The sequence below is a fragment of the Argopecten irradians genome, chromosome 8 (genome assembly GCF_041381155.1).
Source record: "Argopecten irradians isolate NY chromosome 8, Ai_NY, whole genome shotgun sequence".
Lineage (NCBI taxonomy): Eukaryota > Metazoa > Mollusca > Bivalvia > Pectinida > Pectinidae > Argopecten > Argopecten irradians.
Window position 1 is genome coordinate 40,532,747 of NC_091141.1, and position 72,089 is coordinate 40,604,835.

General features: G+C 35.4%; 2 protein-coding genes and 1 long non-coding RNA gene across 4 annotated transcripts; all 3 read right to left on the reverse strand.

Moving 5' to 3' along the window:
* Positions 1-32,825: 32,825 nt before the first annotated feature.
* On the reverse strand, positions 32,826-47,507 carry LOC138328998 (uncharacterized). 2 transcript variants are annotated; one of them, XR_011209388.1, is made up of 4 exons: positions 47,035-47,507; positions 41,934-42,015; positions 41,586-41,667; positions 32,826-33,522 (listed from the first exon to the last, which is right to left on the reverse strand). It is a non-coding gene; the product is annotated as an uncharacterized lncRNA (long non-coding RNA). The 2 variants fall into 2 exon arrangements; XR_011209387.1 differs by lacking the exon at positions 47,035-47,507 and having other exon boundaries at positions 41,934-43,755.
* A 4,702-nt stretch (positions 47,508-52,209) lies between these two features.
* LOC138330361 (cysteine and glycine-rich protein 1-like) lies at positions 52,210-63,614 on the reverse strand. Its single transcript, XM_069277937.1, has 6 exons — positions 63,474-63,614; positions 55,621-55,761; positions 54,305-54,479; positions 53,606-53,714; positions 53,008-53,101; positions 52,210-52,494 (listed from the first exon to the last, which is right to left on the reverse strand). The coding sequence occupies exons 2-6, from the start codon at positions 55,733-55,735 to the stop codon at positions 52,439-52,441; spliced, it is 549 nt and encodes a 182-aa protein (XP_069134038.1). The 5' UTR covers positions 55,736-55,761; positions 63,474-63,614; the 3' UTR covers positions 52,210-52,438.
* A 5,074-nt stretch (positions 63,615-68,688) lies between these two features.
* LOC138328999 (uncharacterized) lies at positions 68,689-69,578 on the reverse strand. The gene has a single exon (XM_069275697.1). The coding sequence runs from the start codon at positions 69,556-69,558 to the stop codon at positions 68,779-68,781; it is 780 nt and encodes a 259-aa protein (XP_069131798.1). The 5' UTR covers positions 69,559-69,578; the 3' UTR covers positions 68,689-68,778.
* Between the last annotated feature and the right edge of the window lie 2,511 nt (positions 69,579-72,089).

Genomic DNA, 72,089 nt, shown 5'->3' on the forward strand with positions numbered 1-72,089 from the left:
GAAACGTTAACATTGTCGTCTATAGGAAATCGTTTCGTTCTGCGGTCTCTACTATAAGAGAAGGAATGCCTCAAGGTTCGATTCTGTGTCTTTTTTATTTCTTATTCATATAAGTGATATTCCTGACATTCTAAAATCAGTTTTACAACATTTTGCTGGCGATATATTTCTCTTTCTTTTTCATATTCCTGTCAATTAATGTCCAGCTTATTACAATTAAGTGACAGAAATACAAATATTTGAGCAGCATATATAAAATTAAGACATCGATGACAAAACTAAAAAACAACCTTAATGATGAGGTAAAAAAATCTCTAATTGCGAGCAATCTTATATCCAGTACTCAGAAAAAATATCATTGATGGTATTAAGATCCATGGTGGTAAGCTCAGAGTGATCTTTCAACTATAGTGTACCAGAATGTCACTCAAAATACCTAACGAATAAAAAAACTGCAATTATATATCAACATAGTAACTATTAGTCCACCTCTTTACCTGTGCTCTCACTTACTCTCAAATTATGATTTAGTAGTACGTCATGTATATTTTATCAATCTTAGTTTATTGGATTTCTGTATCTACAAAACTACACTAGAGGAAAAGAAATCAACCGACTCCCCAATAGTGATATGCCGTCGTGTTTATATTTTCGATAAGAAACCCATATGGTCCCCCAATGGATTTCACTATTTTCCACATATTTTTGATTAAATCCGTATTTGTATTATGCTTTAACTAAACTGAACGTAACCTTGTACCACATTTCATAATAGAGTGAAATCTAATATGTATCATATACAAAAGCATTTAAAAGAACATAGTATAGCGCACCTGTTACGCTCAAACTAGCCACTCTGTCTCGGCCATGCTTGTTTAACCTACAATAGCCCAGTATCGTCAACCCGTTCAATGCTATGAATTCTCTCTATGTGATTTTACGCGTAATCTATCTTCATTTTCAGTAAAACCCAAATGTCAAGGCGCACCTTTGATACGGGATTTGAAGGACCATATTTCTAGCAAAGGTTTAAACGTGAAAGCATAATGGGACTTTAATATACATTATCTATCCGGTCGACTGTTTCATGTAGTTGTAATAGGGTCTAGTTCAGGGTTCTGTGTATATAAGTGTACACATGTATATAAGACTATATGCAGAAAGGCTCCAATGAGCAGAATTTATTACTATCTAAAATACCCTCTTCATAGATGAAGAGGCTTACGAAGAGGTCTCGACTACTGGGAACATCCGTACGTCGTGTACGACTTCTGCATAAGACGATAGTAATCGAACAGATTGATCTAAGATGAGCTCTAGATCTATATATATATCTTTTGACGACATATTTTCATGTAACACACGAGCATATGAATTACTGAAATTCTTCTTTTATTCAGAAAGTCACATGGTAGAATGCATCCTCGATATTCCAGGGGTTCCGATCACTTACGATCTATCCCTGGAGTATCGAGGATGGGTAGAATGTGGTTTCATGGAAAGAGAATAACTTTCTCGTACGATATAAATTATGTGATGTGTATATTACTAAATATTTGGGCATTTCGATATAATGCATATAAAGTACATGTAGTAGTCAAACAGATACGTGAAGTATAATAAATTAATGATTTTTATTCACGGTTAAAATTGAATAATTAAACACGTATTAATTGTTTTGTTAGCTGTATTATAGATATATGTTGATTTAAAATCACTTTTGCATTTCCCGAAATAGGCGTGCGGTGAAAATGTTAATATTTTATTAATACACACGATGAATTTCATTTACAAATTATATCATCAAAATTGTGGTTCGCAGGGTAAATTAAAGACAATGCCCCCTGAAAATACTACGCGTTGCTATGCGCAGTAAACGAATCCCATTCATAAATCACTTTCCATTGACCAATATGCGTACAAATCACGTGCATGACTACAAGGGGAATAACTCGCACAGGAATTTTGTCTGTTCCATATATGGTAATTCAGTCGACCTGATTATCGTCCATGGGAAATCATTTGATTCTGCGGTCTCTACTATAGAAGCAGGAAAATGCTTCAAGGTTCGATTCTGGGGCCTTTATATTTTTTATTTATATAAGTGATATTTCAGACATTCTAGAATCAGTTTTACAATTTTTTGCTGGTGACACATTTCTCCTTTCTTCTTCATATTCCTGCCAATAAATGTCCGCTAAGCAGCATCGTGTATATATGTGTCTAATTAACACACAAACAATAAAATAAAATAAAACAATTTAGTTTGCTTTTGGAGCAATCAGTGCTTCATTCCATATAGAATAAAGTGCAACGGATTTTTTTTCGGGATGCAATTTATTATTTCCAATATTTTTATCTTGAATTAAAATTAGAAGCTCAAACTGTTCATTGGAGCTGCTTAGTTTGTTATGATGAATGATCTTGACTTTCATTCAAGAGCACAGGGGCAAAACGATTCTTTAAACGACTTTTTGTCATGAAGCGGATGCCGGTTCTAGCACCATTGGTTCAGCCAATCAAACATGTTTTACAAACCTTTGATACAGAAATTGTATAGAAAATTTCATTTTTGAGCAATTTTTATACAATAATTAATAAAAATTACCAATATGAGAGACAGAAATTGTATTCTGAAGATTTTAGAATAATAGCAAAATAAATTCAATAAATAAAAAATGAAACAACATACACTGTAGAAAAAGAACTAATGTCTACTGGTGACTGAAACCAAGGCATTCAAAATATACGAAATATTATAAGTGAGAAAATGAGAGTGAAAGAGATGTTTCTTTTGTATTTGTCCTTGTATATTGTGAAAAAAACCCTAATAAAATGTGTTAAGTGAAAAAACAACAAAACACTGTGGATCCAGAGAGTCATCTTTAAATAATTCAGTATGTAAAGTGTAAGCAAGTGTCACCGTTGTTTCGAAGATTCGAGATATGAAACTCTGACCGAAAAGCTGTAACGAACCAATTGTGCTGAAATTCCCACCGGGAATCGAACCCGGGTCGCCTGCCACATAGTGACAAGTGTGATAGCCACTTCACCATGGGAATTGCTATCAACACTAAATAATTTATCACAGTGTTTATTGTTATTTTTCTTTTTTCCCCAGTGAATACAAATATTTCCCCTCTGCTTTTTCAAGGGCTTGGGACCTTCTAGCAATGTTGCTAGGCAGCATTAAAAATATTTATATTCCCCCTCTTGTGCCTTGTTGTTTAGCACTTGGTATCATGTAAACGGAGATCAGGGATCCCTAAATCTACTCTACGTCTTGGGCTTTCTGGTGGTGTAGCCTCTAATCTTAATCGTCTCTGTCCATTCTTCAAATGATACTGTTGCAGTCCGTGCACAAAACTAGTTGCCGAAGAACTTGTCTGTGGTTCTCCCTGTCCCTCTCCTTACTACACTTTCCACACTGGATTGGCTTTTTCCTAATATATTTTTCCGCACAACCCTGCCATTCTCGTCCTCTTCGTTTTGACGTTTGTAGTACGATTTGCTGCTTCGGGATGGGCCTGGACTGGATGGTGACGGACGAAGTGGTGATAGTAGACGCGACATCATAGATTTCTGTGGTGCAATCGGGTAAAAACTGGTGTGATGGAATGGTGCCTTGCTTCGTAGAAGTAGAGATGACTAACGGTATAGGGACGAACTGTTGAATCAAGAGTGGTGCCTTCAGAAACAGCCTGGACACGGCTTTGTTGAGAAGAGGACAGGGCTTTATTGGTATCGGAACAAACTGCTGACCTGGACTAGGCATCTGTAACAAGAGGAACGGTCATCGAAGGTGCAGACCCAAAGAATATCTGGTATGGCCCTTGATGAACCGTAGTAGAGGGAGCCGGAACAGAAGTAACAAAAACAGGCGCAGAGACGACGGTCGTGGCAACCGAAGTCGATGTAACTGACGTGGCGCTGCTCGTTGGCAATACGGACTTCTGACTGACTACACTTCCGTGTTGGTGACCTTATGCGGGTTTTGGGTGACAAATCAAACTGGTGTCGCTTGCTTTGGGGTACCCTGATCGGTGAGGTTGCACTTCAAACGTGGCGGGGCAGGAGCTTGTCCGCTCTCCTCCGAAATCTCGATCTGTAATACTTGGTCAAACACATTTCGATCCTATCTCTTTGATTTTCTGTTGAACCTGTGAAATACAAAAATCAAAACTGAAATCAACTTGTTTTCATTGTATGCAACAGTTTCACAATAAGCAAATGAAATGATACGTTTCACCTTTCAATATCCATAGGAGTATTTTATATTCACTATACAATATATATTGAGGATAATCCTTGTTTCTTGAGGAATACCAGTTATATTTCATCAGGGGAAGAGAAAACATTGATATTTTCACGAGAGCGAAGCTGCAAATAATATAGTCCTTCTATATGAGGCCTATTAGCAAAGACGTTTAAAGGGAGACAATTCGAGCTACCAATCTCGACTGTATAGTTCGGAACTTCAACCAAATATACGACTTTTGCAAACACATTGATTTGGTTTTTTTTTGTATAAAGCATTCTAAAAATATGATGAATCATTTATAACATCAATTTTGTAACACTCAAAAAATTATTATGTAATTGTAAACATCGATTTTCGTTATGAAAGTTATTGTACATGATTTTTTATTATTATTTCATACCTTCTATAAGGGTGTAAAAGTAACAACACATTTATTTCTATCGCGGGTTATTACGTTTTTACTGTTTTGATGTGCTCAGGCTTGCCTTGCGTACATTTATTTCTATCGCGGGTTATTACGTTTTTATTGTTTTGATGTGCTCAGACTTGCCTTGCGTACATTTATTTCTATCGCGGGTTATTACGTTTTTACTGTTTTGATGTGCTCAGGCTTGCCTTGCGTACATGTTATTTCTATCGCGGGTTATTACGTTTTTACTGTTTTGATGTGCTCAGGCTTGCCTTGCGTACATTTATTTCTATCGCGGGTTATTACGTTTTTACTGTTTTGATGTGCTCAGGCTCGTACCTGTGATTGCTGTTTCACACTATCAAAAATAGAAAATATAGTCATACAAGTGCTTACCACATAGGTCTTTATCCACGTCACTGTCACTTTTGGCATGGAAACCATGTTGCGTCTGTGGCAAGACCCTGGGACGGGGTCTTCGAGCTGCTCGTCACAGAGAAGAAAGACGGTGTTTTTCCTCCTCTAACCCCTCATCCTCACTGGTTGTCGATATCCTGATGGTTGTCGCTATCCTATCCTAATGGTTGTCACTATCCTATCTATGGTGCCTATCGTGATGGCTGTCACTATCCTATCGTGATGGCTGTCACTATCCTATCGTGATGGTTGTCACTATCCTATCGAAATGGTTATCACTATTCTATCATGATAGTTGTCGCACTCCTGATGGTTGTCACACTCCTGATGGTTGTCACACTCCTGATGGTTAAAAAAAAATTGTCACTATCCTGATGGTCAGATATCACTATAATGATGGTGTCACTATCCTTAGATGCTAACCAATTGGGATTTTCAATAAGTAATGTCCAACTGAAACATCCTTCTTTTGGAGTTAATAGCCAATGAGACGAACCAAAAGCAAAGCAGGTCACTGAAAGAGATCCAGATGCTGGAGCTGCCATTCGGGAAGAAAGGGAAATCTTTCAGTATGGTGGAAAACACCATTGAAGTCCATTTTTTATGGTTATAATTTCTATCAAAGATTGCAGTGACAAACTTCAACTATTAATAACCCAAGATAAATCTATTTACTACCTTTTGAGAAATAGCATTAAAGGACGGATGGACGCTTGACGCAGATAAAAGGTGATTTGAATAGTCCACCATCTGATGAGGATGGTGGGTAAGAAAGGCACACGGGCAATTAAACTGCAGTTTACTTTTTAAAATTCAAACATTTTTTTATACTATAAGTAATAAATTTTCATTTGATTTGATATTAAATGTACCTGAATGGAGCTCTGGTTATCACTTATTGTCACTATCATGCCATCCGGTGTCACTATCCACATGGTGTCGCCTTCATATCCTAATGGTTGGTAATATGATGTCCTGATGTATCACTATCCTGATGGTTGTCATTCTGGGAGAAATATTGATTAGTAGTATGGTGGAAAATACATGATATGATAAATAAAAACAGCCAATCACTTGTCCTTTCTTATTAGTTAACATTGCTTAACAAAAATGTAATTTTTTTTTACTTGTACATGTACTTTACGAAACATATTCTTCCTATTTCCAACATTCCAGACCTACTTGCAAACTTTGTTTTTGTATTTATTATATTATATATTTTATTTTCATTTTTTGTTCTCAGGTAAGTAAAAGAATAACAAACAAATACAAACACTTTCATTCTAAACTCATATTATATTTTGCTTTACCTGGAAAAGTATCTCTTTTGAGTTTAGTCACTATCCAGGAACGTTTGTCATCTGAGGGTAGTCAATATCCTGATGGTCGTCTGATTGTCTATGAATGCAAACTGAAAAATATAAATTATGATTCCAACATCAAAATCACTTCTGTTCATCATCTATGACTTTCTTTTGTATTGTAACATTTCATAACTTTAGAATGTAGCTGATAATTGGACCCAAACTTTGTATCAAATAGGTTCATTTCGACAAGTTTCATTTTCCTTCCATTTTCACTTGTTCTTTATTCTCGACATTCCTTTGTTATTGTAATTTTCACATTTTCTAACCCATCCCTCCTCGTTATAGAATAACTGGCTTACCTCATTTGTGTTGGTTATTTTTTCTTCCCTCGAGTCTTCCATGTGTTCTCTATTGTAACAGGCTACAGGCTTGCCTTCTTCGCCATCCGTCTTCTTAGACCTGGAGTGTTGGTATAGGATTTGAACATCCAAGCTGATTATTCATCTTCTTGTGACGTAGATACTTATCTCATCGAGTAAATGTTGTGTTAGAATTTTTTGTATCTTGAATTTTCCGCTTCACTTGGCACTGGAAGCCAACTCATGCCGACTTACCAGTCTTGACTGGTGGACTTTGGGCACAGGTGCCCCAATGATAACTCATGCTTTCTGTGACAGCAGTTCCATGTCCTGGTTGAAGGACAACTGTTCTACAACAATCGTAAAGTCAATTCAATGCAGTTGTCCCAAATAGCGCAGTACTACCTTTAAAGTGTCCACATGAACCATAAGTCGGAAAGGTTGCCGATAATTACGGGGACAGATTACTCATGTTCTTTCTTTCCGTTAAGAAAAATAATCCCGCCCTATACCAGTACACTCTAGTTTGTGTTCACGATTTGGAGTGGTGCGCCGGTGTTAGTGACGAAAGCGATGAAATTGACTGATTATCATAGAACCGTTCTTCAATCAAATGAAACAACCATCAAAAAGTCTGACTGGATTATCGCTGTGACAATGATAATCCAGACGGGCTTTCTGTGTTGGCGGTTTAATTTTCTAATGAAGAAGGGAAGTTCTACAGCAATCTCACTGTCAATTCAATGCAGTTGTTTCCAACAGCACAGCACTACCCTTAAAGTGTCCACATGAACTATAAGTCGGAAAGGTTGCCGATAATTACGGGGACGGATTACTCATGTTCTTTCTTTCCGTCTAGAAAAGTAATCCCGCCCTAAATCGGTACACCCTAGTTCATGTGGACGCTTTTGGAGTGGTGCATCGCAGTTGATGACAAAAGCGATGAAATTGACCGTGCGATTGTTACGTAGAACGTCCATTCTTCAATCAGAAAATTGAACTGCCATCACAGAGCACGCCTAGATTATCGTTGTGGCACATGTAACCAAAGCTTTAGTCACAAGTCAAGCCTAATGGCCAATCTAAGCGGTAAATAAAGATGCAAAAATGATAACACAACATTTACTCCATGAGATAAGTACCTACGTCACAAGAAGAAGCATAATCGGGTAGAATATTCAAATCCGATACCAACAGCCCTAGTCTAAGAAGTCCCCTGTCCAACAGAAGAAGCAGCAATGTCATTTTTCCTTGAGATAATATATGTAATGTAAAGCGACATCTTAAGACACAAACATTAAGATGATGACAAACTACATGCTTTAAGACAAGTTCAAACAACAGAAGCAACAGCTATAAAACGATGATGAATTTACACGGCAACATCAGCACCACCCTTTTGTATTTAACCCTCTTAATGAAAATGTATCCGAACCTTCATCTTGTGTGAAGACCTACTTTGCAAACGTTCTCCTACAAAACTGTTTGACAGATACTGCCACATCCAAACAAAGGGTCGTAATGGTTATATATGCGTTGACCACTTTTTATACCCTGAAAGATATTAATTATGATTTCAACATCAAAATCACTTCTGTTCATCATCTATGATTCTTTTGTATTGAAAAAAATTCATAAATTTAGAATGTAACTGATAATTGGACCCAAAAATTGCATCAAATATGTTCATTTCGACAGGTTTCATTTTCTCTCCATTTTCACCTGTTCTTTATACTCAGATATTCCTTCATTATTGTAAATTTCACATTTTCTAACCCATTCCTTCTCGTTATAGAATAAATGGCTTACCTCATTATGGTATCAAAGGCTTTGTGTTTGTTATTTTCTTCCCTCGAGTCTTCCATGTGTTCTCCATTGTTACAGGCTACAGGCTTGTCTTCTTCGCCATCCGTCTTCTTAGACCAGGAGTGTTGGTATAGGATTTGAACATCCAAACTGATTATGCATCTTCTTGTGACGTAGATACTTATCTCATCGAGTGAATGTTGTGTTACAATTTTTGCATCTTGAATTTTCCGCCTCACTTAGCACTGGAAGCCAACTCATGCCGACTTACCAGTCTTGACTGGTGGACTTTGGGCACAGGTGCCCCAATGATAACCCATGCTTTCTGTGACAGCAGTTCCATGTTCTGGTTGAAGGACAACTGTTCTACAACAATCGCAAAGTCAATTCAGTGCAGTTGTCCCCAACAGCGCAGTACTACCTTTAAAGTGTCCACATAAACCATAAGTCGGAAAGGTTGCCGATAATTACGGGGACAGATTACTCATGTTCTTTCTTTCCGTTAAGAAAAATAATCCCGCCCTATACCAGTACACTCTAGTTTGTGTTCACGATTTGGAGTGGTGCGCCGGTGTTAGTGACGAAAGCGATGAAATTGACTGATTATCATAGAACCGTTCTTCAATCAAATGAAACAACCATCAAAAAGCCTGACTGGATTATCGCTGTGACAATGATAATCCAGGCGGGCTTTCTGTGATGGCAGTTTAATTTTCTAATTGAAGAAGGGACGTTCTACAGCAATCTCACTGTCAATTTAATTCAGTTGTCCCCAACAGCACAGCACTACCCTTAAAGTGTCCACATGAACTATAAGTCGGAAAGGTTGCCGATAATTACGGGGACGGATTACTCATGTTCTTTCTTTCCGTCTAGAAAAGTAATCCCGCCCTAAATCGGTACACCCTAGTTCATGTGGACGCTTTTGGAGTGGTGCATCGCAGTTGATGACAAAAGCGATGAAATTGACCGTGCGATTGTTACGTAGAACGTCCATTCTTCAATCAGAAAATTGAACTGCCATCACAGAGCACGCCTAGATTATCGTTGTGGCACATGTAACCAAAGCTTTAGTCACAAGTCAAGCCTAATGGCCAATCTAAGCGGTAAATAAAGATGCAAAAATGATAACACAACATTTACTCCATGAGATAAGTACCTACGTCACACGAAGAAGCATAATCGGGTAGAATATTCAAATCCGATACCAACAGCCCTAGTCTAAGAAGTCCCCTGTCCAACAGAAGAAGCAGCAATGTCATTTTTCCTTGAGATAATATATGTAATGTAAAGCGACATCTTAAGACACAAACATTAAGATGATGACAAACTACATGCTTTAAGACAAGTTCAAACAACAGAAGCAACAGCTATAAAACGATGATGAATTTACACGGCAACATCAGCACCACCCTTTTGTATTTAACCCTCTTAATGAAAATGTATCCGAACCTTCATCTTGTGTGAAGACCTACTTTGCAAACGTTATCCTACAAAACTGTTTGACAGATACTGCCACCTCCAAACAAAGGGTCATACTGGTTATATATGCGTTGACCACTATTTTATACCCTGTGAATAAAAATTTTAAAGATTGATCATCTTGCTTAGAACTTTTACAATACAAGCCACAATTTTGTGATGCAAATATAATTACAGAGTGTTACTATGACATCGTAATAACCATTTCAGGACAGGACCCTGAACAAGTCTTGAAGTTGACGGCAATGGTAGCCATGCATTTTCAAAATTGAGGCATAGTTTGTTTTATGAAGTAATTATCAGAACAACTCTTAAAATTGCAAATAGCAAAAACTTTACCCTTTTGGCCCAACCATTTGTACAATTTTGAATCCTCACCCAAAAAATGCTACAAAAGTAATGCAATATGAGTGTTACCAAATACTTAGTTTCAGAGAAAATTTCATTTGTATAGAAACAGTCAAATTGACATTTAATTTTTATCCTTCCCTTCAAGCATCCCAGGGGTCTGTCCCACAATTTGTACATTTTTGAATCCTCGCCTAATAAGGATGCTACCAATGCAATATACGAGTGCTAGTAGTTTTTTTAGTTTTTTCTATGGACTCAATACATGGAGGTTAAGCACGAGTCCACTTCCAAGGATGCTTACCATCTTCCCCTTCCTCCACTCGAGCCTCGGACTACTCTTGTCGTCACTCGAGTCTCGGACTTCTCCTGTCGTCACTCAGGTCTCTGACTACTCCTGTCGTCAGTGAGGTATCGGACTACTGAAACATATATTCTCCAAAAATGGCCAACTCACGTGTTTACCATTTGCGAAGGAAAAATGTATATAATTAGTGTGATAGCAGTATATATGATGTGCTTATTTCGATTATTCAACGAATACGACAATGGGTCATTCTACAGTGTGACGATATGCCATGCGACCGTGTGACAACATACCATGCGACAGTGCGACACTGCGCTATGCGACAAACACTGTCGCATGGCGCACTGTCGAGTTGTCGCATGGCGTATAGTCGCACAAATTGATACAAATTCATTATTTAGAACAGTTTCTTTACAATTAAACTTAGCATGTATACTGGATTTTCGTTTTTCACGAAAGTTAAGTATACTTCCTTTTTGCAGTAGATAGTTTTTCACGACTCCAGTTTACCATTCATGGAAGTTGTCCACGAGTCCACATCCAAGCATGCTTACCACGTAGCTCCTGCTGCCGTTACGGAGGTCAGAGAAAACTGAAACATATAGTCTGCAAAAACGGCCACCTGACGTTGTTACCATTTGCGAAGGAAAGATTATATAATTAGGGCGATAACAGTATATATGGTGTGCTTATTTCGAAATGTCAATGATTACTGCAATGGGTCATAATACAGTGCGACAATATGCCATGCGACTGTGCGATAAATTACCATCCGACAGTGCGACAATCCGCAGTGCGACAAACATATTGTCGCACGGCGCATTGACGAGTTGACGAAAGGCATATAGTCGAACCAATTGATACAAGTTCATTATTAAGACAGTTTCTTTACAATTAAACTTAGCATGTATACTGGATTTTCTTTTTTCACGAAAGTTAAGTATACTTTCTTTTTGCAGTAGATAGTTTTTCACGACTCCAGTTTACCATTCATGGAAGTTGTCCACGAGTCCACATCCAAGCATGCTTACCACGTAGCTCCTGCTGCCGTTACGGAGTTTTCAAGAAAACTGAAATGTATAGTCTCAAAAACGGCCACCTCACGTGGTTACCATTTTCGAGGAAAGATTATATAATTTGGGCCGATAACAGTATAAATGATGTGCTTATTTCGACAATTCAATGAATACTGAATGGGTCATGCTACAGTGCGACAATATGCCATGCGACTGTGCGATAAATTACCTATGCGACAATCCGCAGTGCGACAAACATATGTCGCACGGCGCATTGACGAGTTGACGAAAGGCATATAGTCGAACCAATTGATACAAGTTCATTATTAAGACAGTTTCTTTACAATTAAACTTAGCATGTATACTGGATTTTCTTTTTTCACGAAAGTTAAGTATACTTTCTTTTTGCAGTAGATAGAATTTCACGACTCCAGTTTACCCTTCATAGATGTTGTCCACGAGTCCACATCCAAGCATGCTTACCACGTAGCTCCTCCTGCCGTCACTGAGTTCTCGGAAAACTGAAACATATAGTCTCCAAAAACGGCCACCTCACGTAGTTACCATTTGCGAAGTAAAGAGGCATATAATTAGGGCGATAGCTGTATATCGGATGTGTTTATTTCGAAACGTCAATGAATAAGACAATGGGTCATGCTACAGTGCGACAATATGCCATGCGACCGTGCGACAATATACCATGCGACAGTGCGACAATGCGCTATGCGACAAACACACTGTCGCACGGCGCATTGTCGAGTTGTTGCACAAATTGATGGAAATTCAATATTTAGAACAGTTTCATTACAATTTAACTTAGAATGTATACTGGATTTTCGTTTTTTACGAAAGTTAAGTATACTTACTTTTTGCAGTAGAGTTTTTCACGACTCCAGTTTACCATTCATAGATGTTGTCCACGAGTCCACATCCAAGCATGCTTACCACGTAGCGCCTCCTGCCGTCACTGAGTTCTCAGAAAACTGAAACATAGTCTCCAAAAACGGCCATCTCACGTGGTTACCATTTGCGAAGGAAATAGGCGTATAATTAGGGCGATAACTGTATATAGGATGTGTTTATTTCGAAACGTCAATGAATACGACAATAGGTCATGCAACAGTGCGACAATATGCCATGCGACCGTGCGACAATATACCATGCGACAGTGCGACAATGCGCTATGCGACAATTACACTGTCGCACGGCGCATTGTCGAGTTGTTGCACAAATTGATACAAATTCAATATTTAGAACAGTTTCATTACAATTTAACTTAGAATGTATACTGGATTTTCGTTTTTCACGAAAGTTAAGTATACTTACTTTTTGCAGTAGAGTTTTTCACGACTCCAGTTTACCCTTCATAGATGTTGTCCACGAGTCCACATCCAAGCATGCTTACCACGTAGCGCCTCCTGCCGTCACTGAGTTCTCAGAAAACTGAAACATAGTCTCCAAAAACGGCCATCTCACGTGGTTACCATTTGCGAAGGAAATAGGCGTATAATTAGGGCGATAACTGTATATAGGATGTGTTTATTTCGAAACGTCAATGAATACGACAATAGGTCATGCAACAGTGCGACAATATGCCATGCGACCGTGCGACAATATACCATGCGACAGTGCGACAATGCGATATGCGACAATTACACTGTCGAAGGCGCATTGTCGAGTTGTCGTATGGCGCATAGTCGCAAAAATTGATACAAATTCATTATTTAGAACAATTTCATTACAATTAAACTTAGCATGTATACTGGATTTTCGTTTTTTACGAAAGTTAATTATACTTCCTTTTTGCAGTTGATAGCTTTTTACGACTCCAGTTTACCATTCATAGATGTTGTCCACGAGTCCACATCCAAGCATGCTTACCACGTAGCACCTCCTGTCGTCACTGAGGTCTCAGAAAACTGAAACATATAGTCTACAAAAACGGCCACCTCATGTGGTTACCATTAGCGAGGGAAAGAGGCGTATAATTAGGGCGATAGCAGTATATATGATATCTTTATTTCCAAACGTCAATAAATACAACAATGGGTCTTGCTACAGTACGACAAAATGCCATGCGACCGTGCGACAATATATCATGCGACAGTGCGACAATGCGCTATGCGACAAACACACTGTCGCACGTCGCATTGTCGAGTTGTCGAAAGGCATAAAGTCGCTCCAATTGATACAAGTTTATTATTTAGGATAGTTTCTTTACAATTAAACTTAGACATGTATTTTTGATTTACGTTTTTCACGCAATGTTTAAGTATATTTACTTTTTGCAGTAGATATTTTTTCACGACTCCAGTTTACCCTTCATAGATGTTGTCCACGAGTCCACATCCAAGCATGCTTACCACGTAGCTCCTCCTGCCGTCACTGAGTTCTCAGAAAACTGAAACATATAGTCTCCAAAAACGGCCACCTGACGTAGTTACCATTTGCGAAGGAAAGAGGTATATAATTAGGGCGATAGCAGTATATAGGATGTGTTTTTTTCGAAATGTCAACGAATGCTACAACGGGTCATGCTACAGTGCGACAGTATGCCATGGGACCGTGCGAAAAATTACCATCCGACAGTGCGACAATCCGCTGTGCGACAAACACATTGTCGCACAGCGCATTGTCGAGTTGTCGAAAGGCATATAGTCGAACCAATTGATACAAATTTATTATTTAGAACAATTTCTTTACAATTAAATTTAGACTGTATATTTGATTTACGTTTTAAACGCAAGTTAAGTATATTTACTTTTTACAGTTGATAGCCTTTCACGACACCAGTTTACCATACATAGATGTTGTCCACGAGTCCACATCCAAGCATGCTTACCACGTATCGCCTCCTGCCGTCACTGAGTTTCCAGAAAACTGAAAATATAGTCTCAAAAAACGGCCACCTCATGTGGTTACCATTTTGCGAGAAAAGATGCGTATATATTTGGCCGATAGCAGTATAAATGATGTGTTTATTTCGAAACATCAATGAATACGACAATGGGTCATGCTACAGTGTGACAAAATGCCATGCGACAACATACCATGCGACAGTACGACAATGCGCTATGCTACAAACACACTGTCGCACGGCGCATTGTCGAGTTGTCGAAAGGCATATAGTCGCTCCAATTGATACAAGTTTATTATTTAGATTAGTTTCTTTACAATTAAACTTAGCATGTATACTGGATTTTCGTTTTTCACGAAAGTTAAGTATACTTGCTTTTTGCAGTAGATAGTTTTTAACGACTCCAGTTTACCATTCATAGATGTTGTCCACGAGTCCACATCCAAGCATGCTTACCACGTAGCGCCTCCTGCCGTCACTGAGTTCTCAGAAAACTGAAACATATAGTCTCCAAAAACGGCCACCTCATGTGGTTACCATTTGCGAAGTAAAGAGGCATATAATTAGGGCGATAGCTGTATATCGGATGTGTTTATTTCGAAACGTCAATGAATAAGACAATGGGTCATGCTACAGTGCGACAATATGCCATGCGACCGTGCGACAATATACCATGCGACAGTGCGACAATGCGCTATGCGACAAACACACTGTCGCACGGCGCATTGTCGAGTTGTCGTATGGCTATAGTCGCAAAAAATGATACAAATTCGTTTAGAATAATTTCATTACAATTAAACTTAGCATGTATACTGGATTTTCGTTTTTCACGAAAGTTAAGTATACTTGCTTTTTGCAGTAGATAGTTTTTCACGACTCCAGTTTACCATTCATAGATGTTGTCCACGAGTCCACATCCAAGCATGCTTACCACGTAGCACCTCCTGTCGTCACTGCGGTCTCAGAAAACTGAAACATATAGTCTCCAAAAACGGCCACCTCACGTGGTTACCATTTGCGAGGGAAAGAGGCGTATAATTAGGGCGATAGCAGTATATATGATATGTTTATTTCGTAACGTCAATGAATACGACAATTGGTCTTGCTAAAGTACGACAAAATGCCATGCGACCGTGCGACAATATACCATGCGACAGTGCGACAATGCGCTATGCGACAATTACACTGTCGCAGGCGCATTGTCGAGTTGTCGTATGGCGTATAGTCCAAAAATTGATACAAATTCATTATTTAGAACAATTTCATTACAATTAAACTTAGCATGTATACTGGATTTTCGTTTTTCACGAAAGTTAAGTATACTTCCTTTTTGCAGTAGATAGATTTTTCACGACTCCAGTTTACCCTTCATAGATGTTGTCCACGAGTCCACATCCAAGCATGCTTACCACGTAGCTCCTCCTGCCGTCATCGAGTTCTCAGAAAACTGAAACATATAGTCTCCAAAAACGGCCACCTGACGTAGTAACCATTTGCGAAGGAAAGAGGTATATAATTAGGGCGATAGCAGTATATAGGATGTGTTTATTTCGAAATGTCAACGAATGCTACAATGGGTCATGCTACAGTGCGACAGTATGCCATGGGACCGTGCGAAAAATTACCATTCGACAGTGCGACAATCCGCTGTGCGACAAACACATTGTCGCACGGCGCATTGTCGAGTTGTCGAAAGGCACATAGTCGAACCAATTGATACAAATTTATAATTTAGAACAATTTCTTAACAATTAAACTTAGACTGTATATTTGATTTACGTTTTATACGCAAGTTAAGTATATTTACTTTTTACAGTTGACAGCTTTTCACGACACCAGTTTACCATACATGAGGGTTGTCCACGAGTCCACATCCAAGCATGCTTACCACGTAGCTCTGCCTGTTATCAATGAGGTTTCGGAAAACTGAAACAGTCTCCAATAACGGCCACCTTACGTGGTTACCATTTGCGAAGGAAAAATTCATATAATAAGGGCGATAACAGTATATAGGATGTGTTTATTTCAAAACGTCAATGAATACGACAAAGGGTCATGCTACAGTGCGACAATATGCCATGCGACCGTGCGACAATATACCATGCGACAGTGCGACAATGCGCTATGCGACAAACACATTGTCGCACAGCGCATTGTCGAGTTGCCGCATGGCGTTTAGTCGCACAAATTGATACAAATTCATTATTTAGAACAGTTTCTTTACAATTAAATTAAAAAATCATAGTGCGACAATACGCTATGCATCAGTTTCATTACAATTAAACTTTGCAGGTATACTGAATATCCTTTTTCCAAATGCAGTTTTGTAGATTTGTAGTTTTCCATGACTCCAGTGTACCATTCATGGGTTCATATCCGTCCGTCATCATCGAAGTATGCTTACCATGTTGCTCTTCCTGTTGTCACTCGGGTATCGGAAAACTGAAACATAGACTCATATAGACTTATGTACAAGGTTTGGAATATCTGGTTTTCTTCCAAAATCTTGACATTTTCTTTATTATAGGGATACCTGATTATGTAATGGATTATCTCCACTTGGCTTGGGACTTTTCCTATATTTTCATTACATCAAGAAAGTTTAATGATATAACCAATAATAAAACCATTAAAACTATTTCAATATCTTATACATAATTTTCAATCAATCAATACAGTGTGTAAGCTCAACATTTCATGTTTTCAGAATTACTCCGCGGTTGACTGTCCGAAGGTGAAGCCCTGTCCTGGACAAACCACGTGACCGATCAAGTTCACATATCACATGCAGCCGATTTACAATTTACATCATAGGTGAGTATTGGAATTTTAATTTCTGCTATATACCGGTATTGCTACAGTAAGAGACTAGTTACCTAAATGCAGTTGATAGTTTTTCACGACTTTAGTTGACCATTCATGGAGGTGAACCATCCGTCGTCATCCAAGGATGCTTACCATGTTGCCATTTCTGTCATCACATGGGTCTCCGGAAACTGAAACATGTAGTCTTTTGAAACGTCAATCAATATGACTGACTTTCCTTTGCTTTTATTTAATCCAAAGTTAGATATTTCGGAATTATATGGTGATTATTTAGGATGTGTCGAACTGTCAGATTAGCGACAATGTAACAATGCATCATGCGGCAAACACATTGTCGTATGGCAAATTATCGCGCTGTCGCATGGCACATTTGCGCACAAATTGATGAAAATACATTAACTTGGCAGGTAAACCGGATGTTATCACAGTTAGAGAATTCTTACCTACATGTAATGTTGTGGGTAGATTTTCATGACTCCAGTTTACCATTCATAGAGGTGAACCATTCATTGACATCCAGAGATTCTTACCATGTTGTTCTCCCGGTCGTCACATGAGTCTCGGAAAACTGAAACATATAGTCTCCAACAACGGCCACGTTTCGTGGTTATCATTTGCGAGAGAAGAAAATATATAATTATTTAATGACAATATATATGATGTGCTTATTTCCAAACCTCAATCGACATGGCCGACTTGCATTTGATTAGTGGAAAGTAAGATTTTTTTCTGACTTCTATGGTAATTGATTTGTCGCACTGTCGCAATGTCATAGTTAGAGTATACTTAACTAAATGCCGTTGGTAGTTTTTATGACTCCAGTTGACCATTCATGAAGGTACCATACGTTGTCATCCATTGCTTCTATGTATTTTGAAACGTCAATCAATATGGTCGACTTTCCCTTGCTTTTGATTATTTAGAAGTTAGATATTCGGAATTAGGTGGTGATTATTTAGGATTTGTCGCACTGTCGCATTAGCAACAATGTAACAGTGCAACAATGAGCCATGCGGCAAACACATTGTCGCATGGCACATTATCGCAATGTCGCATGGCACACTATCGCGCTGTCGCATGGCACATTTGAGCACCAATTGATAAAAATACATTATCTTGGCAGGTATACCGGATATTGTCACTGAGTATACTTAACTAAATACAGTTAGTAGTTTTTCACGACTCCATTTTACCATTCGTGGAGTTGAACCATAGGTCGTCATCCAAAGATGCTTACCATGTTGCCATTCCTGTCGTCACATGGGTCCCGGAAACCTGAAATATATAGACCCCAACAACGGCCACCTCTCCTTGTTAAGATTTGCGAGAGAAGAAAATATGTATTTATTGTAATGGCAATATATATGATTTGCTTTCATACACTTTGAAACGTCAATCAATATGGCCAACTTTTCCTTGCATTTGGTTAATAGGAAGTTAGATATTTCGGAATTATATGGCGATTATTTAGGATTTGTCGCATGGTCGCATTTGCGACAATGTACCAGTGCAACAATGCGCCATGTGGCAAACACATTGTCGCATAGCACATTATCGCAATGTCGTATGGCACATAATCGCGCTTTCGGATGGCACATCTATGCAAAAATTGATGAAAGTATATTAACTTGGCAGGTATAACGGGTATTGTCACAGAGTATACTGAACTAAAAACAGTTAGTAGTTTTTCACGACTCCATTTTTCCATTCATGGAGGTGAACCATACGTTGTCATCCAAGGATGCTTACCATGTTGCCCTTCCTGTCGTCACATGGGTCCCGGAAACCTGAAATATATAGACCCCAACCAACTGCCACCTCTCGTGGTTACCATTTGCGAGAGAGGAAAATATATATAAGTATTGTAATGGCAATATATGATTTGCTTACATATATTTTGAAACGTCAATTAATTTGGCCAACTTTTCCTTGCATTTGATTAATCGGAACTGATATATTTCGGATTTATATGGCGATTATTTAGGATTTGCCGCACTGTCGTATTAACGACAATGTAACAGTGCAATAATGCGCCATGCGGCAAACACATTGTCGCATGGCACATTATCGAAATGTCGCATGGCACATTATCGTACTGTAGCATGGCTCATTTTAGCACAAATTGGTGAAAATACATTATCTTGGCAGGTATACCGGGTATTGTCACAGTTAGGATATACTTAACTAAATACAGTTGGTAGTTTTTCACGACTCCATTTTACCATTCATGGAGGTGAACCGTACGTCGTCATCCAAGGATGCTTACCATGTTGCCCTTCCTGTCGTCACATGGGTCCCGGAATCCTGAAATATATAGACCCCAACAACGGCCACCTCTCCTGGTTTAGATTTGCGAGAGAAGAAAATATTTAATTATTGTAATGGCAATATATGATTTGCTTACATATATTTTGAAACGTCAATCATTATGGCCAACTTTTCATTGCATTTGGTTAATCAGAAGATAGATATTTAGGATTTATATGGTGATTATTGAGGATTTGTCGCACTGTCGCATTGACGACAATGTAACAGTGCGCTATGCAGCAAACACATTGCCGCATGACACATTATCGCAATGTCGTATGGCACATTATTGCACTATCGCATGGCACATTTGCGCAAAAATGCATTAACTTGCCAGGTATACCAGGTATTGTCACAGTTACAGTATACTTACCTAAATGCAGTTGGTAGTTTTTCACGACTCCAGTTGACCATTCATGGGGGCGAACAATCCGTCGTCATCCAAAGATGCTTACCATGTTGCCCTTCCTGTCGTCACATGGGTCTCGGAAAACTGAAATAGATAGACCCCAACAACTGCCATCTCTCGTGATTACCATTTGCGAGAGAAGAAAATATACACGTATTGTAATGGCAATACATATGTTTTGCTTACATACACTTTGAAACGTCAATCAATATGGCCAACTTCTCCTTGCTTTTGATTAATGGAAAGTTAGATATTTCGGATTTATACAGTGATGATTCAGAATTTGTCGCACTGACGCATTGGCGACCATGTAACAGTGTGACAATGCGCTATGCAGCAAACATGTTGTTGCATGGCACATTGTCGCAATGTCGCATGGCACATTGTCACAATGTCGCATGGCACATTATCGCGATGTCGCATGGCACATTTGCGCACAAATTGATGAAAATACATTAACTTGCCAGGTACACTGGGTATTGTCACAGAGAATACATACCTAATGCGGTTGGTAGATTTTCAAGAGTCCAGTTTACCATTCATGGAGGTGAACCATCCGTTGACATCTAGGGATTCTTACCATGTTGTTCTTCCGGTCGTCACATGGGTCTCGGAAAACTGAAATACTTAGACCCCAACAACTGCCATCTCTCGTGATTACCATTTGCGATAGAAGAAAATATACACGTATTGTAATGGCAATATATATGATTTGCTTACATACACTTTGAAACGTCAATCAATATGGCCAACTTCTCCTTGCTTTTGATTAATCGGAAGTTAGATATTTCGGATTTATACAGTGATGATTCAGGATTTGTCGCACTGTCGCATTGGCGACAATGTAACAGTGTAACAATGCGCTATGCAGCAAACACATTGTCGCATGGTACATTATAGCAATGTCGCATGGCACATTATCGCGATGTCGCATGGCATATTTGCGCGCTAATTGGCATATTTGTGCGCAAATTGATGAAAATTCATTAACTTGCCAGGTACACTGGGCATTGTCACAGTTAGAGAATACATACCTAATGCGGTTGGTAGATTTTCACGACTCCAGTTTACCATTCATGGAGGTGAACCATCCGTCGTCATCCAAGGATGCTTACTATGTTGCCCTTCCTGTCGTCACATGGGTCTCGGAAAACTGAAATATATAGACTCCAACAACTGCCATCTCTCGTGATTACCATTTGCGAGAGAAAAAAATATAGGTATTGTAATTGCAATATATATGATTTGCTTACATACACTTTGAAACGTCAATCAATATGGCCAACTTTTCCTTGCTTTTGATTAATCGGAAGTTAGATATTTCGGATTTATACAGTGATGATTCAGAATTTGTCGCACTGACGCATTGGCGACCATGTAACAGTGTAACAATGCGCTATGCAGCAAACATGTTGTTGCATGGCACATTGTCGCAATGTCGCATGGCACATTGTCACAATGTCGCATGGCACATTATCGCGATGTCGCATGACACATTTGCGCACAAATTGATGAAAATACATTAACTTGCCAAGTACACTGGGTATTGTCACACAGAATACATACCTAATGCGGTTGGTAGATTTTCACGACTCCAGTTTACCATTCATGGAGGTGAACCATCCGTTGACATCCAAGGATTCTTACCATGTTGTTCTTCCGGTCGTCACATGGGTCGCGGAAAACTGAAATATTTAGACCCCAACAACTACCATCTCTCGTGATTACCATTTGCGAGAGAAGAAAATATACACGTATTGTAATGGCAATATATATGATTTGCTTACATACACTTTGAAACGTCAATCAATATGGCCAACTTCTCCTTACTTTTGATTAATCGGAAGTTAGATATTTCGGAATTATATAGTGATGATTCAGGATTTGTCGCACTGTCGCATTGGCGACAATGTAACAGTGTAACAATGCGCTATGCAGCAAACACATTGTCGCATGGTACATTATCGCAATGTCGTATGGCATATTATCGCGCTGTCGCATGAGATATTTGCGAGCAATTGATGAAAATTCATCATTAACTTTACATGTATACCGGTATTGTCACAGTTAGGGTATACTTGACTAAATGCAGTTGGTAGTTTTTTACGACTCCATTTTACCATTCATGGAGGTGAACCATACGTCGTCATCCAAAAATGCTTCCCAGGTTGCCCTTCCTGTCGTCACATGATCTTCGGAAAACTGAAATATATAGTTAATTAATATAGAAAATGGCAACATCTGACAATATCGGCTTAGCCGAACACTCTTTCTATTACAAAAAAATACTTATCATAGCCTTAATTATCTGAAAACTGAGAAATCATAAGAAAAATTCCAAAATGAACACTTTTGCTATAAGTTTCCAAGGATACTGGGTAATCAGCAAAGCAAAATTAAGTGGATCTATTTAAATAAATTTAGAGACAATAGTTTAGCTGTTTCCGGCTTGCTGTTCAAGAGTAAAATGACCAATCAAGCATACCATATTTTACTATAGCAAATTGCAGAGAAGGCAAAATAAGCAAATTACCTCCCTTTAGTTGTAACAAATGACAAAAAATATATGCATTTGAAGTTTCAAACTGTTTCATTGTGATTTCTAAGATCAACAAATAAACAAGAATTAAGCGTAATTATAAGTATCGTCCGTATCGCATTGTTGATAACATAACATCTGAGAACATCAAGTTTCACAGCCTCTGAATCCCACACCCTGAAATGATTCCTACAAGAATAAGGTTAGGAAGGAAAGCGGTATGTTACTGGCAGGATACAGGTACCCTGTAGAACAACCATCCGGTAATGACTTAAATATTAACTAAAATCATAATATACATGTATAGGATTTTAGTATATCGTAGGGCAGTTAGATGACAGCTGAAAAGAAATAATTAGAGTGGGGAAGGGTGGGGGCATATCACCATGTCCATATTATTTTGACCCCCCTCCCTCTAAATTGATATCGTTATAATCAAGGTTTTGTAAATAACACTTATAGTAATTAAAGATGCTCCACCGCCGACAGAGCATAAATGATGTTAATCATTTGAACAATAATTGGTGTTTAATTGTGTATATATATGCCTAATTAACACAAAAAATAATATAACAAATTTATTTCGCCTTTGGTGCATGCGCAATCAGTACTTCATTTCATAAAGGATATAGTGTCACGGAATTTTTTCGGGATGCAATTAATTATTTTTCATATTTCTAACTTGAAGTAAAATTATAAGCTCAAACTTTTCTATGGTGGTAATGGTGTAAAGTAAGTAACTTTTTTAACTGGAGAAAAATACTAAATCGTCTGTTCCTGTTTTTTTTATAGTAAAAAAATACCATTTGTCAGCGGTGGAGCATCTTTAAAATCATGATAAACATGTATATGATTTTAGTGTAACTTAAGGTAGTTAGATTCAGTTGAAAAGAAACAACTAAAGTGGGGAGGAGGTCTTTTTTTAAAGTTAGGAAGTTAGAAACAGTTAGGAAAAGGAATCATAGTTACCTGAACATCAACAGGAGAATGCCAGAAAGCCCAGGCCTGCTGAGAGGAGAGGTCAGCTAGATCCCACCATTCGCCAATCAAGGGGAGACAATACATCTCCAGCAGGAACACCTGTATAGATAGCAAGACATTTGTTATAACATAATAGATTAGATGTCATCATAAAAAGACACTTAATTCTTAGCAAAACAAGAACTACGCGTAATTATAAGTATCGCCCATACCGTATTGTTGATTTATTGCATATAATGACATATCTAAAAACATTTGGAAAGTAAAACAAAATGAAGGAAAAGTGAAATGCAGCATAATTATGTCATATAGTATCTGAATCTCACTGGCTGAAATGAATCCTACAACAAATACTTATGTTGAGATGATAATGATGGCCTTTAGCTATATTCCAAGATTTAGGTTTTTTTTTTGTTTTCATAATTTTTTAAGAAAAAAACCTTAGTATAGTTAAGCATTCCCAAGTTTTACAGCCCCTGAATCCACCACCTTGAAATGAATCCTGCAGCAATTAGTTATTGATGTCCTTCAGCTATTTTTAAAGTTTGGTAAGGATTGGATTTAAAGTTTTTGAGAAACAGAGCTAAACGCAAAACTTTAAAATGAAATGTTGACGACAACGCCACCGGAAAAGTAACTCCAAATACCTTCGGTACTATATCGTTGCTAGCGATACAAAAAAGGTATTTCAAAAGGTACAGTGGCAATACAAAAGAATTATCACTTTAAACCATGAAGAAATGGTTCTTAATTTTTCCATCTTAAACATGTTGGGGACACTCCCGTATATGCAGGATAGATAGTCCTGCATTTTAGAAACAGTCCTGTATCCATTTTCATTTCACATAATCCTGCATTTGCGTAGCAAAATTATCCCGCAAATTACAGGACTGTTACGTATACTCAAACGCAGGACTATCCATGATGAATGAGCGAGAGAATGAAAGCAAATGGATGTGGAATGTATTATGAAAACATACAAGAATAAAGAATGAAAGCTACAAAAAGTATGGAAAGATGGATAAAGATTTATCAACCAAGCAAGTAAACATGTAATTACATATACTCATATACATACACTTTTACTTACTTTCATACTCGTATTCAAAATACATATTGTTATTGACCAATATAAATCTGAAGTTTGGATGCAAGTATGAAATGAGTAAAAGTGTAATGTTTAGGAGTATTTGTAATTTACATATATATGTTTATAAATATGGTAATGATAAGATGATACTTAAATGGAAAAAAAGAAAAGAAACAAGAGGCCCAGGTGGCTGTATCGATCACCTGGTTTGTAAAGCCAAGTTCCTGATTACAGGTTCAATTTCTGTTTTCTGAAGAATTTAAATATTTAACACTAATATTCCTATTGGACTCGCTCCTTCTGCTCCAGGGAGTGAAAGCCAAAATTTAAACAAATTTGTTCCCCTTCCCCAGAGGATGTTTCTGACCAAATTCGGTTACAACCCTACGAAATGCTTGTATTGATGAATAATGCATGTATACATACTACTTATTCGAACTCGCCAAGTATACACACTTTTTTTTTTTTTTTTTTTGTTTTTTTTTTGTTTTTTTTGTTTTTTTTTTTTTTATTTTCCAAACAATGTTTTAACAAAGACTACATTTGCCACATACATATATATACACATTACTTCCATTTCCATCCATTCTGGCATTTTTCTCTCATACACATTATTATTGTTTACATTGTTTTTTATTATTATTTATGAAAAAGGGGCAGGGGGTAAGAAAAAAAAAACAGATGGGGAGATGGGAAGAAGGTAAAGGGGGATAAAGGTATGAAGAGGGATGGTATATAAACTAATAAACAATTAACATAAGAGATAGAGAGAAAAAAAAAAAAAAAAAAAAAAAGGGGGGGGGGGAGGGGAAAGGACAGAGAATGGATATCACTTCACAGCTCTATACAAATGTATACATAGTGCAAGCATGACACATGGAAAAACATTATAAATAACTATTTTAATTCAATTTAAAATATGGACAAACTGTCAGGGGTTTGCAAGTTCCACTAGTTTTAACCATTTTTGCCAATCTTTATTGAATCTATTAATTTCTTTTTCTCCTTTACCAAAAGCTATATATTTTTGAATATAGTAATACTCTTTAATAGAGTTTAAAAAAGCTGTCACATTTAATGAACCATGTAAGCATCTAGTTTTGTAAATATAATGTTTAATATAAAGAACAATTTCATTATCAATCCTATGATATATACAATTTTGATCTAGTTTCCCAAAAAGCATAGTTTCTTTATTAATAGCAAAAGGAATAAAAAGAATATCCAAAAGGTTTTCAAAATTGGCTAAAAAGTTCTGAACTTCAGAGCATTCCCAAAAAAGATGTATGATTGTCTCCCTTTCTAATGCACATAACATACAGTGAGGATTATTTGAAAGACCAATTTTACAAAGATATGTATTAGTTGTTAGAATATGATGGGAAATTCTGAACTGAAGCCATTGAAGTTTAGTATTATTAGTAGACATGAAGGGTATATTGTATATTTGTTTCCACATTTCTTGAGCATAGTCAAAAGAGGTTCTCCATTTATGCTGGCCAGTTATAGCCGTATCATTTTTAACTAGAACTCTGTAAAAATCTTGGACTCCACGGTTATTTTTCAATATTAATTCAAGGCTAAAAGGAATAATTGGGTAAAACAATTTTTCATTTGGTACATGTACATTTTTCAGATACTTTTTAATGCTAGATATAAGTCCATGATACTGAAGATAATTACTTATCGCACCATAAATATTACAGAATTCATCATACGTAAAGAAAGAATATGGAGAAACACTTTTTAATAAGTCTTGTATGGTTATGATTCCCTTTCTAAACCAAGATATGTAACAAACAGTTTTGTTTCCAACAATAATATTTTTGTTGTACCAAATCGGAATTTTGAATACAGAGTATTCTTCTGCTTTTAACTGGTTCCCCTTTGATCTTAATTTGTACCATGCTGTAAAAACATCTTTCCAGAAAGCATTTCTACAATTTGTCAAAATCTTACTAAGGTATTCACTTCCAAAATTCGCCAAATGATGAAAATTAACTTTAGAGTTTAGAATCATACGTCATTTACCATTAGATCTAAATATTCTCCTTATCCACCCAATTTTTAATGAATCTATAAAAGCTGTGAGATTGATCATTTTTAAGCCTCCATCCATATAACTTTGTATAATTACATCTCTCTTAACTTTATCTGAACCACTATTCCATAGATAGTTAAAAAGAATACTGTTGAGCTGTTTTACAAAACCTTCATCTGGATTTGGAAGCGAGATAAAAAGATGATTTAATTGCGAGATCAAAAGAGATTTTATAATACAGATTCTACCAATTGGTGAAATTTTCCTTCTGTTCCATGTCTGCAATAGATTTTTGAGTTTAATTATTTTTTTATCATAGTTCAATTTTGGTATTTTGTGAAGATCGACATGAAATTCAATACCTAGAAGTGTAAATTTAGTAACCCCCCATTGCAAGTTCAAGCCTGGTATACACACTTACAATACACACGTGTACCCGGACGTAGCACAGGCGTTTGGTTCTATAAACTTTCTCTATTTATATATAAATAATAGTGACACAGTATTACGTATATACATGTATATAGAAAAAAATGTCTATAGAGGCAAACGCCTGGGGACGGACTAGACAAAAACACAATTCAAAACGATATTAGATTAAACTATAGATGCACTGCACAAGACAAAATATATACATGTACATGTATATACCGAGAGTTACATCGTGCTAACGGATAACTTGTACAGGTAAACAGAAATAATTAATCAACGCTAATTACAGTTAATAATTAGGGCCCTTTTATAAATTACTTTTAAAAAAATAGGTATTGGACGCAATACTGTACTCACCCTACAGGTGGTGTCGGGATATCCAGTAAAAGACGTATATTTTATATAATATAGTAATTGAAGAATTGGACAATCTTAGTAGATGTGCCTGCTCCGGCGGACTGACGAGAAGTGCCGGGGAAGTGACAGATAGGAAAGAGTAAAAGCGGGAAGTAAAGAAGCATGAGACACGTAGTGTCCGTGCACGTGGTCCAGTGTTGTCCAATGAGTACTATTACTGCCAGTAAACACCACAATACGTCACAGACATTGCAACTACGCGTGGACAGGTAAGAAAAGTGCAAAACACGATCACGTGACGTCCACGGGTACTATCCACAGGGATCTGGGAATTAGTTGCAGTTAATATAATTATGGACCCACCAGAGTGCCATAATGCAATTTTTAGACGTTTTGGGGGTTTAGATCAATAATCGGTAAAATCATACTCTACACAGTATTATGCACGTACATATTAATAATGTATATATATTACTATGTAGAGTATGTTATTTTCTTACCAATTTTTGATATAGACCTCATATAAACTGTAACTTATTCTCAAATCCCTGTGGTACTGTCGACTGACAACATTACTAATAACCGCTGATGTATTTAGATGTGTTTTAAATGCAAGCTATTTCATTAAAAATGACAATAATACAAAACACTGTGCTACACGTACATGTGGTTTTACATGTTTTGTGAGGAGAGAGGGGAGAGTAGATATATGTATATATATATACCGTCGGTTATAAAATTCTAGCCAGGTCCCTGCGGTTTTTGCCAGTATGACTTCACATACTCACATACGGAAAAGCATAAAAAATCTTTAAATAAATCTAAATAGTGTAGATAATTACTTACACATTAAACAATATATTTAGCGTATACATGAAATGATCAGAACGGACTTGCCTTTTGGATTATGAAGTGTGACAGTGTTGTAATTCAGAAGCTCAAAAAGTGTGTTGTCAGCTCGCCGGTCTTCTGAACAATGGATTTGGAGGGAAAATTCTGACCCATGGTCAGATCGAGTCTCTGAAGTCATGTGACTAAGCACGGTCGTTTGAGCACATATCAATCTATATATCGATGCGTGAAAACATTAACATGCATGTTAACATTAGTTGTAAGAAATACGAAACGTTATTTGTAAATCTACCGGTTATTTTTTACTTAAAATTTGATCTTATGCACTTAACTGATTATGTTCGCCCACAACAGTTAATTTAATGTTACACCATTTCAAACTATAATGTATACATACATGTATCTTACAGGTTTTTAGCTACAGAACAAACGTTCATATGATCATGATAAAACTCTCCAATTGTGCACCAGTCTATATTAAATATGAAAAAGGTTTAAGTAGAAGCATATACTAGTATTACATGTAATGCCATAACTGAGGAATACAATGACATATTGTTTTTTCTTCATTTAGTAATAACCATCAGTTTTGATGCATTTGAAAATCATTCAAATGGACAGTGAAATGTGTAATGTTTGATGCCTTATACACAGAAGCTACAACACAAGATGTAAGCCTTATGTGGAGGGCTGAAGTTAGTTGCTAGGTCCATTTAATAAACGGAACTAGGAACCAGACCCGAGTTCCGCTTAACACAAATACTGGTCAACGAGCCGAGTTAAGTTTATAAGGATTTCTACCTCTGATAAGATGTTCAATTACACAATGTAATGCAGGAATCGAACTTAGAGCTTTAATGAATAATACAATACAGAATTAATCTCTATAACACAGTTGATTTCCTTAAACGGATCTGACACCCAGGCCCCAGTTCCGTTTAACTTGATCGGAACTAGGAACCAGACCCGAGGCCCGTTTAGACCCGACTCTTGCGTAAAAGTTAATCTTAAAGATTTTTATGAATATTAATAAACGTCGTCTTCGGAAATTCAGGAACACGTAATCAAATAAAATCAATATTGTGTAGATTTCTTTACAAGGAGTCGACAACCAGACCCGAGGTTCGTTTAAAATCATACGGATCTAGGAACCTGACCCGAGTTCCGTTCAAGCTGATGTTTGCGTAGATACATTTATCGCTTTTAAATACTTTTTATGAATAACTTGATAACGTGATACGGATGTCTTATACTGTAGAAATCAGGTTGTCCGTCCGTCTATCTGTCTGTCTGTCTGCCTGTCCGTTTTTTTTGCTTACCACTATTTCTCCAAAAGTCTTAAAAGATCTGTCTCAAATTTCATAGGTAGTGACCCTAGTGCCCGTACATATTGCATTTTGAGGCCAATCGGTTAACATGATGGCTGACAGGCAAACATTTTGGATTTTGGCAGTTGAAAATTGTTACCCCTATTTCTCTGAAAGTACAAAGGTATAGGTACATGTAGGTTTCCCCTAGGACCCTAGTTGTGCATATGGCATCCATCAACAAGAATGGCCTTAATGATATAGTCCAGAGGCTCTGCCTCATTTTGGCCGAATCGTTCACTTTGTGATACAAGTATAAAATATGGTACACCATTACTTTGACCTTATCACATTGGTCGAACGCCAATGTATAAATTCCGGAAGTTACGATCGCCGAAACGAGAGTTTAAAAAAACAGCGGGTACTGATATTCAATATATGTTTTATTAAATCTAGGGACTTCATAAATCGTCTTATTCATCAAAATAGATTCAGCGATTATTTAGTTAACGTTTGGAAGCAATAATTCATCTACTGATAACACATGTGATTGCTGTTTTGTCTATGCCAACACCTTTTGCTGTCAAATCTTTTATTTTCTTATCAAGTTTGCAGCGCATTCCTTCGAGTTCTCCATCATCTAGCAATGTATCAAACTTGCTATTTTCACGTAGGTAATGCTGGATTGCAATGATGATATCGTACAGAGTATCACCGCGATATTCATCTCCTTTTTCTTTGCGGATTTAGAAGAAAAATAGACAAGTCCTCCCAAAGAACAATGCAAAAGTTTCGGGATCCATGGATAGCAATTCCCCATGATCGATTCTTATCCCTTCCAACATATGCCTGGCGTAAATTGATCCAGTTGTTGAAAAAATAACAGCTCATGTTAACTTTGCGTCAGGTTTTATTTTTCAAATCTAGTTCTAAAGAATTTGTCCCGTCCATCATATGGAATAGACTTTATAAATCGCTTTTGCTGATTTGGCTCTCAGCAACTTAGTTGGTATCTCTTTGAATTTGTTTGGTGTTATAAAAACATTATCCCTATCACAGTTATCAAATGAAGTCATATGCATACCATTGGTTTGAAGGTCATATATGTATATACCTAACCTCTGTGCTTATTCAACCATTGAAAAAGCAAGATTTTTACCTGTGCACCCAATTCCTATCCATCTGTTTGATAGTTGAATAGTCTGCAATACCTGAAGAGGTCCCAAAATGGGTGTGGATTTTTAACGCAGTATAGAGCATTCGTTGGTGTAGAATATACCAGTTTCGTCTGACCTATTCTACACCAACATGTGGTTTAACCATTACGTAGATTATCATGTGAAACGACATCTTGTCGAAGCATGAAGTAAAAGTACAGTATGTAGTCCGGTCTGGCAACGGGTTCGATACGTACATGTATGCATTCGATAATCTGATTACGCTCATTTGAGCGCAGCTCATCTTCCGTTGGTCATATATGGATATATGTAAATAAATTAAAAACATTATTCTCAATATCGTTTGGATTTATGAAGTCATAAACATAAAAAAACGGACGGACGGACATTCTTTTTCATAGACGCGAAGAATGTCCGTTCGCATTTTTGTCTATGACCTCATCAACCCAAAATATATTGAGTTATGCTTCAGGAGATTTTGGATACTAATCATATACTTATATGGATAAACTTCCCTCGGAGAAAGAATTTCGCAAAATAAAATACCACCCTGTCAATTTTAGTATAGTGTCTTAAGGGATCAACATCATGTAAATATCATATTAACCGAATCAGAAGTCCCTAAAATATATGTATATAAGGAATTTCTTTGAAAAATGAGCTTGTTACTAAGAAGAAAGACGATGGCAAAGTAACACCCTGATGAACTCAACGATTTGATAGTGAAATTCACAAGCGCAATGTCGACGCAGAAATGATGCCACAATAGCTTTTATGCTAATATACGGGTAATATACGTGTACCCCACATGACTATGTAGTTAAGCATTAATCTGAATATATGTTGGATTTATGAAGTCATATACACAAAATGAAAGGATTCTTTAAGCGTCTATAAAACCGAATGTCCGTCCGTTTTTTATGTGTGTATGACTTCATAAACCAAAAATATATTGAGAATAATGCTTTTAATTTAATTTAGATAACTCACTCAGGTACCGATTATGCATAGATTTCCGTAATTTTACTTACTTTAACAATTAAATAAATTGACTTGTGGTGCAGTGATATCTTATCCAATTGTTCAGTTTGGCTTTAAGATATCCCGAGAAAACGTTCTCTATATATGACGTCATAATACTGGACATACAATTCTTTCGGTCTATGGAAAAAAACCCTCAAAGATCTAACCAATACAGTCTAACATATGAAATTAAATTATTAGTTTATAGAAATAGTGGAAATGAGATTGTATTTGATATAGATGTTAAGCAATTGCATTATGGCTGGATTTTCAAACATAGATAACCATAGCAACACTAACGTTTAAATATAATAGACCGTACATTTGGGCATGTCTTTAATGAAGGCAAACAATGAATCTGTTGTTAATTTTAGATACTTTACCAATCGGATTACAACTCATAGATGATGCAAAACTAGACTGTCAAACATTTCTAACTTTCCTGACTGTGTAGTAGTAAGCGAGTTTATCTGTTGACATCTATACCTTGGTCATTACCAACTAAAATATCGAAGCGTTCTGGCAACCCTCCACCCGTCCAAACTATGGTCTTCAAGATGAGTGCAGTGGACCCTTGATAATCCGGACATGCGCGCCCGAAATCAAAACTGTCCATATTACGTGTTTTCCGGTCTGTCATATTTTGTTTACTATGTTCATATACAAATTTGATCTCCGGTATTTCCAGTGCTAGTGTGAAGTTTCCAGACTACATGTATATCTGTCCGAATTACCGATGGTTCACTGTATATATATATACATTGCAGTAGTTATTAATTTCATATTTTGTCCAGTTGAAATATTACAAATTACAGTACCTTTACTACGTAATGTAATATTAAGTGATCCACATTTCGTCCATGGCTTTTGTCGGGTGGGCGACAATAAAAAACCAACAATGGACAGAATAAAGATTTATTTAGATAAGATTTTATTTACAATGTAGTGAGTATCTGCCATCCATTTACGTCATATACAGATTACCTTAAAGTATGTAAAATCTAAATGCTCGCGTGATGATAAATGTTAACAATAAAATTCCATGATTATAAATGTGTGATCTACCACTCAATTTAAGTTTAAGACCGTAAACTATTCATATATCTTTTAAACAGTGACTTTAACATTTGACCTGCGACCTTCTAATCTGTAAAGCGAACACAATGTATAATATATAGAATATTTGATTACCCGATTTTTGTTAATTATAGTGAGTGATTCTCTTTCTTTCACCTTTAAACCGGAAGAACAATCTCAAGGATTTCAATTTTCAATAAATGACCTTGACCGTTGACCTTTGACACGGAAATCAATGCAAAACAAACACATTTGGTAGGGAAAATATCTATAAATTTCGACTTTGATTGGTAGAGTAAATAGACATGGAATTTTCACTGTTTTCCAGAATTCCTTTTTCTCTGTCCTCTCTAACTCTCTGATAGGTAACAGGTTTTGTGATCGTGAAGAAAGTTTGACTAACTATGCCATTTTTTACTAATGCAGATACCAATGTCTTTCATTGTTTCTCAGATTTCTCCGAAAATCAGGTTCCTCTTCCGATGAACAGTTTTCGACTTTCCACACCTCCATTTGAACATGCGGTTACATTTTCTGAAATGAGAAAACAAATTGGAATTACGATTTCATCAGAGATTTTAAATGTTATTTCATCTGCCGTCATAATACCGTAGATATTAATGACAACAATACGGAATAAAAATATGTCTGTTAAGGGTTACATTGGCATAAAAATAGGGTCGGTAGGTAGGGATTTTTTTGTCTTGCATGACTATAATGGAATAATTAAAAACATCCGAGAAAAAGAAAACGAAATATAGTTTAGCATCACTAAGTTTCACAGCCTCTGAATCCCACACCCTGAAATGAATCCTGCGACAATTATACGTATTGGGGTGATAATGATGTCCTTAAGCTATGTTTAAAGTTGGGATAGGATTGGTTTTACAGTTTTTGAGAAACAGAGCTAAAAACAAAACTTTACAGTGAAATGTTGACGACAACGCCACCAACCCGGAAAAGTAACACGATAGTTTAGCCTTTGCGAACTATCGTTGCGGGCGATACCAAAACAATTACCATCATCGTAATTTTCACCACTCAATTTTCTAATGGAGATAATTCATAACTCTGTTTTGAAACAATTTTTATTTATCCGTGTATGCATAACGTAGCCCTCTCTCTGTGTGATGACTTCTTAGGTAAATATGTTTAAAAATAACGCGGCCGTTGCTTGATATTCAATTTAACAAGATGCTTTATGACAAAATTCTCTATGAATCAGAGACGTTTTTTGCACATTTTATGAACAGATTTAAAACGTGATTAACAACAAATCCACCATCCCGATGAATACGGGAGATGTCATATTAACTGACGGCTGAAGGTGTGCGATGGTCTACCGCTAGCCCTTCAAAGAATTGTTTACAAGTTTGAGGGCAACTACGGAACGGAACAACCCTCAAGAGACTCCAGCTTTCCACCTACTCTACACCTTAGCCCGCATGTCTTCAAAGTTAAAGGACGTTCGAGAACAGCTTTAGAACTGAACAACCCCCCAAGAGACTCCAGCTTTCCACCTTCTTTACATCCAAGCTCGTCCCTCTTCAAAGTTAAAAGACGTTCGAGAACAACTTTGGAACAGAACAATCCCCCAAGAGACTCTAGCTGTTCACAAATTCTAAATCATTTTACCTTGTTAACGTGAGGTAAAGCAAAACGCAGATAGAGTCTATCTAAAGAAATGATTAGCTGAAATCAGGCCGTGTGGAAGATATTACTGACTGTTTATTGTACCATTGGGATAACATGCTGATGAGTATGACAGTACGGTATGGCATCACTGTAATTATTTCAAGGTAACAAAGTAGTTAATACGTTATCAGAAAGGTCGAATGCTTTGTTTTCTTTCCAAAATTAATATTTTATTGTCTGTCAAATGAATGAAATTGCTTGTACTAAATCAAATGTTAAATCCATAATGAAATCGTCACCTTTAGTGTAGTAAATGCTAGCTCTGAATGACATGATTCGTTTTTATAAGAGGATAAGCAATATTTTGGCCTTAATCTCCAGCATCTTTATAATTAAACGTAATGACTAATTAGAACATATTCTCTTTCTTTTAGATAATGCAGTTTGTTGTGACTTTCCTATTTTATTTTTGAGATTTTACAGATTTTAAGGATTCCATCCGGTTTTGATTGATCGTAAGTGAAATGTGTAATTTTTCATCAATAACGTGTCCAAATGCTTGTTAGAAAACGACGGTTATGACGTTGATATTTTTAATTCTGCTTAATTCCTAGGATGAAGGTGCTGAAATGACTGAATAAGCCCTTGTTAACATATAATGGCTCCCGCTTAAGCCACCTCCCTTGCGGACGCTACATGTACAAAATGAGTGGAGCGCAGTCTAACGCAGAGAGAAGGGAACTCAAGAAAGGGAACCAATCTATTGTCAACATAGTGCGGCCATATGACGTGATGCTCGTCATCTTAAGCAGTAGGCTTCAGAAAGGTAACGTTATAAAGTGATAATTCTGCTATCACAATTCGACAAATGTATTGCGTTGAGGGAAACGGCGGATAGATTAACCATACATGTAATATGACCTGGCGAGATATGCTACTCGACATTTTTAATTTGATAGTGTACTTGAATGAGGTATTATCATAAATCAAAGTATACTAAAGAAACGCTATCACAACGGGACACAACTCGAATAAACAGAAGACACCTTTTACATGGTATAATATGGACACAGACCAAACCAACTATATCTTTACCTATAGCATTTGTTAATTATTTTGTCTTCAATCTCAATCTTGAATGTAAATCCTGTAATATATTAAGTATTATAAATGCACTTATCGTAATTAACCTGTTTTCAGGTGGATACGATGAGTTATCAACTCCGAGTCAATTAGGCCGATAATTATATATTATCTACTCCTGTATTTTCACACGAAACTGGAATCCTTAAAGAAATGTTTGAACTTTCATTCTAATCGAAAAGACCTCAAACGAATAATACATGGACTTGGTGACCTCCATTTCTTTGATAGATCTATGTCCAATTTACGTCCAAAAATGTCTTAAATGATTTGATTAGGAAGCAGTTCGAATATTTACATTACACATACCATCTTCTCCAGTTATTTTTATCGTTTGTACTTTGTATTTTTCTGGTCAGTATCGATCGAGACATTAAAGTGTATCTATATTAGGTTCGCATCTCATAAAAAGACAAAGCTATTTACGTTCACAACATATTTGGTGAGCTTTGCAAATGATCCCCTAGAGAAGCCTTACAAAATTAGATCTAGGGTAATTTACAACTATCAATAGAGCGGCCAACTATGAATTTGAAGTGCAGAAGAAGGTATTGCATGTGTTCAAATGGGAAAATGAAACAAATGAAACAAAAGAAAAAAGTTAAATAAAAAAATAAAAGAAAATGGAACCACTGCCATAGCAAAATATGTAAATGAGATAAAAGAAATAAAAAAGTAGAATATTTAATAATAAAAATAAGAAAATAAATAAATAAAGAAATAAATCTACAAAAACGAATAAATGAAATTACTTAATAACGATCAGAACAGAAATATTACCAGAACTACAAGGCTAAACAATCCAAAGCCCCTTAGAGATATAGATTTAGATACCACGTGACCAGACGTGGAAGGATAAGGGCCAGATCCTGAGATAGCTCACGGAGCTTAATCACTGAAGCCTATACCCTAGAGACTTCAGGCAGCGACAGTGATTAGGAAAGGTTTTCGATACAAAATGTCATCTTTTACCAGAGACATTCATGTAAGTCCGTAAATGTGTTTACATTTAACACTGCATATCTAACGCGCTGAAGTGTGTCTGAAATTGCTGTCATCTTTGGCGTTCATCAAAAGAATATGTGCACACTGTAAAGCGAATCATCATCTTTGCGGGAATTTAATTTGTAAGTATTCATGACAACAACTGTAACGACCTTTTCACGGCGACAAAATTTCGTGGTTTAGAGTCATACGGTTCTACTTAAATTGTGATAATAATATTTTTGTGTCGATTGATTTTCGCGAATTCTTAATCGACGAAATATAATCGCACGCAAAAATACGGTATGTATAAACTAGTATTGTACAGAAAATATAAAATGGATCAGTGACCAATAAATACCGTTAGAAATCTATGCGATAGCGAATCCGCGAAACAAAAAAAAAATCATATGAAACGAGGTCTTTATATGACAGAAAACAATGTTTTATGATATAACTTGTAAAAACAAACACAACAGTTTATATGTTTTTCTACATAGCAGTAGAGCAAAATCATTTACCATTTATTTATATATATTTTGCATTCAGAAGACTCTGAAAGTTCAAGGGCACAGCTTTCTGAATCGACGATTAAACATAGGTTGAGCATTATAGTGAAGGGATGGTATTAAAAGCCTTATCAGTCTATTAATCAATTTCAATTGTATCATTAGATGAAAATAGAACTACTGCCTCAAATTCCCAAAGGACATCGGACCGACGTGAATCGACATGTAATGACCATCATTGTGACATGGAATGGGGTTACACATTCAAGTTCTGGGTTAAATAGTTTTACACGTTTATTCTGACGCCTTTGAATTAAGTACTGGTTATGCATGCACCAAAAGTAAAATGTATTTTTGTGTTAGTTGGACATATATAAACACGATTATAATCAGTTATTGTTCAAATTATTGGTATCATTTATGCTCTGTCGGTAGTAAAGTATCTTTAAATATCAATATTATTTTTAACTTACAATAGAAATGTAATATGTCACACTACTGTAAAACGCTGAAACAAATGTCGATAAATGTCACTCAAACAGACGAAAACAAAAACTTGACAAATTTAACGAAAGATCACAAAGCAAACGGAGGAAAAATTAAATGTTCAAATTGGAAGATATCTATTGTTTGCGATAATAAAGATTAAATTTGTTCGTCAACAACGATTCGGTATGAGAATATAAATCTTCGCATTTCAGGTATGCACATGATGCCAACTGAATCATGAATATAAGATATTGTTTGGTTTGAATTATCATATTAGCGTTATTCTATACCTGGGTCATCTAAGGACGGCATCCCGTGTGTGCTAAGTGTTGCGGTGAGTGGATGTCTGTTTGGAGGCTGCGGTATATTCATGTTGTGTCGCCTTGTAAAAGCGACACTCTTACACATTTTTATAATGCTATCTCAAACAGTGTGAAAAGAGCCAGCAACACAAGTAAGATCATTTTATATAGAATGAATGGTTATTCTAAACGGTGTCAATGCTGTTTCGGCTATTGACATTCTTTCCAAGCCTCTTGATTCTCTGCTATTATATGATATTTCTTTGTGGTCCTTATGTGCACAACTTCCGTAAGCTCTAGTAGGTCTTAAATTAGTTCTGAAGTACGAATATAATACGAGTGTAATGAAAATATACAACATAACGATCTGAAAACTGGTTATTGTAGAAATTCTTCATAATTGTGTGGAATTAGACCAGAAGTGTTTCGTAAAGTGGTGATTATTTTCGTTCGCATTATCGAAAGTTATATATAGTCAATTTTGAAGTTGCGTAGGGGCACTTGGATTTCTATTAACGTATTAGACCTTTTGTGTTGTATAAACGTATATATACGGTATATATTGTATATTTTCTGATTTTCTGAATATCGTGATAATTTATTGTACATATAACCGTCTTATTTACTTTTAGGTTTAAGCAATTTGAATACAGAACATTTACTCCAGAACATAAAGGAACAAAGAAATGGGGGAAGGGAAGACAGAAGGAGAACGAGGATATTTAAGCAACAGAATATCAAATTTAATACTTATATAGGATTACTACTGTAACATGGGTAAATAATTACAAACCGTATATTGGATGAATTTGACACCCACAAAAGTACATTTTAATTGTACATTGCATAATCTTATTCTGATAATGATATGTTTTAAGGTGTTAGGAATTAGGGCCCTATATCTATACTGTCTTCGAATCATATTAAATCATCAAAAATTTTGTTTAATTATTTCATATTATCGACAAATGAAATAATCTTTTCATTCGAATGATTCTTTGTTTCCTAAGAGTATACGGTGAACGTCAAACCTATTTGTAAAGACAAGAGCCATATTAAATCATCAAAGTTTATGTTTGATTACATCAATATTATCGACAAATAAAATAAGTGATTCTATGATTGCTTATAACGAGCATTCGGAGAACGTCACACCTATGTGTAATGCTAAGAATTTAGGGAATGTTAGCATGTCTTGTCGCCAATGCCCCTTGAATTACATCATTAATCCTGTGACTACATGCACAACATGTCTGTAATCCTAAACTACCGTAAGTGCTGAAATCATGAAGGTTAAAACCGCAATGATATAACGCTAAGAGTAATGAGGACCTCCTAAACGACTTATTTACATAATGCGATTACTCTCAACGGCACATCACGCCCTTCTGCGGCTAATGCGACATTCATCGATTTTGCTGTAAAAAAACGGAAAATCCCATGCGCTTAATATCAGCTTCTAAATCAATCTCCATCTTAAATCCACTTCAGTCTCGCAGCGCACTCCATTAAGGACGCTTTACCTATCTAAAACATCCCTGTGTATTTATGTGCTCAAATTGTCCTCCCTGAAAATCATCGCGGTGTTAGGTCTTTAGATGTTTATATGATTTTAGGCGTCAAATTATACCAGAAGATACTAATGGATATCTCATCACTGGTTAATGAATGCATGCAGCTAAAATTATTTATTTTTGATGGCCATTCACCGATTCATGCGTGAGTTTAATGTAAATTAATGAATGCATGTAAATGGCCTTTCACCGACACATGTGTGAGTTTATAGTAGGTTTTGATTACAAAATGCCAGTTTTATAACTTGCTAAAACAGTAAAATATCGGATGCTCTTTTGTGTTAGTGAATTACTGGCCAATTTAATATAATGACATGCCGAAGCTATGTACGATAAAATCTAAATAGCATGTTAATCGAATTTGTCATAGCTAGTTTATTACTTGGATTTGATGGCATTTATAATATTTTTTCCATAAAAAAACGAAACTCTACAAATACGTCGTCACATCGAAGACAAAGGCTGCAATGTCTAGATCGGTGACTCTTAGTTATATATACCCGGTCACACCATAACACGAAATGTATGGATTCCTTGAACGGATAGGTTCGCCGAGAACAATCCATTTAAAAATATATACATGTTTTATAAATATATGGCTTCCTATGTAATGAGGCATAATCGCCAACTGAATCCTTACTTCACGAATATGTACATTATTATAATCGATAGACAGTCTGATTTAATTTTAAGTGCGGAGTGTCGACAAAGCAATGTACACGTAATTACAAGGAAACGATAACATAATTTGATTCATTTTGCTGTTTTGCCGTCTGGCGTAGTACTAGACAATTAATGTGCGGTAATTAGGATGATGGTACAAAACATAATACGACCCGCGTTATGTAATTAAACAATTAATTTATTTCGATAAAAGTATTCAGAAGGTGATGATAAAGTGAAGTATAAGTGACAAGGTAGTAACGTTTGCGTCACAATTATCAATCCTGTTTTACAGTTACCATATTGAATATCAAAAGTCGTTTCGTATAGGTAATGGGCCTTAAAGAATAATAGACGTACTTGTGTTTGAAGACATTTTCAGCTTAATAGGTAGAATATATTCACCTAACCTTCTTAAACTTTTAAATATTAAGTTGAAAAATCAAATTGTTTATAATTTGTTTTGGTTTGAATTTATTTACTGAAGACTTCACTAAAGGTCGTTCTCCCAGGTATATGATGTATAGATTACATGTACGTCTTGGGTAGGTGAATATGTTTGGGATTAAATTGGTTTCGTGTCTCCATGCGATAGCGGGATTCTTCTTTACAATTTAACCTCACTGAAGTAAACTATCAAATATCATACTGAACAGCAGCAGCTTCATCGCGATGATAGTATGGCGAAACATTTTCTCAGTTCCTCAATGATGTAAACATGACCTGAATTGACCACTAGTTTAGACTCTAGTAGAGGACCATCATAGAGGATAGAGGAGAGACATAGAGGACAGACATAGAATGAACGAACGCTACGCATATCGCACGTGCAATCTAAATATATCTCATTGCTGCTTAGATAATGCTACCGGTTGCGGTGGATGCCCTTGTGAATTACGCTCCAATTACACAAACTCTATACTTCACGTAAAACCAATGTCCATACTGGGTTTCTATTTGGAAACGTATCGTGAAAAAGATAATTAGTTAAGATCAAAGAAAAGGTCACAGAAGACATCAATAAGACATCGGCGGCCTCAGGTGTAGGACGTGAAATTAAACTGGAGATATATATGTCCTTGCAGTATTGTAGCCCATCTGCGTTTAATCAGGATGTATGTTATTCAGAAAAAAATATATTGGCAACAGATTGATTTCTATATAATGCACAGGAAAAATATAAATTACAGTTGTTTTTACAGCTGTAGAGAGTATACAGTTACAGCATTTGATATCATTATGTATCATAATTGGGGATGGACCAAATGTAATTACTGTATTAACAAAAATATACGTACGCCCATCCCATTCTTCGTTTGTCGAGAGCAGCGATATCAGAGTCTAAAATGGTATCAATGACGTCATCCTGATCTCTGAAAACTAGATTAAAAAATCCACTTATTTCGGTTCTAAGTATGATAAAATAAAACTGATATCACTAATGTTGTAGATGCCAAAAATGAAACTAAATGAGAGATTATTTTTTATTATTGCTGCAGAGAAAAATGTAAAATTCTCATAATCTAAATCTAAATGATACAAATACTTTTCTCTCTCTGGAAATCATTCATTTACGAATTCACTTCATGTGCCTTATGTTCAAGACAAAAACGATCTTATTGCAGCGTTTCCATCTGTTGTCTTACCTGAAGCCATGTGCACTGATGACGTCATGAATAATGTACATACTAAGAACATGATGGTGAGTCGGCACAAATATCGCATCATCTACAATATAAAAAATGATAGCGGATGTAAAAAAAGTGCTACCCTGTATCCCACTGCAGCGTTAGTCCAAGTCAAGGTCTGTTACTGAAGCAAAAATGGTGTCATTTCTAATACAATAAAGATGTATCTTAACGCGGCAAGACAACAATTATCAGCCAAGATGTTTTATGTCCGAAAGAAAATTACGTGTGGTGTTTTTTTTTACTCTGCGAAAGGACACAAAATGGCTGTTTTACATTCCACACAATTTGTTTTACAGCATTTGATAAGAAACGTAATGTCATGTTTAGCGTACAGCTATTTCTGGAATGGCTGACCGTCTGGTAATTTCAAGGCCATGCAGAACTGTAAAAGGTATTTTGAAAAAAACGTAATTAACTAACACTAATGGTTAGGAAAATTGACCATCAGTTAATTTTAAGTCAATTTGATTTCCAAAATAGATGGTATTCAACTAAAAGGTAAATATAAACAAAATAAGATATAGGAAAATTAATTATTAAAGGAGATAGATTTTAATGTGTTATGATATTTAATAAAAGGAATTAAAATGAAAACAAAAATGAATTAAAATATAAACAAAGTTTTGTTGGGACACATCATAGATGTTAAAGGGATGTCTTGTCGATTGACTTGTTTTTACAAAGATCTTATTGTACAGTTTAAACACAATGGCTCTTCTCTACTTGTGCTTCTGATATTTTCTCAATTTCTAAATGCCTTCGAATATTGCGCAAATTTACTGCACACCGAAATAATTTGGTTAACAGAATTATAAAAGAGAAAAAAAATCTATCTTCTTGATGCCGACAAAATTTAAAATCAACATTACCTATGCATGATGCAGTGTATTTTAAGATTGTTTACTTTAAATAAGCATGTGATGAACTTTACAAAAGTCGTGTTTTCGTATGCATCTCTTCTTTCAGACATACGACACAAAATTGACACTGCAGAATTTCAATCTAATGGACGGAAATATCATATATAATTTTTAAATCTCTCTAATGGAAATTTGATGTCTTCATTCCGTCTAACTTTAAAGTACTGAAAATTTTTGATCATTAACATTGGTTTATTGGGTTTTGTGTTCTCAAACAAGTTTTTATCGCTACCAATTAGATATGATATAACATTCTATACAGATTACAATGGTATCGGATATCAGTTTCGTTTTGGCACGTCATCCCCGTATATATAGAAACTAATGACATACTTTGATGACCACAGATGTTTATGGCTGCCGGAAGTGACGTCATAGATATTTCGCAATAATGCTGCTTCCACGTGTCGTTCGTCATTATCGTTTCCTTCACTTTAACAGACGATGTAGCTTAATTGTCTGTGAGTTCCGCCATTTCTTGTGTTTGACAGATATTTTATTTGACACCTTAATGAGCTTTGATTTAGCGTTTTGTGAGTTCAAAAACTAAAGTTAAAAATCTTTCATGCATGATTTGCAATCATTCAATAAATCTATTTTTTGTATTGTGATTCTTAGATTCTTAGTTTATTCGTGTTCGATCGTCTAAGTCATTAATGATTGCCGGTATATTATGGTTATGTGGTATGATCAACAGAGAAACGGAATTATGTTTTGATTTTCTAAATGTGATGCTAAAATATAACTATAAAATGGTAAATCCTCAAACAATTCAACCAGGGAAATATTCTTCATTGAAGTCGACATTAGGCATACTTACCTTTTTATCCATGCCAAACAAATCAATAAAGTAATACGTCCACTAATAGACACATTTAGGTATTCTCTTTGACGGAATACAATCGTCCTAGGAAAACCCACGTGTCACCGCTCTATCGTGTCACAAACGGTATAGGGCGGTGACTCGTTGGTTTCCCACGATGCGGAATACCAAAGAAGTAAAAGTTCACAATGATAAAGCGAAATGGACTTCTTGCTGACTGATATCTCAATAACTATAAAAAAGGAACCCAATCTCGGTCTAAGAACAGAATTAACACTTTTCCCCATCTCTCTTGCGAATGAAATAGGGATAACGCGACCCCAGGAGAAACGCTTCTGTAGTTGATTTACATGTAGCTTGCGTTGCGTTATCAAATTCATCTTTACCGTAATCATATTACAGTCGTATCAAAGGATAAAAATGACTAACTATTACAAAAATGCATACTAGGTGGTGATATGTCCTTAAATCTGGATAATATTGCGCAAAACATGTCCAAAACAGATCTAATTGTGACGGGTGCCGTCACATAAAGTTCCCCCAATCTCCACAGAGCCTAATTTGACAAAAGTGACCCCCCCTGAATGATGACGTGGCATTGTTTTATCGGTAATTAAATTTGATTTCGCAGAAGAAAAATGCTTTTTGAAAAGTCACATCATTTAAATTTAATATATTAGGCACAGCAATGTCTATAATTATATTAGATTTGTGTTCTCAACCATGTTCCTTTTTATGCAATTTTGTTCAGTTGCTTGCCATGGCGGCCATCTTGGTTCCTGGTCTGCAAAAGTTGCACATCTTCAGGTCACTAAAAATGACCACAAAATAGTTTTATTTCACTAGTAACAATACGATTTATGACTTAAAAATACAACAAAAATGATCTTGGACCTAAAACGGACGCATCTGTAGATCACCAGGAATAACCTCACAAAATGTCATGACGATCCGACTTATTGTTTTCGAGAAAATGGTCGGAAAAGGTCGCGGCGAAAAAAGATAACCAGAAGAAGAATAAGAAACGGAGTAAACATAAGAGTTCCCCAATACGTTGGGGGAACTTAACTCTAAGGTTGATTTTGTATAAGCAATCCTTGCGATTCTGATTCCATTGCCACCCCACCCCCATTCACACAAATGATGGACATAATATGGAGATTTTGAAAGAATATGATTTATGAGTTTGATGATAATGTATTATCTTTCAATCGGTAGTAAACGACCATATTAGGCAAGATGATGCTGGTAGTTGATGACTTTGACACACGGTGATTAAAATCATATGCACGGAGTTGTGCAGTTTTTATAACACCTGCATTGTCATTCCTACATCATAACATTGTTCCGAACATTTGTTTCAAAGAATAAAGAACATTTTCAATATCTAAAATATTAAAAGCGTACGTCTCTGTATGACTGAGAAATGACATCTCTTCAAAGAGCTGCCTCACTTTTCCACTTACAAACAATTGAAAAATGGGTGATTCAAAACAGGAGACAGTATTCAGATGGCACGTCAAAAGAATCAAAAGAACGAAAACTATCAGGCATAAAATATTTTCATTTTCTTGTCTAAAAGGCTAATTTGGAATAAGTTCAATGTTATATATTGATAGTTATACAGAAAAGTGGTAGAAAGACGAATTATTTTCACTTGGGAGTCGATGAACTGTACTCTTCTCCGAATTTGCACATTACAGTTATCTTGCAGGTAGGTATTGATTGTGACGTCATGTGTTTGCGAGCGTAACGTCATACTTTTCAGAGAAAATTACGCAAATTTCGCTCACAACATAATTGCGTCACAATAGATACATACCTGCAAGGGAGGTAACTCTGTGATAAGCAAAGACAGAATGCCGGTAATATTCAAACAAGTTTAAGTTTCATAGTAGCTTATAAGAAAAAAACCCATTTACGATGACAGTTTGTATGTCGATTTGTTTGCTATTTCATGATACAACAAGCAGTATTCACGAAAACAATTTAAAATTATCAACATATCGTCAAAAATTATGTAGTAAGACTTTTCCAAAGCCTGGAACTGATTTTGAAAAATCATTATACAACTATCGATACCATATCCTTACCAAAATAATCATACTATGCACAAAGTAAAGTATTTGGACTTATCTGAATTCTAATAGACGATTGAAACTCAAATTTGTAACCTGTTTTGTAACCGGACTCAAAGAACTAATATTTTTTCTTACCTAAAATACAAATATGTTTTGAAAAGCGTGTCAGACAGGGCGCTGTGATAATCTTTACTGAACGTACACCGTAAATATTAAAAAAACGATGTTACAATGTAAAACGGTAGATATGTTAATTATTTGCTTTTATTTCCAAGTTTTGTTTTATCTGTCATGATTTATTAAGACTCCTATTATGAAGCTATCTGAATAAGTAGTTGACGTCATAGTACTTAGCATTTAGTATCGACCGGTCTTATATTGTATCGCTTGTCAGCTCAGTATTCTTTCAATTGAATATGGTTAAAATTTGATTTCAATTGATGTATTTACAGGTTTTTATTGTATTTTAAAAGATAATTATCGATAAAAACATTAAACAACATTTTGAAAAGATTGTCTTAGAAGTATTAACTGTATGTTTTCATGATTTTTTCCCTGTGCTACTCTTCAATCTGTGTCAAATTGGTAGACATGTAAACGCGCATTTTGTTTTCCATGATACATTTTTGATGGCGTGAGCTTAAGGACCTGTGCAGATGTGCTTAACTCGATAACATAAAACCTCTTAGCTGCAATATACAGTATATACCCACTAAGAATTGAAACTACCTGGTTCACTATTTCAGATTACGACATGGATCACACATTCATGTACATGTAAAAGTTCAGGATCAAGTAAAAAGTATCGATAGTTCATCTGACAAGAACCAAAGTCACGTAAGTCTTATCGACGGATAGGCGGCAGGGCAAAAAAATATTATTTTATGTATAGTTCTAAAATCAACGATGCATTAACTTATTTGTGCCTTATTAGGTAAATGAAGCATACATGTAAACGTTTTGACTAAAATAGATTACAACAAAAAATTGAAAACAATAACATCGCCAAAACAACACACACAAAAATAACACACACAAAAATACACACACTAAAAACACAAAAATGAAAAAAAAAAACCAAAACATTTACATCAATGTTATTCCGCTTCTGTGCTATTTTTGTTTTGATATAAAAGTTTACATAAAAGTTCCTAGTTATTGATGAAATATTACAATACTATAAAATAAACTAAAATTAATCTATTATATAGATATCAAACAAATCTACTTACCTTCAATAAATGCACTTGTTTCTAATTGATGCTTTGAAGTTTCTAATTGATGCTTTGAAGTTTCCAGTTGATGCTTTGAAGTGTTACAGCCTGTTGTGTCAATAGACTTGCTACAGATGTGACACGTTTTCTGCGGAGCTAACAGGAGACCAATGCCGCCTGCTCAATAATGGTATGAGGAGAGAACGATCGCACGAGCTAGTTTTATTGGTTCATTCTCAGAAAGGCTATTTACCGGATGAGACGTACTGATAGGAGTAGATAATGATGGCTTAAAAGTTAAATAAGGAAAGTCAGATATAGAAAAGATTCGCAAAGGATTGCCTTTCTCATTTCATGTCATGTGCGAAAATATAATATCTATATGTACCATTAAAACAAGTTTTTATTTCTGATGATTAACCCCGATTATCAATGTAGCTGATCAACTACAAGAGAGCTTATTTCGTCCCCAGAGTGTTATAATTCATGTTTTGATACGCCCGTCCTGCTTAACACTGACTGAAACTATTACAAATTGACATTCCTTTGATAACTATACAGCGGAACCACAGTGATACTTCGTGTTATTAGATAATTAAAGTTGAGGTTACGTAAATAATGCTCGGGATTAACAAAATATTTAAGCTTTGATGTCACCTTTTTTAGTTCTATCGTCGTATGAATAAATGGCTTACAAACTTTTGTAAAAATCCGGTAAGATCAAATATGTTTAAATGTTCGATTCAATTGACATTTCAAGAGATTATTGTTTTCCATATCAATAAGCAACGTTAATTTCTTTATCGTGACATCACGATAACGTTTTCGGGCCCTTCTCTGATTTTTTTCTTCTTCATGATGGTATGAAAAAAGAATTGGTCAATCCAGTCAGAATAGCGAAATCAGTATGAAAACATAGAACAAAATTATCATTATGAATCACGCAGTGGCTTTGAAGTTGTGAGTTCCATTTAGAGAAAATCGACCATAGTTGCAATAATAATTTATCAATAGTTTCATGTAATTATGCTTACAAGGATGTCATTTTTGTCAATTCCAATTATGCAATCTTACACATATGTATTGAACTGAAATCTAGAATAAACATGGAACAAAACATGAATAAAATACTTTAATTTAGATATCATGTCACTTTTCGTTATCCGATTCTAATCGTAAAAAAATCCATAGAACCTTGAATATATTTTAAAAAAAAATCCATTTATATGAATTTTTTCTTAGAATTTATTTGAAAAATTACTTCAAAATTCGAACTGATCTAAGGACCATCTATTTTTATTTGATATTCAAAACATATATGACCTTGAGTATTTCATTTGAAAATATGAAGAAATTGAACTGGATTTTCGTTTGTTTTTTGCTTATCCATTAATTTATTTGGGAAAAATATGCCAAAACGTTATGTTTACGTATATAGTATATAACCCGTGGCAGGAAATGGAAGCATTTTGCTCTATCGTTTAAGATAATATATGAGAAGTCAATTTTCCTAATTCTAAATAGGTCGAGAACCAAATTTGTCGTCACATATTTGAAGTCAACCTGAAAAATATCAATCCTGTTAACAGCCAGGGTTATTAAAATATGTGCAAGATTTGTTAGTGGAGAAAAACCGAAGTACTCGGAAAAAAACCAACGATCGATAGGGGGGACAGAAGAGGACCTGAATGGAACGCATGACATAACAGTAGATATAAGGTAAGTTTGGGTAACCTATGTTAAAATATTAATTCGTCTAAAAGAAAAAAAACCTGACTTTAGTCATTTCGAATATTGTCAACGAATATGGCAGAAAGGTTGTTTCTTTGACTTTTAAACATGGTGGTCTCTGATGTCAGTTTAATGTTTTACTAAAAACATTTGTCCCTTTCTTCAAAGGTTTTCTGTTATATCAGTCATCCCCAGATATCAATTAGTGCGTATTGTAAAATGTCAATTTGGTAACTGAACAACACCATTAAAATCTGCAGTACCAATTTTAACAATTTGTGCATTATTATGAGAACGTTGCTTCCAACAAATGTGCAAATTTGTCTTTTGTTTGCAATTTCAAATGCCTCAAATTAACTTACATTAAGCCGTACAAACATTGAAATATCGTTGTATGCTGAAATCGATAATTCTTGATTTTGATTAGTCTTAGGTTATGTTTGTTGATTTTTTGTTTAGATTCCAATGCTGGTACACTATGCAGTTATTACATCTCTACAGTCACCTTGGTACTTGTTTGAAATGCCTGTTAATAGAAAGGTAAACATGTAGTGATACGGGTTAACCATTAGCTACAGACTTATTACGGAGCTGGTCTTACGCAGAAACTTGCAATTGGTTTTGGGCGCATTGAAAGAGAAACGTCGATATGTTTTCGCAAACACCATAAAATCATACACATCTATTGAACACATTAGTTAAAATAATACATGATCCAGACTATCAAATACATGTCTTGAAGTATGAAGTAAATTGTCACAATTTATTATTCTACGATGCAGGTCACAGCTCAGTGGCATTGTTTTATTTTTTTTTATTTTGCGGTCAGTTACATCTAACATGCTAACGTGAGAAGACAATTGCATTAGGGATCATTATATGAGCAACGTCCAATGTTAAGGAAATATTTTAAATATCTTCCACCTTGAGAGCTAAAAACCACTTCAGAACGTGCAGTTCCTATGCTACAAGTGCATAACGTTTGTTGACAATTTTCCCTAGTAATCTGCCTTTCACACATCTCTTTATCCCATTGTGTCTTTTGACCCTGGCTGTTACCAAAACGTTAAGCAATGCAAAACAAGTCATTTTTGGCTGATTTAACACGAAATACGAAGTTCATAGTCCTATTTTTGTCATTATTCGGAAAGCATATGACAATTTCTGTTTTTCGTCACGTAAATTAATGACTTAATGAATGTTTTATGTATACGTACTTACATCTGTGATATATATGGGTTACTACCATTGTTTATATCGGCTATCGTTTCATAGCAAATTAAAGACCTTTTGTACGACAATATGAATCTGTATAAAATAGAAGAAATTTACTTGTTCCTTTGATGGTCATGGAAATGAAATTGCATCGTTGAATCCAAAATGGTCTACAGTATTATCATTAAAGTTGGGTGTCACTACTTCATAATCTCTCTCCTTTAAGTGTTTAATAATTAGTTTTATTGGTCTCACATTTTAGTAATCCAACAAAAAAATAATGTCTTTTACATATTGAAATGTATGTGTTGTATCCTACAGTACATTTTGTAACTGGAATCTATACTAAAATTTTATCTCAGGAAACCAAATATGAAATTAAACATTCTTTGTGATATTCTCAGGCCTGCCATTGGTCCCTTATATATACAACCCGTCTTTCAGTCATACGGCCGCTGTATCCTACTAGCATTTTTGTACAATCTTCTCAGGAAAAGTAGAGATATCTAATACGAAAAATAGTATACGTCTTTTATTTCTGCATGCAACACTAAAGATTGGTTATAATATCGCCTTGGGTATACGTTCATTTACCTCCATATCACATATTCTCAGGGTTACTGCCTACACCCGATGATAAGAAATTGATACATGTCGAAATTCAATAAGACTAGAGCCAATTACCACAGAGCTGATACATGATAAAGAGTAAACTTATACCAAGTAGTTTGGCCCGTGTCATATTCTACAGTCAATAACCTTTTTCTTTTTCTCAGGTGTTAGAATTTGCACGAGCCTTGTTACTTTCATGAATCTTTTGAAAGATGCACACCTTTTTACCAAAAGGATAAGATTGATGGAATATGTTTACAAAACATTATATTGAACTCATTCACCCCTGTAGATACATTTGAACTCTTCTAGTTCAAAGGATGGACTAGTTCATTATGAATTTTCAGGGGTGAATGAGTGAAGTATAAAGCATTTATTGTTGTGTAAAACGTAACGAAACTGTGCGTTCCATATAGTGATGTAATAAACCAGCTCTGTGATGGTACACGCCATGCCAGCCCCACTTGATGATCCAGCCGGGTGGTTCGTTTTTGTGGCGTTTAAATTTGATCCAATATCACAGATCCAATATGGTTAAAACAATCATATTTCGATGCATTTGTGTAGATAGTGTAGTGAACGCCAAATAAGATAGGAACTACCCAGTTTCTTTTTATGACCTTTTTTGATTAATGGAGATTAAAATCATAATGTGGTGTCATTTAGTTTAATTTCAAATTAACTATATAATCATTTTGAGTGGATGTGACGAATGATGAAATGTATGCCAGCGCAAATTCTTAATACATCGGTAGCAAAGTAAGATGGAGGTAATTTTGTGTGTTCTAAAAGTAAGATAATCAAATATAGAAAATGGAATGAGAGCCCTTCTGCGAAAGGGAAATATATTGTTATTTACATGAATTAATGATTAATTAAAAAAAGTTCCCTTTCCTTGATTAAAAGGAATGGGACGATACATAATTTTCAAAAATGTTATTTGTATGTTAAGTTATTTTTAAAATTATTTATTGAAGCATTGATGTCAATATTTTTTAACTTCACCGGGGTATTCAAAAAATTTTGTTTGCAGACTATGTGAATCCGTCTAGCGGATTCTCACTAAAGTTAGCAAACAAAATTAAACAAACGTTTTTTTCACTAGATTTACTAGAATATAGTTTATATTTTGGTTTATTTTTTTATTTAACGTGATGCTATAATCGATACATGAGTTTTCTAGGGTGGCTTACATTTTAGCACCATTAATTGAAATACGTCTTTGAAGATCCTGTAATGCATTGGTTTGGTACGTTTATTGTTGTTCATAATATCTTATCTTTTCAAAACCCGAAGATGAGGAATTGCTTGAGTTTAATTAAATAGCATTGTGAATACTGCCTTATAGTAACGTCTTACAATATTTAAGGATTTAAAACTTTTTGATGCAGCATTGTTCTACAAGTGTAGGTTATTTTTAGGATGTGCGACAATTTCGAAATGCAGAAGTGATATAAATATATGGGGCAATCTACCACTCCGTGTGTTGAGCGACTGCTTTGAACCAGAAAAACACATTGTGATTAACGTAGCAAAGATCCCTAATCCTTGCATTTGAGAACTTCCCCAGTCAAATTAGATAGACTAGATAGGGTAATATGACAAGATTAAAAATAATTCAGAGAAACTCCCACGTGAATTGGGTAAAACTGACATAGTTTTATTTGAAAACCCAATTAAATTGACAATGACACATATACATAGATGATTCATTCAAGCGTTTTAATGTGTGTAAATATAAATAAATTATCCTGGTGGGTACTCCTGTCTTAGCGTGAGAGGTCTTGTCGGAGTGATCCATGGATCTCCATACTCCGGTCGGAAAGTAAAATGGACGAGGAGGAGGAAGCGGAAGTACTGAAAATTAAGCCAATGTGCCAACACCAAAACCATGGGGTCCGAAATTCTTTGCATAGCATCCTGAAACGTCAAAAGTATACACTTGTGATCGCAGAAAAAAACCTAGTGATGTGTACTTCTATATGAACTTTGCGCGTGGATATTAAAGGAATTATAGTTATTTTGTGTTTCCTGGTTTGTACACTGAGTTTCCATGCAACGGATATTTCCACTTTACATCAGTTTGCCTGCCATTTCAAATGTATCAATAAAGAATATCATATTTAATTTATGTAATTCTAATTGCTTGAAATACTGTTTCTAGGTTTCTACTTTAAAGTTTAAATTCGTTGTTTCTGTTCGATCGTAAACCTTATCAGTTAATGTATTCAAAATACATCAACATTGTTATGGTACATTTGTATAATGCAGCATAAAGTTATAACCTTGGTTTGCAAATTGCAACTTTAAAACTCATGTCTTGACCTTGATACCATTGGAATACATGTAACAAGTTAAATGCCAACACATTAAAGACCGTATGAATATAACCGCGAGATGACATTGAAATGACCTTGACCTCGATCTACTGACCTTTACAGTAAATGTCACCTTCATGTTCAGCCATGGTGTTGTAGTCGATACTTTTGTTGCAGGATTTACATTTTGAACAGCCTTTGTGAAATGGCTGTAAACAAAAACAAATAACAATACGTTACCACAAAATGAAATTCTGTCATAAAATAACACTTAAAATTTATAGTAAAAATACTATATTACATGTATTATAATAATATTATTACTAACACCATATTATTATATTATTGTATTATATTGATAATATTATCATAAAATAATATTTAAATGTTATTATAAAATAATACTATAAAGTAATATTAAAATAATATCTAATATTTTAATAATTCCTTAAAAGCTAGATAATACACGTATGCTTAGCGTTGTGAAAGTAACATTGAATGTTTTAAAATCGGCACATGATTTTTTTTCTGATTAAACTGTATCGCTTTACAACTCAGGTTATTATATATAGTAATCTCCAAATTAATTGCTTTTGTTACGGAATCCGGGATGGGCTTGTTTTAGTCTTATTGAAAACCTAATATCTACAAATTATAGTGGCATCTCACTGAAACATACCTTAGTTAAATTAATGGGATTGTATGTTACTTACGATGCTAATACCGATGGCCTTCTCATTTTCGTATACGGTTTTTCCGCACCTTGGGCAGTGGGGGCCGGGCCCGCTGGAACCTCCGATAACTGTTTCAGTGGGCCTGTTACTGCAAACATTTGATATTTAACTTTTAACTCTGATGCATATCTGTTCATAATGGTAATTAAATCTGCACCCTGCCCATGTAACTTATTGTACACCTCTTCATTAATGTCACCTATTTTTGTCCGTTTTTACAGAACGATTTATGACTATTTTATTTTTCTTATATACTTAAAGAAAAGGACTTTTCGTCTTTTCGTTAATGTATGGACCATACCAAACGTAGTCTTATAAATATATATTTCAAAATTTCAAAAATAACCAAGTCATTTATTTTTTCATGCAAATATTGCCTGTTGCATATCTAGATTTTTCATGGTGCAAAATAGATCACGCAAAAACAAGACAAAATAGATATAGCATCGATTATGTGTAGAAATTTTTTTTTCCGATGCAGGAATTATGACAAATCATTGGAATCATGATAATAATTGTTAATAGTACATTTGTAATAATGACATTGGGGCAATGATATTCTCAGAAAATCATAAACTAGAATTTATTTTAGAGTTGACATCGCTTGCATACATGAGATCACTATTTCCATACATTTGCAGTCATTAGGTATGTTTTCATTTTATTTTGTTTATTTACCTCATTTCGCCTTTCTTAACGCCATGCTGAGCGCCTGTTTCTGTACTCAGTGTACCGGCACCACTACCAAACCCGTATCCCTTAGGTCCAAAGCTTTTTCCGTGGCAGACTTTACAGTATACCATACCATCGTGGGCAGCCACAGTGGTACTGTCGAGCATCTTGTTACAGACACCTGTAGTAACATCAAAGACATAATGTTAACGTTACATAAAGGACAGATTTTGGAACTTCAATGTAGTAGCATCAAAGACCAGAGAATTTTGTAAACGTAACATAAAGAACAGATTTTGGAACTTGAATGTAGTAACATCAAAGTTTTTTGTTTTTATTTTTACGTCCTATTAACAGCCAGGGTCATGTAAGGACGTGCCAGGTTTGTTAGTGGAGGAAAGCCGAATTACCCGGAGAAAAACCACCGGCCAACGGTCAGTACCTGGCAACTGCCCCACATGGGATTCGAACCCGCTTCCCAGAGGTGGAGGGCTTGTGGTAATATGTCGGGACATCTTAACCACTCGGCCACCGCGGCCATCAAAGACATACTGTAGACGTAACATATGGAAAAAAATATTGAAAATTGATAAAAGTATCTATATTCAACAAAAAGCGGTATAAAAAACAATTGTATTGCACAGGTAAACAAATGTTTCCCTGCTATCAAGATAATAAATATATATTGTTATACCTTTACTTTGTATTCCCTATACAATTCTATAGTAAAATAAGTCCAATATTTAAGATGTTTGCGCCTGTGAAATGTTGACCGGTCAACATTGCAATGTTGACTGCTAACGTCATCATGACGTCAATGGTGTTTGACGTCACAATTTATTAGTATTCGACACTACTTGGCAACTTCAAACGAAGTGCATAAACTAACTGCGGCACTCATTTCTTCTCGGCATATGTCTGTATATGGTGAAAAACAGACGGAACCAGACCAAAACTAAACTTGTTTTTATCAGTGCTCTATCGTTTTGTGTTCTTTCAAATAGTTAAATCTTTGATTGATCACAAATTTATGAATATTCATTCTTTGTAATATGTTACTTTAAAACTTAAATGACTGCATTGTTACTACACATTTGTAATGAAGGAGATTCTCTCGTATTTATATAAATGATAGACGGTATAACAAAACAGTTTAGACTTATATTTCAGTCAACATGGGTTATGTTGAACTCTCGGACCGAACTGTTGCCTTCGGCCTCAGGCAACTGTTTGATCCTCTCGTTCAACACAGCACATGTTGACCTCAAACTCAGTTAACAAATTTATAATGTAACACAATGGAAGGTTGCCCAAACACTCACCACAAGTAAAACAGAACTTGTGCCATTTTTGGCCAGCTCCTATTCTTTCTTCTGCAGCATAAACAGACTTCCCACACTTTGGACATTTGGCTTGCACTGGAGGTTTGAACGGCATGGTTCTACTCTATGGGGATTAACTATCTGAAACATAGAATCATATTCTGACATTAATATATAAATCTTTTTCATTGTTTTTTCTACTAAATACGACTTTCTGATAAGTCGATGCTTTTTTACATACTTCTATGAAGAAAAACATACGAAAATATCGCCAACATCCGACGTTATTGTGACGTCACAATAGAGACATCAACGTTGTGTATTGATTTGGAAAAATAATTCAAAGAAAATCAATGAATATTTACGTCTAAATGTAATTTATTTAATGAAGTAATCTGCCAAAAAAAAATTACAAGCATTGATGTCATCATTTTTTTAACATTCCATCGGGTTATGGAATAAAATCTCTTTGCTAACTTTACCCCTATGGGATTAAAAAGCAGTGACATCAATTCTGATATAATGATTATTCTGTAAGTCACATCTTGGTTGTTGCTGGTTTGAGGTAATTTACATATAGTAATTGTGAATAAATGGCCAAGGGTGTCAAATGGCTGTTGTTTTGAGGTCATAGAAGTTGTCATTACATGCAGTAGGTCTATGCTTTTTTCAGAGAACTTCTGTGTTCTTTCATGAATCCAAGATAAAACGCAGTTACAAAGATTTCGGTGACACCAAATAACAACAAGCTACAATATGTATTGATAAAGACTCAGTAAGACACTGATGAAAGGGACATAACTCAATATTTGTTATGTGTAGATCGTACATGAGTGGCTGTGTACTATGAAATTTATCAAACGAGTCCAATAATTTGATACCACGAGCCTTTAGGTATAATATGTATAGTATTCCAATTTCCATGATCATGTTTCTTTAACAACATTAATCATTCTTCGTACATCTCCCCAAACATGAAATCGGGATACACGTTTTTAAAGACTTTTATGCATTTAATATAGACCCCGGTCTTATGAAATCGCATGTTTCTAAGACGGATTTGTTATCCTTAATGCCGCAAAAGATGTTCTGTAGTTAAGGCGGTTACAGTCGACCGACGCCATTATGATTTTAAGCCGTCTTGGTCGGTAGGATTATTATCTGAAACACGCGATTGTTATCTATCGATGAAATGAGATCTTTTACATAGTTGTTAGATTTCATGGGTGTAAAGTTTCGGAATTTATTGTTTGGATCTTATTCGCAAGGGTTTATTTTCGAGAATACTCTTTGTAATCTTTGAAAGCGGCATTCAAATGACAGGCTGTGACATGTGATATCATGATTTTGATCACTTTTGCGAAGAATTAAATATTATATTTCGTGAATTTGGATCAATCAGCCAATTTAACCCCCCCCCCCCCCCCCCCCGTAATTTCAATGAGATATAATACTATTTAGCAATTATGCATCGCAGTGTCACTAGCATTAACCAATAATACATCGTTGCAAAGAAGTAATATTTGATCAGCGAGAACAATTAAATGTGAAAATACGTTAATTGCAATACGACATGCAGGTGAAATGTGTAAAAATCTTAAGAGGAAAAGCCAAATTATTTTATTTATTTTTGAGAAAAATTTTAATTAAAGAAAAAACTAAAAACAAATAATAATATTTTGACTATACAACTAGCTGACCTTGATGGTAATGATAGTCAGTAGCCAAAGATGCTGTCTGAAATGGGCATTTCTGGTCCGATCGGAAAAACGAATTCGACACCATTGCATGTCGATTCGCATTATCACTGCGAAACGTCAGAATCCGAATTATATGAATTTTCGTAAATGTTTCATAAAATCGTGTTGATATCATGTTGTTATCTAGTACGAGAAAACCACAGACCAGCGGTAAGTACCTGGCCACTGCCCCACATGGGATTCGAACCCGAATCCCAGAGGTGGAGGGCTTGTTTTGATATATCGGGACATCTTTTTTTTCAAGGATAAAAATAATTCAACATATTAACCACTTGTTCACCGCGGCCCCTTCAATAGATTGTGAACTTATTTGTTAAGCGTCTAAGTGAAAACACTAAAGCTTCAAAGATGGCCGATCCAGTCGACGCACCTTCACGCATAAAACTTTGCTGATCAGATGTTTTGTACCAGTGTTTGTCTGCCAAATACCCTACCGCATATTGCACGGAATTACTCATCGCTCAGATACACCACCATTCCCAAAGCAGGGAACATTAGTGCCCGTGCCAAACAATCACCGGGTTATCGCGGCTTAGACGTGCGTACCACATCAACAAAACTCTCCCCAGAGCAACCCCTCGAGGTTATAATGTAATTTACAGTTGTAGTTCATCGCCCATTACGATTGTTAGTTAGTCGGTCGTGTAGTTTTGCTATACGGCGATGATATTTTGAAGCTCATACATAATATGTTGAGATCTGTTGAATGTCGAGAGATAAAGCCCTGTGACCTGTTCAAGTTGCAGTACTCCTTATGTACATTATGCAGTATGCACAGGTAAATGCTCGTCAAAGATGATATTTAAGTTTGAATATATAGAGTATTGATAAGATATACAGAGTTTAACAATCGAAATTGCATCTAAAGTGGCATACTTTTCGGAGTGGTTTCAAAAGTTGTCTTAAAAAAACTCTTAAAAAAACCACCAAGAAGTTCAAAGCGGAAGGATTTTGTCCTTTTATTTCGCGGTTGATAATGACAGTTCACTAAGATTGTTGTTTTATTTCTCCATAACCTAAAGAATTAATTCAAATATTCATTATCATTCATAATGTATAATCACGTCAACATTTTCAAATTGAATGAGGGACGTTTTAGTTCGAAATTACTACGCCATCACGTTAGCCAATCAGAAGAATAACTAAACATACATCGCTCCTAGGGGAGCAGGTATATCATAGCCAACCATACAACCAACAACTCAAAGGGGTTCACACTCACAACATTGAGGAGGACGACTGATGATGTAGAGGATATAGATTGTATCACAGTCATATAAGTACTATCGAAGACTGGTGTGTACACCACAACCGTTATCATTTTACAGACGGATTTACGTGAACGAAATTTGTAAATATTGGATGCCTTACTGTTTACACCACATGGTATATGTATGCACAGATGGTTGCATCGTTTTCACTGGATACACTGGTAATGAACATTCAGTATTTATTGAAGCATGTTATCAAATCTAATATAACTGATGTTATCTTAAAAGGGTTGAAATTACTGTAATGTTTAATACATTTTATTCAATGGAAACGAAATACACAAGAAGTTTTGTAGAACAAATATCAAAATGTAACCATGGCAACCATAATTACGCTTATTTCTGGCATCATCATGTTTCATTTTCCATTCTTATCTTGTGTGATTGTGTCGAATGTATGTGTGCTAAAATAAAAATACCTCTAAATAAGTGCTTATACAGTAAGTGCCAATATTTTAATTAAACAGAAATCTGAAACCTGGAGCATGTTATTGAAGTGGTGCATCATAAATGTACGTGAACGCACGCCAACAAATAAATGCGATGCACTTGTAACGAACATTGTGAGTGATATGAACTCTGTGGCTTATCTTTACAGTTGTTTTTATATTTTTTTCTTTAAATGTAAAAGCCTTTTTTATTTTGGAGGGAGGGGTATGCAATATGTTTAATACGGTTAAACGGTTAATATGAAACGCATGTAATATGAAAAAATATACTTCAATCGTTATTAAAACAAAATGTTATTTGTTTTTTTTTTTTGTCTGAAAATGAATACTCTACATTAAATCAGAGAGACAGAATATTACATGATCTCAAAAAACTTTCCTAAAATGTATGATCATCACCTTCTGTATTAGAAATACCTCCCGGAAATTAGAATTTATTTTCGTACACATTGTATCAGCCCAATCCTAACCTGATTCAATTGTTCTTGGCGCTTCTGTTCAGTGTTAAAACCACTAAACCACTAGTATTTGATACAACATTTTCTTCGATGATTTGTATGTTGATTTTGAAAAAAAGGAGATTGTGTCAAAGAAATATGCTGTAGATGTAAACTTTGACTAGGTTTGTGAAAGACTTCTACTCACAAATAAAGAATGCATGCCACATTTTATCACTACGACAGAGACTATTTCTAATGTAATACTGCTGATATATGTGCGATGGAAAGATAGCTCAGACTCGTAATGTACTATGTATATCAACACAAGCCATCAAGAATATGTTTCTATCTCTTTTATCATTTGGAGTGAGATTATTCTTATCTTTAAAAGATACCTAAATATTGAGGGACCTGTTTTACAGGAATTACACTAGTCAACAATAAACTTGTTGGATAGCATACTATCCTTACACGTTCTGACAGAATTTCATTTTTAAAATACAGCTTTAATAGAAATACACAACTCCGCGTTATGCTAAACATTAGATGATTCTACTGTATTGTGTCTCATTTGTGCCATTTTGCTTTTTCGCCTTTTCGTGTCGTCGGACAGACGAAAAACATTACACGAAAAGGCGAAATTTAAAAAAAAGTTTAAAATAGCAGCTTTTCTTGTTAATTTTCTTTTTCTTTTCGTGTTTTGGCGTTGATGATTTAAGTCGACAACCCGTGGAGCGGTAAATTGTCACAGAAGAAAGAACGCGAAAAGGCGAAATGGCAGAAATCAGCTACCATAGTTATGTGTTTTGCATTTCATCTTGTTATCTACTCCTACTGTTTGAAGAAGTTTTGTCTTAAGAAGACATTGGCATGCAATTAAAGTAGAGGATAAAAAGGTATGATAACAACCGCTATAGAGGATTGCCATCATGTTACCGTCAAAACAATTTAACATCATCATAATAATAAGCGGTATATGTCTATCGATACTGTATAACTGTGTTCTCCATATCTCGTTCAAGCGAATTTGTCTGTAAGGTTTTCGGGATGACTCATACCACATCAGAAGCTAAGGTATGATAGACAAGTGATGTGTTACTAAATATAAATCACACGCCAAATGTGCTCACTGCTGTTCCTTTCGTTGAACTTTTCGACCTTCGGAAAAACAGATGTACATGTAGGGGTTAGAGAAAGTGAGTATGGTTTATATCTCGTATGGTGTAAATCTGTCATCGGAATTTCCTATTGTTTTTTGCTGTGTACGTGTTAAGTTAATGTTTTGAGCTGGAATTTATAGAAAGTTTTTACTATACAGTGTTGGACAACTAACAACAAATGAAAGAAGAAGATAACATATTCAAAGGAATTTAATTGCTGTGCAAAGTTAGACTTGCAACCAGTCTCTAGAATATTACCCCAAGTTTTAAACTAGGGGGAGATAATCTAGTAAAGAACTCTGCTGAGAAAGTCTTATCAGTAACTTTGGGTCTGGTGGCCAGTCTAGTGCAAAGTTTGTGCAGTGTCAAAATACATTTATGTGTGTACCTTTTCAATCCATCACATTGTCTTGGAAGAAGGGTCTTTCTTCGACTTTACAAAACAAATGATGGATCATGGAAATATTTTGAAATATGATTAATAATCTATTTAACGAGGAAAACATTTGCAAAAAGCCTTGACTGTTCTTACAAGGTTAAAGCACAAGGGGAACGAAACCACTTTCATCAATATATCCTTTCTTCTTAACTTACTATCCTACCCTAGAATGCATTTGATCGTTTCGTTTGATGATGTAATGCTTTCTCATTGAGGCTATATTCCAAAAGTAAATAACAAATGGTTTGTTAAATGTATCGTAATTCACTGAATTAACCGGAAATATCGCAGATATCATGAATTCCATAATATTTTATGGTGGTTCCTGACTGCTTTGTTGTTACAAGTGTATGTTTTATAACAAAGGACTGTTTATATCCCGTTATTTTTATTTTTCTGCCTCCAATACCTGGTACTTAATTAAATGATCAACTGATGGCGAAAAAAAAAATCAAAATCACATGATTACTTGTCTTTAAAACCGGAAACAGGAGTTACAGCTGCTAGGAATATCAAGTTTTCGCACTTTGTTTGGTTTGGTTTTATTGCATAATGGAGGAATATCGGAAAACCCGGAGAAAAATCACCGACCTACAACCAGTATCTGGCAACTGTTCAAGTCAAGACCTGCAGTTGTCGACAGATACTGGACTTATATTCGAGATTCTGATTCATTTTCCTGGTACAAGTCGGTTAAGAGACAATGACACACAAGGAATGTCAGGAATGTATGAAATGTCTCCGCGGCATCAAGTAGGTATTGTAAAACACTACATACAGTTGTAAAGTATAGCAGTAATTACAGTCAGCAGATCATTTGGGATATATGAGAGAGGGGATATATTTGTAGTTTCGATGACATGGGTTTGGCAAGCACGCACGTGGGTGAAGTACGTGAGCGCGTGCATAACGAGATGCACGTGCCAGACAAGGTAGAGGAAGTCATTAATTATGAGGAAGCAGATTATACATCTAAACACAAACATGTTTGTTTGTGTTGCTTACTTCCTTCACCACCTTGCACATTATATCTATGGTGGCATATTTCTGCCATCGTGTTATTCTAAGTCGAGTTATAGTGACTCGACTTTGTAGAGATAACTTTATGGATAAGTCGAGTTTTACATGATTTATCGACATAATCATGTCGCTAGGGCGAATTATAACAGAACTTATTGTGAAAATCATCTTGGAAAGTCAAATTATATTATCGCGACTCTCTATTTAGGATCTCGTCGTTATAAGCCGACTTGTCCACATAATTATCTCATTACGTCGAGTAATTACTCGACTAACTCGACTGGTTGACATAGTGATATCGACATAGTCGAATTACCGTCAGGCAACCTCAAATAACACAATCACAGAAATATGCCTCCATAATCAGTACAGTGACCAATCTAATCGAACGCGTTTAAAGCGGTCAAAGGTCACTGATCAATAGCAAACCTGTGCTAAACAGTAAATAAGTGCGCAAACAGACATATCAACAACGTGTCAAAGGTCATAGAGGTCAAAAGAACAAACGGAAACCATCATTAGAACTCGATGTGGCTTTAAAAACAAAATATGCAGTTTTAACGGAAACTTTGTGATTAGTTTGAAGATGATACATTTCTTTTTTACCATTGATTCCATTCATGTATTATAAACTATTGAAAGTATATCAAGCATATTACAATTGTCTAGACCTCTCACAGCATGTGTACATTCCAACCGTATTGTTATGCAGTTGGAGGCCTCCGCCGCAGGATCGTAAAACCCCTTCACTTTCATTTTCAGACATAATCATCATCTCCGTTAATTATCAAATTGTCTTTGGCAATCATAATCTTAAGATATACTGGGTGAAATGAATGTGAAAATATGAAATATTTGTTCTGATAGTTCGGAATAGAATATCGCTGTACTATTCATATTGATGTTATTTATCCTGTCTGAGCATTGTCCTAAATATCTTTATTGAAAGTTAAGAATTAAGAAATAGAATGAGACAACCATATACTTTGAAGCAGCAGTTTTAAACTTACAAATTAAATTAATGGAAATAATTCATTTCAAACCTAAAATCATTTCGAATTTTGTTGACTTCGAATTTATAAAATGACTTAAGTTGTTGGAAACGTACCCAACCTATAGTACTAAAACTATATACATGGTTCAATGATATTGAATACCAAATCAGATCGAACAGAAAAATTTATGAATCGTCGAAATACTCTTTGTAGAGATTTGTTGGTCAATATGTGGCAAATCATGTTACTCTTACTAACGCGTCAATAGATTGATTATTTTCTTTGAAAATGAAAGTTAGAACATGAAATATTAACTTACCGGTGTCCGTTGGGTCTCTCTGTTTAGCTATGGGGAAATGTGTGAAGGGATCTAATGTTATTGCGCAGCATTTTTTGCACACGATACCAAATTGTTAACTCACTTTCCAAACTCCTGCAAAATTTGTTTCTTGGTTTGCACACCACCCTTCATCTTTTCGTTATTCGAGACATAAATGGGAATATGACGTCACGTTTCGTATTCTTGTACGAACGCACCCTGTGGTATTTTGAGAATAACTCTCCCGCCCGCTGAGAAAATATTTGATGGTCAATATGAAGATATTTGACCATGTCATTGGTTCTAGACATGTGGTTAGTGATAATGAAATAAGGTTCCTGATCCAATTATATGCTGTGTTTTCAAACACAGCGTGGCTGCATTGTACTCTAAGAGAAGGGCCGTAGTATGTAAACAAACGCGTACGCTTTTACACACGTGCAACACATGTTTGATTTATATATATCAAAATCTTATCTGTTATCTGCCGTGTACATGTGGCGTTTACATGACATCAACGCCAACTTCTAGCAGATTTTACATTTCAACTGCCCACCAAATCGCTTACTACGCTTAACGGTACCTGACATTTGTGTGAGAAATGTATATAATACAGTATAAATGTTTATTTCATATTTTCATTGATAAATGCAGTTTATATTCAAATCTGAATCCAAATCTGACACAAACATTTTTCATTTAGTCATTTATTTCAGAAAAAAACACCCTTCGGTATGTTATTTCTATCGTAACGTTCTGTTAATGATAAGGAACGTATTCTTTGTCGAATCGCTGGATTTCTAAATTCATAAATATTGGGACATTTCACTGTTGTTTAACAAAGCACTCTGTCGGTGAATTCTAAAAATACCAAGTATTGTTCATACATTGTTGCAGCGTTATCTACGTATTCTGAAGAGGAAAATTACTTCTCAAGTGAGTGGAAATATCGCCGGGAGTGAAAACAACAACTCGCTTTTAGTAGCATACCTGACATGAGTTAACGTGGTATTTAATTGTGCCTATTTCTGTATGCTAAAAACAGAAACATTGATAAGATAATCCTTAAAATAGAACATGACATCACTAGTGAAGAAAGAAAGAGAAAGTTTCTCTGGTAGACAAATAATATGATACGCCTCCCAACCTAGGGATCTCTATAAGGTTCTTTATAGGTAAGTGACGTTTTTGATGACTTCCGCCTAACACTTCCGGTAAAAGGGGCGTGTCCCTATGGTAAGAAGGAAACGAACCGGTTAACGAGGGATACATGCACATGGATAGACTGCCATCAAAGCGAGAGGAAGATAATTGGATGAATTGTTTGTTGTTAGAGTTGTGTGTTTACATAGATTCTCCGTGCATTGTAGATGCTGGATCTGTATACACGTCTTGTATTGGCAGTAGATTTGTACATAGGGGTTTGAGAATCGGCTACATTTTATATAACAATTAGGACCCATCAGAGTGCCCTTAGACAAGATCTGGATAAAAAATGGTAAAATATATATAACATCGACTTACACATGTATATAAAGGAGTATATGTATTACTATATTTTGCTGTTTTTTTTATCTAGAACTCTACATTGTTTAGAATGGTCTACATGTATGGACACTCTGGTGGGTCCAAACTAATATTAACTGTAACTAATTATCGGGCCCCTGTGGGTTTGAATACCGCCATGTATTATACATGTATATTAAATTTACTATTAAATTTTTGCAAAAGATGCTATAGTCCTTTGAGCAAAATAACAAACACATTGGGATGGGTGAATTTCAAATCATAGTTTACTTTATTGCACATTACTGAATATAAAACATAAACACTACAGAAATACAGTTATATTTATAGAATAAACTTAAATTATGATCCTTCAACTACACAAAAGATACAGAAATTACAAGAATATATCTATTATAATTATACTAAAAATAATATTGACATACTGACTAAATAAAAGGGGCAAATGGTAGGATGGTGGGATATAGAAAGAAAGGCGTTTGCCTGCTGTCACCTGGCTTGCATATTTAGAAGTGCTATTGTCTTCACATAAGGCAATGGATAGTTCATTTAGTTTCATAATTTTCTACCATTGGTCAGAAAAAATAAGTGTGGATTTTTTAAAATGCTATATCAGGCTTTTATTCCCAATGGTCATTCAGTGTATTTATATACTGATAACTGATCTAATATAATCAGAAACATATGTTACCAATTGAGGGATTAACTTACTATTGAAGACCCCCTTACTTCCTTTCTGTACAGACAGTATCATTTAATCGGCCGATGTATTATCTTACCCTTAGGGCTTAGTAGACAACTAAATGTGATAGAGAAAGAAACAGCAAACTGTTTAATTCTGTTGTTAGTTTATACACAGACAGTTATCTACTATCATTGTTAATCTGATTAAAATACAGATCCTAATAACCATTCCGTTAAATACAGTATCTGACAAAATCCAATAGGGGTCACGTCCAGATGACCTTTATACCACGTGGTATTCGTGATACCCAATCCATTTTCTACACCTTGCCACATCAATTGAAAACGATATTTCGTCCCAGTATACATACACAATTAGCTTTGTTGTGCTCTTTTGGGCGAGATGACTACGTAAACCGAAATAATTCTGACAGTTTTCCAAACTATTTCGTCCCCTGAAATTCACTGTCAAAATTTTGCAAGTAGCAATTTGATTGACTATTTTCAAAGGTCACCTGAACATGGCCCCTAATGGGATTTTCTCAGATCCTCTTATCAAATGTATTTCAATCAGATTGCTATCATTGTAATAATAACATATTAAAACTTAATATTCACCAAGATAAAATAAATAAAATATCAATCTTTCGTTTTTCTTAATTAATGTTCTCTTTTTGTATAGCATCATTCTCCAGTTGGTTAATGGATGGCCTCGAAACGGGGTATATAGAGGAGAGGGGTGGAGGGTGGAAATTACTTGAACGAAATTAATGTGAGCAGTAACGGTTGAAACAATTACAATAAATTACCTTTATGTTGCCACACACAAATCCAATGTATAACAATCTCTTATATTAACATTGTCAGTTAGGCTCTGACGCACTAATAATTTCCTCAAAGTTCAAGAGGTCACAATAAGACTGGGTTAACGTCAGTGTGGTATGATAATTCATTGAAGAATAATAAAATATTCTTAAAATTGATAAATTAAATATAATAATGGATGGGGGTAAGTTGAAAGGATTACAAGAGGCATATATAAAGGATATTGTCAGTATGTATATCTGTTTAAATTATCGAATTTTCTAAATATACCCTGTCGCTATCTTGGAAAGATGATCAGGTATAAAAACAACTGAGATCTAGTCCCTTTTTATGCGTTTTCATGTGTATAATAGTAACTGAATATAACAATGAATAAGTATTTACCCTCATTTAAATGCAAACACAGTTTAGCCACATCCAATTTAATTAAGTTATGCCTGATGTCTAATGCTATTGACAATTACCTTCATTTTGTCAATAAATTATTTGGAAATCGAAATTGAATCCCCCCTTCTTTTCTCTCTGTCTCAATTCAATTCGTATTTGTGTGCGTCCTACCCCGGGTTGTACAGATTCTACTATAAAACTTATTTCATATCTGTGTAAAATTTGTTCTATTTTCTGTTCCTTCCCTTTGAAACAAAATAGCGAGTTGTGCCATTTCCTCAACTATTCCACTTATAATACCAATAATGGTATTTTTTATTTCTGATTAGCGGATCCATCAAATGCATGGGTTGGGATATCTTAGCCGCTTACCTTCCCTTTGAAACAAAATAGCGCGTTATGCCATTTCATTTCCTCAACTATTCCACTTAGAATACCAATAATGGTATTTTTTATTTCTGATTAGCGGATCCACCAAATGCATGGTTGGGGGTATCTTAGCCGCTTATGTTTTTAACACTCAAAATACCTGTTGAAAGATTATGAAGTGATGGAAAGTGGACTGAATTAACTAGAATAAAAAAAAAGAATAAAAAACATAATTTGTTATGAACAAACATGAAATTTTATTTTGAATACGAGAGAAAATATGGTATTAATATTAATTAAATAATCGATTGCAGCCTTTCACATCAAATGACTGGGAATAGGAATAGATGTACGACTAGTTATTTTCGCTTGTGGGTTTCTCGCAAAGTCAGCTTTTAAATTGTCCTCGATGTGATAAGTCTCGCGTTGTACATCATTTATTCTTTTATTCCTATTTATAAAATATTATTATTTGTATTTTGATAGATACAGTGAGATTTAATACAAGTTTTGATTTTTTTTTTATATATAAAGTCCTTTATTAGAGAGAAAACCTAGAAGGAAGAGAGTGTTGTGCAAATAATCAAATATGCATTAGATAATAATTTCTTTCAACTCTAGTTTAAATTTAGGCTTTTTACAAAATTTTTACTTATCTAACATTCGTTACTGAAGAACTAACATGTCATTAACAGCGATGTTAGCGCCAATCTGTATCCAGGTTAAATGACATTTCAAAGTTTGGTCCTTTAACTCTAATTTTGAAAACGGTCATCTCACACACACATATGTTGAACATTTAAAAGATCAACCATCTTGTTATGTCTTTAAACCTGGGTTGCCGTTTTGTATTTGATTCTGCATCAAACCGAGTTATACCACAAATTGCACTCATATTTACCTCTCCCTGACAAAAGCAGACTGGCACAAGTTTTAAAATATTCTTAAACATTTTACATTTACATGCATCGATCAATATGTATACATGTATTAAGCATTTGAAACCTTACTTTGCGATGCGACAATCAAACAACTAGTAGTTTCGTAATATTTATCAATCATGATGAGAGAGTTTGATTTGTATCTGACATTACAATAATTTGTACGTTGAATGTCTGCATGATGACACTGTTTTCGATACCTTGTGTTATTTTAAACTGTAACTTCGATGAACAAATCGGCACAAAAACTAAGAAACAAGTATTAGCTACCGATGTTTTAATACAAGTCACATATATTCTCACCGTATTCTGTTGAAAAATGAATCCGTAATTCAAAGAAAAGCCTTAATCACTTAAATGTACCGAAAACCAATTTTTTAAATAAAATTCAATAAGATTTCGCAGATATAACACAAACATATGTTCTGTTCCAATATATGTCAATTTTTGAAATTATATAAGATAATCCTGGCCCAGTTCATTATTTTTCGTTTTTCCAAAAGTTACGTTTTTCATGTTCAGCGATTTACGCTTCTTTTCTAGCTGAACACTTAACACTTGAGTTCCGAACATCACGAGCACTTTCGGAACAAGCTGTTGTTTCCATTACAATACAAGGCACAACCCCATGGTGGTTTGAATGATTGACCTTTCTTTAAGTTCCTCCCCATGTAGGTGCATCCTTTATCCTCGGTTACTTCTGGCATACTATGAGGTTCCTCCGTCGGCGCCTCTGTCACGGTCGGTTTCTCCGTCGGCTCTGGTTTCGATACGGGGTAATTTGGAGCTTCTGGATTTTTCTTCGGTCTGATTTTTGTGTTTCGTTTTGGCTTTTCTGTCGTCGAAGTTGTTGAACTGCTCCAAAAAGGCGTCGACGAACTCTTCGTGTTTGAATCAGATGAAGAACCAAAGTGATTTCGGTGATTTTGATAAGCACCGGAAGCAGACGCAGAGTTATCGAACGTTTCAGCAACACCGGAAGCGTATGGTTCAGCGATAGGTGTTGGTGCCGTGGTGGTCGGGGCACTTGAAGAAGGGAAATATGTTGATGTAGGCTCTGTCTTACCAGATTCCTGATAATTTAAGTTCCATATTCCGTTTCTGATCTTTGATAAGGGTCCTCTCCCGAAAGAACTTGCCAGTGATTCGACAGTTTGAGCTGCATGTTTAAGTTGGTAACCGTAAGTGTTCGTATTTGACCAGGATGTCATGTCACCTAGATTGGTTCCTGCCCGCGCCAGAAATTCCAGCTGATTATAGCCGTTACATACTAGTGCAAATTGTGAATACTGGTGCAGTACATAAACCTTAGCTGCTTCCGGGCATTTGCATTGCCACGTCATATCCGGCATCAGAAAACAATAGAACGCAGTTGGACTCTTTTCCATATTTGGGAAACCGGAAGTACCACCAGCGAAACATACCAATAACCCCAGGAAGAAAAAAGACAAAATCATCTTCGATATGTTGGCAGTCCTACGAGCATGAACTACACTGCTGGTTTACTCAACTAACTTCAAACAATATCGATTCATGAAGATGAAAACGTTGGTAGCCCATCGGTCATTTTAAGGGATTTGTTGTTTTATGATTTCAAATAAAATTCTGAAATGTTATTCCCTGTCCATCTGTTATGGTATTGTGTACGATAAACTTATTTCTGTTTCGATATGGATTTATTGACTTACCTAGTCCTCTTCATAAAATATTTAAGTACTGACACGCCTGTTTTTATTTTTCCTTATGGGATTTAATAGGTTAGATACCAGATTAAAGAAGCAATAAATAAAAAGCAGTTATATATACAGTATGATAAGACTCTTTCATATGTGGATATGAAGGAGAGAGTTATTCTACCCGAGGGTCACAAAATGTTTTAAAACCCGACGCTTTTATAAAAAAAAATAAAAAAAACGCGACTGCAAGTTCATTCTCCATACATGAAAAGGCATAACATTTTCAACGCTGTTGTTATTTTCTAAAAACAAATCTGAAAATTCTACCTAGGAAATGGTGATTATGTTGACGCTGTGACGTCACGAGGCTTTATTGCATGGGTAGCCGTGCAATACAGCATCAAGTGACATGAGTGTATTGTCTTAGAACAGCCAGATTTACACGTGTATATATGAGAGAAATATTATAAGACTCTTTCATATGTGGATATGAAGGATAGGGATATTCTACCCGAGGGTCACAAAATGTAGTAAAACCCGAGGCTTGCCGAGGGTTTTGCAACATTTTGTGATCCCGAGGGTAGAATATCCCTATCCTTCATATCTACTTATGAAAGAGTATTTTTCTTTCATACCTCGACGTTTTATTGAAATTTTACAACTATAATATCCAGCCATTTTGAAATAAATTCGAAGAAATCCACGACTGGAAATCAATTTTCCATACATGAAATTTTATGTGATATTTTCAACACAAATTTCATCGTGTGCATCTTTTATAGTAAAACCAGTCATATTTGTGAAAAAAATGTTTAAATTTTACCGAGGAAATAGAGATTTTGTTGACGCCGTGACGTCACGAGGCTTTATTGCATGGGTAGACATGCAATACAGCCGCAGGCGACATGAGTGTATTGCTCTGGACCAGCCAGTATTACACCTGTAGGTATGAAAGAAATATATATATGAGCTAATTATAATCTCTTTTAACAAACGGTTCCAGTGACTCGTGTTATGTTCAGTTTTGTTTTGCCTTTTTGCTGGAAACTTTTCGAGAATTCTTTTAAAGACTATAGAGTTTGTTAACTTTTTGACCCACAGGGATCTGAAAATTAGTTACAGTTTATATAATATGAACCCACCAGAGTGTCCATAGACTATTTTTAGGCTTTTAAGGGTCTTGATAAAAATTGGGGAAAAAATTATTAACATTGTACTATATACGTGTATAGTACAATATAGTGTAAGATTTTTACCGAATATTTTCATAATTATATAAACTAGCTTTTTTCAGATCCCTGTGTTTTGACCCGAAAATCCGTCAAATTTCCAACCTGGTATTTAGTGAAAACATTCCGAATATCGAGTTCATATATTACTGGCAATTCTGGCTATGGTATTAGTTTTTTGTCTAGAAATTTTTGATTGCACCACATAATGTATATTTCGGCTGGTTGTCGCGTAATTTTACAAGAAGCAAAGGAGAAATTTAGAGGTGTTACTTGAGATTAACTATACTTTATACTGATTTCCTTGGTAGCTGTGTCAGCGTCATCACTGTGACGAATTTAAAAAAGTGATTACGGTATTGTGTAAAGATATTTGAAATAAACTGCGATTATTAGAGTTTTACGAATTGCAGAACATTAAATAAGAAATACAATCCCACCTGGAAGCACATATAAAACACATGTAAAGCACATAAGAAGCACATAAGCACAATACTTTAAGTAGATCGATCTCTGATATATGACAAAAACCAAATCGATTAAGTAAGTTGAGAGGATTCCATAAATTTAGCAAATGTGACAAGTTGTCGTCAGGTCACTGATTCCGATAGCTAGGCTTTATGTATTGGATGTATCAACTTTGACCACATCGACATAAGATTGACCATACCTGGCTTGACCACATCAACAAAGTTATCAACAGGAATAACCATACCTTGCTTGACCACATCAACAAAGTTATGAACAGGTTTGACCATACCGGACTCCACATTGGTAAGTTAGTCCATGAAATGACCTCGATCTTTTTATAATTCAGTCATGTGTAACATGTATCAGATATGCATCAAAACTTTTCTTTTTTATTATGATAACGGGTCGTAATGCTCTACATGAAACACCGCGGCAATTTCAGTAGTATAAGGGAGGTAACTCTAAGTACTCTGTCCCATTGTCTAAGAGCCAGTAAACAATGACGTG

Coding starts and splice junctions, on each gene's coding strand:
- LOC138330361 (XM_069277937.1), bottom strand. CDS start 55,735: ATGCCGTTCAAACCTCCAGTGCAAGCCAAATGTCCAAAGTGTGGGAAG. Junction 54,480..55,620: donor CAAGTTCTGTTTTACTTGTG/GTGAGTGTTTGG, acceptor ATGTTACTACAG/GTGTCTGTAACAAGATGCTC. Junction 53,715..54,304: donor GTTAAGAAAGGCGAAATGAG/GTAAATAAACAA, acceptor AAATGTTTGCAG/TAACAGGCCCACTGAAACAG.
- LOC138328999 (XM_069275697.1), bottom strand. CDS start 69,558: ATGCCGGATATGACGTGGCAATGCAAATGCCCGGAAGCAGCTAAGGTT.